Genomic DNA, 68,964 nt, shown 5'->3' with positions numbered 1-68,964 from the left:
ATTCAGAAAGGCGATGACTGGTAAACCACTTTCAGTACCGCCTTTGGACACTATGAATACCTGGTAATGCCTGCTGGGCTTGCGAATGCACCTTCTGTATTTCAAGCCTTCATCAACCACGTGCTGGAGGATTTGCTTAACCAGTGTGTCCTTGTGTATTTTGATGATGCATCTGTGTTCTCCAGGTCGCTCCCGGAAAATGTTGGGCACGTATGTCAGGTACTAAGCCGACTCTTAGAAAGTGACTTCTTTGTCAAGGGACAGAAGTGTCTCTTCCATCAAGAGCAAGTTTCTTTTCCGGGGTTTCTCCTCGGCCCTGGGATATTCATGAACCCTTTCAACGTCCAGACAGTGCTGGATTGGCCTAACCTAACATCGGTAAAGGTACTTCAGCGGTTTTTGAGTTTTTCTAACTTCTACCGTCAGTTTGTTCAGGGCTTCAGTTCTTTTGCTGCACCTCTCACATCTTTGCTTATAAGGAAGACCACGAGGCTCATCTGGTCTCCCAAGGCTACGGACACATTTCAGGGCCTCATAAGGTTATTTATGACTGTCCCGGTGCTCCGGCATCCCGACCCCTTTCTATCGTTCATGGTAGAGATGGAGCCCTCATTCGTAGGGGTGGGTGCTGTGCTTTCACAGAGAGCGGGGACCCCAGCAAAACTCCATGCTTGTGCCCATTTTTCTCGTAAGCTTTCGCCCACTGTACAAACTAAGGCACTGGGAATCATGACTTGCTGGCCATTAAATTAGCTCTGGAGAAGTGAAGGCATTAGCTGGAGGGCTCTGCTCACCCGTTCTTGGTCCTCATGGACTATAGAAATCTGGAATCCCTATGAATGGCTCGCCGTCTGAATCCTAGTCAAGCACGATGGGCCTTGTTTTTTCACCCGGTTTCGCTTCACCGTTTTGTATAGACCAGGATCAGAAAACATCAAAGGCGATGCCTTGTCCCACATCTTTAAGAAAGATCCCGTTACCACCCCTCCTCAACTCATACTCCTGGTGTACTTCGGAGCTACTGTGGTTGGAACCAGGACCACTGGTCACAGTTCTTACCATGGGCAGAGTATGCCCGCAAGACCCTTTCTCATTCCTCCACGGGCTTATCCCCCTTCCAGTGTCTTTTACGTTATCAACCTCCCCTATTTCCTTGGTATCTGGGCTCCACAGATGTCCCAGCCATCGGTGCTTGATACCACAACAATGAGGAGGCCTGGCACTCCATCCATGAGCATTTGCACCAGAGCACCAAACACTACTAACAACAAACCCGCAAACACCGTCGTACCCTGTTGTTCCAGCCAGGACAGAGGGTATGGCTGTCCACTTGGGACATCCACCTGAAATTGCCATCCTGGAAACTCAGCCCTCGCTTCATTGGACCCTATAAGATCCTCCAGCACATCTCCCGTTACCTACCAGTTACAACTTCCCCTTCATCTGGGCATCTGCCTACCCTTCCACATCTCCTTGTTAAAGCCCTACAAGATCTCTCTGTTCCAGTTGGCACAGGGTCACCGGCGCCACCTCCATTGAAGGTGGACAAAGTGCCAGCCTATGCTCTCCAAGCACTCCTGGATTTCAAGCGTCAATGCGGATTTACATACTACCTGGTGGACTGGGAGGGGTATGGCCGGTGGAACGCAGCTGGGTTTCACCCCTTATCATCCTCGATCCTTTTCTTGTTTCAGACTTCCACGGTGACTTTCCAGACAAACAGACGCCTCATCCCAGAGGTTGCCCTCCTTCCAGGGGTTGTAGGGCGGCGAGAGCCACCCATGAGAGAGGAGGTACTGTCACAACCACACTCACAGCTCAACCATAAGCATCCATCCATCCATCCATCCATCTTCTGTCCTGCTTGTCCTAAAAGGGTCGTGGTGGCAGCAGGGAGAGCAGGGAAGCCCAGCTGCCCCTGTCCCCCGCAACTTTCTCCAGCTCAACCTGGGGGATCCCCAGCCGTTTCCAGGCCAACTGTGAGATATAAGCCCTCCAGTGGGTCCTGGGCCGACCTCGGAGCCTCGTCCCAGTTGGCCGTGCCTGGTATACCTCCAAAGGGAGGTGCCCAGGGGCATCTTTATCAGATGCCCAAACCACCTCAACTGGCTCCTCTCAATGTGAAGGAGTAGCGGCTCTACTCTGAGTTCCTCCCGGATGTCCGAACTCCTCACCCTGTCACGAAGAATGAGTCCCAGCACCCTTTGGAGAAAACTCATTTCGGCCACTTGTATCCGCAATCTTATTCTTTCGGTCATCACCCAGAGTTGATGACCATAGGTGTGGGTAGGGATGTAGATCGACCAGTAAATGGAGAGCTTCGCTTTATGGCTCAGCTACCCCTTCACCACTACAGTCCGGTACAGTGACCACATTACTGCTGCCGTTGCTCCCAGTCTGTGGCTGATCTCACACTCCCCTCTTCCCTCACTCGTGAACAAGACCACCAGATACTTGAACTCCTCCACCTGGGGCAAAAACTCTCCCCTTACCTGGAGGGGGCATGCCATCCTTTTCCGTGAGAGAACCATGGACTCAGACTTTGAGGTACTGATCCTCATCCCCACCGCTTCACACTCGGCTGCAAACCGTTCCAGTGCATGCTGAAGGCAGCCATGTGACGGTGCCAAAAGGACATCATATGCAAAAAGCAGGGACGTCACCTTCCGACTCCCACACAGAATGGCCTGCTGACCTCGACTGTGCCTTGATATCCTGTCCATGAAAACCACAAACGGGAGTGGAGACAAGGCACAACCTTGGCGGAGTCCAACACCCACACTGAACAGGCCTGATTTAATGCCGAGTATGCGGACACAGCTTTCGCTCTGTATGTACAAGGACTGAATGGCCCGCAGTAGTGACCCCGGTACCCCATACTCCCGAAGCACCTCCCACAGAATTTCCTGAGGAACACGGTCATAGGCCTTCTCCAAGTCCACAAAACACATGTAGACTGGATTAGCAAATTCCCATGCCCCTTCAATGATCTGTGAGAGGGCAAAAAACTGGTCCACTGTTCCACAGCCAGGGTGGAATCCGCATTGTTCCTCTTCAACTATTGGCCGGAGCCTCCTTTCCAGGACCCCGGCATAGACTTTCCCAGGGAGGCTGAGAAGTGTGATGCCCTGATAGTTGGCACATGCTCTCCTGTGCCCTGTCTTAAAGATAGGGACCACCACCCCAGTTTGCCAATCCAAGGGCACTGTCCCCGAGGTCCATGCAACATTGCAGAGGCGTGTCAACCATGACAGCCCTGCAACACCCAGGGCCTTAAGCATTTCCGGGTGAATCTCATCCACCTCCGGTGCTTTGCCACTGTGGAGCTTACCAACTACCCCAGTGAATTCCACCAGGGAAATGGACTCTCACAGTCTGAAAGCCTCTGGCCCTGACTCCTGTAAGGGAGGCATATCATTCGGGTTTAAGAGTTCTTCAAAGTGTTCCTTCCACCTCCCGACAATGTCTTCATTAGAGATCAGAGTTTCTCCACTCCTGCTAAACACAGACTGAGCAAAACTCCTCCGACCCCTTCTGAGCTGCCGGATGGTTCTCCAGAACCTCTTTGAAGCCGACCGATAGTCATTTTCCATGACCTTTCCAAATTCTTCCCATGCCTGGGATTTTGCTTCTGCAACCACAGCTGCTGCTGCCTTTTTTGCCTGCTGGTACCTGTCTGCTGAGTCAGGAGTCCCCAGAGCCAACCAGGCCCTAAAGGCCTCCTTCTTCAGCTTGACGGCTTCCCTTACCACTGGTGTTCACCAGCGGGTTCTCGGGTTGCTGCCCTGGCTGGCACCAACAAGCTTTAGACCACAGCTGTGCCTGGCTGCTTCCATAATGGAGGTTTTGAACACGGTCCATTCAAACTCCATGTCCCCTACCTCCTCCAGGACATGGGAGAAGCTCTCCCGGAGGTGTGAGTTAAAATCATTCTGAACAAGGTCCTCTGACAGTCGTTCCCAGCACACCCTCATTAAACATCTTGGCCTACCGGGTCTGTCCATCAGTTTTTCCCGCCTTTGCCATGTTCTCGTCCGGAAGTAGAAGGCGGACTCAATTGCGGAGCACACAGGAGTTTGAGGGACAGGACAGGAACCGTGGTCGAGGACAGGCATGGGTCTTCGTACTGCAAACGTCGTTTATTGGGAAATCCAGAATCGTTGTCGGTGAATACAGGCGATAGGTCAAACACGAAACACGGATCAAAACACAGGAAAGTAGGGGTCATGGGAGAAGGAGTCGGACGGGTGGACTGGGAACAAGGATGAAAGCGAGGAGCAGGCTGACTCAAGCAAGTGTGCTGGCTGGGTCGGCAAACAAGGTTCCGCGTCCTTCTCTGTTTGTTTTTGCCTTATATCTTGCCAGGTCCAGGTGTATCTGATTATGGTGATGGCATGGGTGTGGCTGCCTTCTGATCCAACTCACCACCAGCTGGTGATCAGTTGACAGCTCAGCACCTCTCTTCACCCGAGTGTCCAGAACATGTGGCCTCAAGTCAGAAGAAACGACTACAAAGTCGATCATTGACCTTTGGCCTAAGGAGCTCTGGTACCAAGTACACTTATGATCATCCTTGTGTTTGAACATGGTGTTTGTTATGGACAAACCATGACTAGCACAAAAGTCCAGTAACATTTCACCATTCGGGTTCAGATCGGGCAGGCCGTTTTTCCCAATCACCCCCCACCAGATTTCCCAGTCATTGCCAACGTGAGCGTTGAAGTCCCTCAGCAGGAGTATGGAGTCTGTTCCTCCACATGGAGGAGTACAAGGCTGCGTCCTACAACATGCGCAGAGCGGTGAAGGAGGCAAAGCAGCACTATAATAGGAAACTAGAGTCACGGTTCCAGCAGAATGACTCTAGAAGCCTGTGGCAGGGACTAAGAACAATTACAGACTGCAAAGCACCATCCTCCAGAATGGTGATTGCAGACACTTCTCTGGCAGACGAGCTAAACACCTTCTACACTCGCTTCGAAGCTGCAGCTAATGGCGCTAACGGCGCGAACAGTGCTGTCACTGCTAAAGGCGCCAATGGTGCTAACAGCGCTGGTGGTGCTAACAGCACAATTGCCAGTTTGCATCTGGACAATGCCAGGGCGCATTTCACCATCTCAGAGCATGAGGTGAGGAGGGCCATCAGGAGGGTGCACACCAGGAAGGCAGCTGGACCAGACAGCATCTCAGGTCGGCTCCTAAGGGCCTTCATGGACCAGCTAGCACCGGTGTTCACAGAAATATTCAACTTCTCCCTGGAGCAGTCGACAATCCCCACATGCTTTAAATAATCCACCATTTGTAATGATGACGTATTATGGTGGAGACTAAGGGTTTGCTCCTCCCCTCGCCCCTCTCTCCCGCGCGCGCGCAGGCTGACATACTTGGCCGTGTACACATTTTGTGCCTCGCACATTTTGGAGTTTACTTTAATGTTGTTTATTTTATTGTAAAGACAGCTGTGTGAAATATGTCATCCATAGTTGCCTGCAAGATATTAAAAAGAAGAGCTTCCTTTTTTCCGTGTCCGACTGGGTTTATATAATTATACGCCTTTCTGGAATCCACGTGAGGATCTGGGCTAACTCATTAGCCAGATCGTTACACATTGTCCCTGTCCCGAAGAAACCACAGCCTTCCTGCTTCAATGACTATCGTCCAGTAGCCCTGACTTCAGTTGTGATGAATTGCTTTGAGAGACTGGTCAGAGACTTCATCACCTCTTCATTACCTGACACACTGGACCCACTTCAGTTTGCATACCGTTCCAACAGCTGTTCCACAGAGGATGCCATCATGTACCTCCTTCACATAGCACTGAGTCATCTGGACACCAGGAAGGGAAATTATGTTAAAATGCTGTTTATTGACTATAGCTCAGCATTTAACACCATAATTCCCTTTAAACTCACCACCAAGTTGGTGGACCTGGGACTGAGCTCATCTCTGTGCCAGTGGATCTCCAATTTTCTCACAGACAAGCAGTTTGGGTGGGCAGACATGTCTCACCCACCCTCACCCTCAGCACTGGTGCCCCACAGGGTTGTGTTCTGAGCCCCCTGCTTTACTCACTATACACATATGACTGTGTGGCCACTTCCAACTCCACCGCCATAATGAAATTTGCTGACTACACTGTTGTGGTGGGCCTGATCTCTGAGAACAACTAGAAGGCCTACCTGGAGGAGATAACATGCCTGGAGCACTGGTGCCAGGAAACCAACCTCCTCATGAACGTCAGCAAGACTAAGGAGTTGATTGTGGATTTCAGCACAAAGCAGGAGAGGAGCTACCAACCCCTCATGATCAGTGGGACTCCAGTGGAGAGAGTGGACAGTTTCTGGTACCTGGGTGTTCGCATCACGGAGGACTTGTCATGGTCCTGTCATGTTAACACCTTGGTGAAGAAGGCCTGACAGCGTCTCTACCACCTTAGACGCCTGAGAGACTTCAGACTGCCCTCTAAGGTGCCAAGGAACTTTTACACCTGCACCATTGAGAGCATCCTGACAGGAAGCATCACAGCCTGGTTTGGGAACAGCACCCAGCAAGACAGACGGGCTCTACAGAGGGTGGTGCACTCATGTGAACGTACCATCTGAATGGAGCTCCCTGACCTGTAGTCTATCTACAGCAAGCGATGCTGGAACAAGGCCAGGAAAACAGTGAAAGACCTCAGCCAAGCAACGGACTCTTCTCTCTGTTGCGGTCAGGGAAGCGTTTCCGCTCCCTATAGACCAATACAGAGAGGATGAAAAGGAATTTCTTCCCTCAGGCTGTTTGGGCCCTCAACCAATACAACACCTAGGACTAAATACCGGTCACCTCCAGGAACCACTCCACCTCTGCTATTCCATTTCATATAGAAACTCAAATTGAACTACCCACACGATCTTGCACATTACACTGCACTGTTTCACACCATATTGCACTACATCTTATGCCGCACAAATTTTTATAATTAGATATTTATATATTTTGGTCTTACATATGCATAAATAGATTGTATTTTTTTTTCTTTAGATTTTAGTACCTGTTATTTCTCTTTCAAGATTGTTAAGTTGGACAGCTGTATAAAAGCATTTCACTGCATGTCGTACTGTGTATGGTTGTGTATGTGACAAATAAAATTTGAATTTGAATTTGATTTGATTTAGCAAGAGACATTTGAATGGTGTTGTTTGTCATCTTGCCGATATTTAGATGTTTTGCTGCTCCTTTACCTTGTGGACGTCTCTTAGGATGAGTACGAATATTCATTTTAGAAATGATGAGACGGTGGTCTGTCCAGCAATCAGCGTTTTGAGCGCTGATGCATCCATGATGTCCTGTTACGGGTCGGGAGGCGGAATACAGTATTAGTTATCAGAAGTTGATGTTGTGAGCATGTTTGCAGTAGAAGGAGATCGTTGCTGTTGCAGCTGCCAACTCCATAATTACCGATGACTCCTTCCCACAAGGTACTTTCAGGGCTGACTCTAGCACTGAAGTCACCTAGGATGATGAGCTTTTCTGCCTTAGTAATGCTACTGATGATTGTATTTAGTTCATCATAAAATTTCTCTTTGACTTCATCAGGATTGGTCATGGTAGGTGCATAAGCACTGACGATGTTAAGATGCCTTTTCTCGTTGCAGAGAAGTAGTTTCATGGTCATAAGCCTGTCACTTACACCCTTCGGAAGTTCTGTCAATTTTTCCACAAGTGATGTTTTTATTGCAAGGCTGACGCCAGCCTCACGCTTTTTTCACTGCTTCGTCCATTCCAAAAGAAAGGTATCCTGCACCTCTTTCAAACAACGTCCCTTCTCCAGCAAGCCGAGTTTCACTTAGGGCTGCTATGTCGATATTGTATCTAGCAAGTTCGCATGCAATCAGTGCAGTTCTTCTCGAGGGTCTGTCAATATCTTCTTTGTCCAACAGTGTGCGTACGTTCCATGTTCCGAGTGTTAGAGGGATTGTTTTCAACTTTTTTCTACTGTTTGTTTTTGACTGGGGGCGTGGTGGCGCAGTGGGTTGGACCACGGTCCTGCTCTGGGGTTCAAGTCCCGCTTGGGGTGCCTTGTGATGGACTGGTGTCCCGTCCTACGTGTGTCCCCTCTGGCCTTACGCCCTGCGTTACCGGGTTGGCTCCGGTTCCCCCGTATGGGACAAGCGGTTTTGAAAATGTGTGTGTGTGTGTGTGTGTGTGTGTGTGTGTGTGTGTGTGTGTGTGTGTGTGTGTGTGTGTGTGTTTTCGACCACGTGAGAGGGGTTCCTGCCAGCTGCGGTATGCTAACCAGGAATTTTGGAGCAGGCAATGTTTAGTGCATCTTTTCTAGCCCCTTCCTCATTCTACGGAGGTGATCACTGTCCTGAAGAGGGCTATTCTGTCACTACGATGATGAACGACTCTATAGCCTGAGCCTCCTGTGTGCAGATTTGAATGAATGAATGAGCTTTATTGCCAAGTATGTTTACACATACAAGGAATTCATCTTGGTGAAGGAACTTGCACGGCACAGACAGAATGACAGTGACAAGACGCAGATAATAAAATTAGAGTGGGCTAATAAAAGATATAAAAAAAAAATAGAGTATAAAGTACACAATATACAAAATAGACACTGGACATTATATGTTTGTACATGTATGTTATATACAATGCAAGGGAAAGTAAATAAGAGATATAATGTGAAAAATAAATATAAATATAAATAGCATTGTGTATTGCACCAGTTTACTCCCTAGGGGGCATTTAGCTGTTCATGAGGTAGGTGGCCTGAAGAAAGAAACTCCTTCTGTGCCTGGCTGTCCTGGTGCTCAGTACCCTGTAGCGCTGGCCAGACGGCAAAAGTTCAAAGAGGAAGTGGCCTGGATGTGAAGGGTCTAGGATGATTTTGCCAGCCCTTTTTCGGGTTTGCGGTTTGCGGCTACGACTCCCAGTGTACCCACACCTGTCGCTCAGTTGCTGCTCTATCGCCACAGGGCTTTGATGGTTTGGGTTGTTTGTTAGATGACCAGATGACTGGCACGATGATTTTGATTAAAGTGAAGAAGAGTTGCGCAATGTTGACCTCACTCTCTCGTCTGAATTCATCTAAGTCTAGCAGCAAGACAAGGTCAAGATGGCTGGAGATGAAATCAGATGCAGTGGATGACCATGATGTCCTATGTGCCTCATCATGCTCAATACGCTCCACAGCGTCTTGCTGAATTCCTCTTCCTGCCTGTTGAACCATGAGGTTTCCTCTGTGCAGTCTGCCGAGATCAGTCTTCGCATGCGTAGGTAGGCAAGCCTGGAATCAGTGAGAGTTTAAGACTCGTCAGTTACCCTCATCTGGTTTAGCCGGCCAGTCGGAGCTGTTGCCCGGAGTGTGGCCACTGTTGCATGCAGACAGCTACTAGAAGCAACAGATGAGAGGTGAATGACAGGTGAGGACCAAAGTGAGAGAAATGCTCCTCCAGAGCATGACATGTCTCCCAGCAGAGGTACTACCCCTCCCTGAGCACTCCGTACACTACTTAGGACTATAAACGTAGTAAAAAGTGGATTTCTTGTTGCTGGTTGTCTGGACTGGAGATATTAATTACTTACTAAGAATCTATACCAAAAAAATTTAATTTTTTAATGAACATCCCATTCTATGCCAGACAATTTCCAATGGATAATATACATACTTTCTTCAGGCATAAGTCATATTAATTCTGTGATGGTATTTACATTTCCACCAAAATAGTCCAGTTCTGACTTATGTGGTCATGTTAATGAATACACTTTCACTGTTAATAACATTAGTAAAAATTAATCCATCCATGTATCCTTCCTGGGCTTTAGAGAAATTAGTGTTGAATGAACAACATGCACAGGGGGTGCGGTGGCGCAGTGGGTCGGACCACGGTCCTGCTCTCCGGTGGGTCTGGGGTTCGAGTCCCGCTTGGGGTGCCTTGCGACGGACTGGCGTCCCGTCCTGGGTGTGTCCCCTCCCCCTCCGGCCTTACGCCCTGTGTTGCCGGGTAGGCTCCGGTTCCCCCGTGACCCCGTATGGGACAAGCGGTTCTGAAAGTGTGTGTGTGAGTGAACAAGATGCATAATGGCAAATGAAGTCTTCATATTATGCTCAAAAAATGTGTAATGTCTTGCAAATCAAACAGTGTTAATAATGAAATGTATTGCTATATTTGAAGTTTAACGATTATATTCATATAAAACTCTGAGCCTGTGGCATTTGTACAGAAAATATGCAGACTGAATGTGATGCTATTTGTTAAGAAGACAAGAATTTCATGCTTTAAGCTCAAGGAACAATTTTATTTGCAGATACTGACATGTCTAGCGGAGGGTCCAATCACAGTTGGTGGATAACATTAATCATGATGACCTCTATAACTCTGAATTTCTGGGACAAAATCTATGTGTACAGTCAAAGCTCTGGTTACCCAGTTCCTTTCACAGAGCTTTAGAGGGAACTTTACCCATCATGTGCTTTTTGGTGTTCTTCTCTGGCTTAAACAGTATAATAAAACATTTAGGAACAAATATACATATGACCAGACCGCAACTGGAGGATATTATAGCAAAGATCTCAACAGCTACAGTGAACTTGCCCGGTGAGCTGACATAGGCCGGGATAAAGGTGATCCACACCGCACAGAATATGAGCATGCTGAATGTGATGAATTTGGCTTCGTTGAAGTTGTCGGGCAGCTTCCTGGCCAGGAAAGCCAGTACAAAGCACATGAGAGAGAGGAGGCCAATGTAGCCCAACACAGTCCAGAAGCCCACGGCTGAGCCCACGTCACACTCGAGAATGACCTTGTCTTTGTAGTACTTCATATTCTTGTTGGGGAAAGGAGGGGAAAATGTTAACCAGAGCACACAAATGAGGACCTGAATGAGAGTGAATGCAAGAACACTGAGTCTCTGCTGTGGAGGTCCAAACCATTTCATGACATTGCTGCCTGGAAGTGTAGCCCTGAAGGCCATCAACACCACTATTGTTTTGCCCAGAACACAAGAGATGCAGAGGACAAAGGTGACCCCGAACACTGTGTGACGCAGCATGCAGGACCACTGAGAGGGCTGGCCGATGAAAGTGAGAGAGCAGAGGAAACACAGGGTGAGCGAGAAGAGCAGCAGGAAGCTCAGCTCTGAGTTGTTGGCCCTCACAATAGGAGTGTCCTTATGCAGGTAAAACACAGCTGCGATGGCAATGGCAAGACATGCTCCAACCACTGAGCTTGCAGCCAGAATGATTCCCAGATACTCGCTGAATGAGAGGAACTCTATGGGCTTTGGGATGCAGGCGTCTCCCTGGGGGTTGGGCCAGGCATCGGAAGGACAGCGGACACAGTCCAGGGAGTCTGCAGAACAGAAATAGCATGGTTTCCACTGATCTGATATGCACTGTGTTCATGGTTCTTCTTGTCTGCAGTGTGTCTAAAATGCACAATTCATCACAAAAACACCGTGACAGGTCTCATCACCTGTCTCGTTGCTGATCTCATTCTCAGCACAGGGCACACAGTCGTAACAGCAGACAGGCTTTCCTCTCTGCACAGCCTTGCGAGTTCCTGGGGGACAGCTCTCACTGCACACTGACTTGGGTACCTGCAGGGATTTATACACACAGACATGCAGCATGTCAGCATACTCATCAAGAGATAGCGCTTTGCGGGTTTTACTGCAAATAAATTGTTGTTCAATAAAAATATTTCCAATTCAGTCACACTCAGATTTTCTGTTTCAGGTTCATTTGCCTGGGGTATTATAGCTGAAGCAGAAGACACGGCAAATGTAGAAGTGAAATGGCGAAATGACAGTCAAACAAAGAATTAGAACTCTACCTCTGACAGGCCGCCTGTCCATGTGATGTTCCTGGTCATTGTGAGGAGCTCCCCTTCCGGTGCAGATGCGTCATAGTAGCCCACATTCACAAACTCCACCTGCCCGTTCTCTGACAGCTGCCAGTTCACCAGCTCGTAGGTTGCGACAGGGTCTCCGTTGGCATCAAAGGAGACGCGGTTCCCATTGAGAGTAAAGTTCACCTTACGGATATGCTTCAGGACCTGAAAAATAGTGGAGTTCGTTAGAAGATGCTGTCAGTCACAATCATTATGGTTTATGTGACGCTCAGTTGTTAGACCCACATGACCCCGGGAGCATGCTGCACCTGCAGAGGGTTCAGCTTCATTCCACGGTCACAGTGCAGGGTGGAGCCGTTCTTCTGTGTGCACACAAGGCTGTGCAGGCCATGTGCCACTGCGTACACTGCCTTATACACCATGTTGGTGATGCGCAGCTGGGATGTGTCCGTGTAGGCATTCTGCAGCTGCTGCAGACTTTCACTTCCATTACAGACTCGCTCCCCTGGCCCTACTGGACCCCTTGCCAAACGACACCTGAATGCACGTTCCCAGAATTCTTGTAAGATGGGTGAAGCAGATGCTTGTGCTGGGCTCAGGTCTAGCAGGAAAGTCCGTAGGCCTGGAATCACAGCTCTGGGAATGCCAAACCCCACAGCGCCGAGAAAAATGTGAAATTGGGTCATATCGGAGTTGGTGATCCATGACTCACTTCCAACCCACTGCAGTGGAGGAAGGTTGAGTTCCAACAGCTCTTTCAACAGCACAATCATTTCACCAGTGGTAACGAATGCCACGACCACCCGAGCAGTAGATCTCTGGATAACCTCGGCCACTCGACGAATGCGCGAGCGGGGGTTGGTCCTGTAGAAAGCTTCTGAGTATTCAGTACAGATGCCCTCTGTCTTAGCTGCTGCTTGAAAGGCTGCCATGCCACTGTTCCCATAGTTTGAGTCACTGTGCACTACTCCAATCCATGTCCAGCCAAAGTGCTTGACCAGCTGGACAAGAGCTGCTGCCTGAAATTGGTCACTGGGAATAGTCCTGGAAAAGGTAGGGTACTGCTGCTTGTTGCTCAGGCAGGCACAGGTGGCAAAGTGGCTCACCTACGGAACACCAAAGAAAGGGGGGCACGGTGGGCAACTGTTCAGATGCGTCTGATCACACACAACAGCACTACTAAGAGAGTAAAGAGGATGCATGGCTGAGATCATATTGAAACACACTTGATGGACTTGGAGTTCTGCATTTAAATCATCTGGAAAACTGTGCACTGCACAACATGCTGTGACTTTATAGTTACTATGAAGCTGAAACTCTAAACTCAAAGATTAGTTGAGACAATAAGACGAGGTGCTGAGCAAGCTCACCTGAGCGATGCCAAAGGGGCTGAGGACTCGGGCCATAGCAATGGAAGTTGTGGAACCAGACTCAGCCACAATGGCAGAAACCGTGGCGGACTTGTAGCATGGTGCACTGAGAGAGAAGGTTGACTCCAGGCCATTGATCAGCTGGAAAGCGGCTTTTGTGGCCAGTGACACGGAGGCACAGGAGTCGTAGATCTGGTATCCAAGCCTGATCCCAGGCAGCAGTTCTGTGCTGTTGTTGATTTCCTCAATGGTGAAGGTCATGGCTCGGGCAAAGTGCAGCTCTCTGAAATCAAAACTGCTGTACAACAATAACAGCAAAGTGGAGTCATGGCAAAACACTGCAGCTTTACCCTTGAAGTTCACATTAATGTTTACCTTGTTGAAAATGTGCCATAGCCAATAACATGACATTCCTCCTTATTGGAGAAAAAACAATACTCCCTGAGGTGTCACTAACCTGCCGCTGCACTGCAGTGGCTCTGGAGCATGTGTGAACATGAGCTCTGTCGTTTTCAGGGAGGTGTGTATTATGAATACACCTCCGATTATGAAGTCTCCAGGCTTTGTCAGTACAGCTTGGACAGAACCTTCCAGCAGCTTGCACCCAAGCCCCGATGAGCCCTGGAGGGCAACAATATTGGTATTGGGAAGGACGACCACCAAGAGGACAACAATGGCCACAGTCCACATCACTGCTGCCACTGAACGATGACTCCAACCGGGCAGGACAGGGCTCGTCCCCAGGTATAAATACTATATCCCCACACCTTACCCCTCCCACCAGCAAGAATATGGTGGGTGGGTGAATAAGGGGCAGTTACAACTTGGGCGTTGTCAGTGGTTCAAGGCATCCTATTGGAGTGACGCACTATACCATGGTGGAGACCTGATTTTCCCACACAGTCAGAGTCACGCTTTTCGCATCATTGTGGGAACTTTGCAAGAATTCTCTCCTGAATTCAAAAAATATTTTACACTACACAAAGAAATCTTAATGACATAACTAAATGCTACACATTTTCTTGCAGTTTTTGTTTGAAGAAAATGCTGACATTTTTAAAGGTGTTTTGTTGCAGCTTTTTAAGGTTTAATCAAAATTTTCCACATGGTTTGCAAAATACCTGCCTCCGCCATTCACACTTCCAAAGTTTTTAGTTCTTGTTAATATATTCCAGTGGTCATTTACCACATACATATATGAACCACATACATACATATATGGGCAGTGTTTACTGCATGAATTCAGAATGTGTCATGCCCTCATCCACCGGTCCCTCAGCGACACCTGGTGCCGATCAAGGGCGCCCAGCGTAAAAGGGTGTCCTCGAAGCTCTTCGATGCAGAGCCTCCCAAAGAGACATCGCTGTGCTGAGTTCCTGTGCACTTTCCTTATCCCTTGTGTGTTTGCTTCCCTGGTTTTTGATCCTTGCCTTGTTGACTACAGTTCTTGTTTCTCACCTTCGGACTACGTCTGCTCATCGCTCGACCCTTGCCTGTCCTCCGACTACTCTTTTGCCTGATCCCCACTGTTCAATAAAAGAACCACGAGCACTGCACTTCAGTCCATCGCTCTATTCCCTCCGTCAGCGTGACAATAAGTACCTTAGTCTTCAGTCGTGGGAGTAGAACTTGAACCTGGGTCTTATGAGTTTGTCTATGTCTCTCTTGCTGTTGGTAAAATACACTTTTATATTTGCTGAGCTGTATGTTACTTTGAATAAAAATGTTTGCTAAATGAATAATATGAATGGTCATGTAAAATATATAAATGTTAAATGTAATGAGCTTGTTTGTTTACAGAGGTTTCATGGTGTTCAGAAATCCAACAGGAGAACAACAAAGCCCATCTCCTTCAGATGGGGTCAGATGAGGTTAATAATTGCAAGCTTTGTTACAGCTCCTTTGAGATGTAAATAATGGAATGAAAACAATTGCTTCCAGACCCTCTTCTTGCTTCAAGACTTCCTGGCCTTCTACGAGTCCTTGGCCATTATTCTTCTCACACTGTCAGTACTTACATTTACATTTATTCATTTAGATGCTGATGCTTTTCTCCAAAGCGACTTACAGTGTTAACCTACTTGCAATGATTTATCCATTTATGTAGCTGGGTGTCATGCTGGGGTCCGGAATCAGCGATGGACACAAGTGCGGGCTCCCAGGTTTTATTTCATGGACTGGGCACAAGAATGGTCTTGGGACAGTCACAGGTCGGGTGATCAAACATCTGTCGGAGAGAGAGACAATACTCAAAATCCAGAGACAATCCAGGAAACAAAACCAGAAAAGACAAACAGGAAGTATCAAGAGAAGAGCGCTGCTGTTGCTCATTGGGGTGGTTCCGCATCAAGGTGCTTCCGGGGTGCCCTTTTATGTGGTGTTCCCGTGACGGTAGCAGGTGTCGCTGATCAGCTGCTGAGCGAGGGTGTGACAGTACCTCCCCATACAGGCGGCCCCAGCTGCCCTACACCGAGAGGGAGGGTTCCCTCGAGAACGAGGCACTGGGTGATCTGGGGGGGGGGGGGGGGGTCCCTGGGGAAGACGGCAATCTTATCAGGGTCCAGGATGTCTCAAGCTGCAACCCATGAATGGTTCTCTGGACTGTTCACCTACCAGTCCACCAAGTACTGTATCGCCGTCCCCCTGTGCCTGGAGTCCAGCAGGGCCCACACTGCGTAAGCTGGCTCCCCATCCACCTGCACTGGCGGAGGAGGCGCATCGCTACCGGACGGCTGGAGGAGTGAGGTGCTGCAGGGTTTGAACAAGGACACATGGAAAGTAGAGTGGACGCGCATGCCTAGTGGCAGCTGACGCTGGTAGGTGACAGGAGTAATCCAGTGGCATACCTTGTAGGGTTCAATAAAATGGGGAGTGAGCTTCCTTAACGGCAGCCACCGTTTCAGGTTGCAGGTGGAAAACCAGACCCATTGTCCAGGCAGGAAAGACAGGGTATGACAGTGCCGGTCCGCCTGTCTCTTGTACTGTGCGGTGCGCTCCTGGAGATGGTCCTGGACTGAACGCCAGGTCTCAGCACTTTCCCGGTACCAGTCGTCTACCGTGGGCACCTGACTCGGGGCAGCCTGCCATGGAAAGAGCTTGTGGGAGAAGTATGCGCAGAGGCACATCTCTGGAGGGTTCCCTTGCCTCTGGGAAAGGACTGCCCCTACCCCCACTAACGAGGCATCCACATCTACGACAAATGGAAGAGGGGCGAGGGTGTTTGAGCACCGGGGCAGAGGTGAACCGGGCCTGCAGTTCCTGGAAGGCCTGGTCGGCAGCACTGGTTCAGTGCAACCCGGGGCTTTTGCTTGAGGTCAGCACGGTAAGGGGGGCTGCGATGGTACTAAACCCACAGATGAACCTATGATGGACGAATGGTTGCTGGCGGCTTGTGTGGAGAGCGGTTGGTCAAGGACTGATTCAAACTTTTTCAGAAGTCGGCGTTAAGTCATCCGGGTGCATGTGGCCACAATGCGGTCAAATGTCGTGTCAGCTCGGTGAGGAGAGCCATAATGAAGGCTATCTTCAGTTCATCTGCCTGATATGTTTGTGGAGAACTTATGAACAACAGCTCACACTGCATGAGCAACCCCTGGCAGTTCTCAGGCAAACCATCGTAAGTTTTCGATGTGGCAAGGTGCTCTTCCAGTCCAGGGGGTTTCCGGTGGTGTCATGCTGGGTCTCTCGTGATTGCAGTGGGATCCTCAGTGGTGAGGATAATACCACTGTCTTGCACTGCTGCAAGCAGCCCATGGACTGTGTCCTCAGTCCCATTCAGGGCTTGCGCCTGAGCTCCTATCCAGGTGCCTTGCATGAAGACAGTATGTTGCAGGCGTCTGAGCTCCACTGCGTTCGTTGTGTTGGTGGAACCTTCTGTCATGCTGGGGTCCGGAATCAGCGACGGACACAAGTGTGGGCTCAGAGGTTTTATTTCAAGGGCTGGGCACAAGAATGGTCTTGAGACAGTCAGAGGTCAAACATTGGTCAGAGGAATAGACAATACTTGAAATCCATAGCCAATTCAAGGAACAAAATCAGAAACCCCAAACAAACAGTGTCAAGGGAAGATAACTGTAGGTGCTTATCTGGAAGGTTCCACACAGAGGTACTTTCAGGGAACCCTTTTATGTGGTGTTCCCTGGGACGGCAGCAGGTGTTGCTGATCAGCCACTGAGTGAGCGCGTGACACTGGATACTTTTACTGGAGCAATTTACATTTATTCATTTAGCAGATGCTTTTCTCCAAAGTAATGTACATCTTATAGGAAATACAATTTGTGCATTACCTTAGGAGAAAGAGACATAGCTGCAGATGTGTGAAGTCCAGTTTGCCACGCTCACACCCTCAAGCCGACATGGAACACCTGGGACGCAGCACAGACTGGGGCATAAACGGCTGCATCAGACCAGCAGCTGATGTGGAACATTGTTCAGCCTTGTTGATTGCGACCTCCTCGCTCCTCGCTCTTGTTCCCTTACGCCTTCCCCGATACCGTCCCTTGTTCCCACGATCTGTACCTCTTTATGATCATCGACCTCTTGCCTGTGTACCGACCTTGCCTTTTGGATTCTCCCTGTAACGACGTTTGCACCTTGAAGACTAATCTCTCTTGGATTTCCCTGATTACACCACGTATACCGCTCTGCACTTGGGTCCGCTGCTTCCTTCCGGAACCAGACATGGCAGAAGGTTCCGCCTCAAATACGGACCCAGCGGAGCTGAACCGTCTACAGGCGGTGTTGGACTCTCGTGAAGCACGCACGGAAGGAATAGAACAGACGCTCTACAACCTCAACACCTCCTACAACGAAACGGTAAGCGCGCTGAACACGTCGCGAGCACTCATGCCGCCCATCGTGAAACGCGCAGCCGGTCCTGCAACAACTCGCCGAGCACAACGCCATCTCTACCACGCATTTTCCACTTGTCTCCCCCCACCCGCTTTGACGGGACCCCGGCTCACTGTGAAGGTTTCTTGTTTCAATGCGAACTCGTTTTTTCCAGTATGCCCCCTGTTTACAGCACCGAACAGAGCCGAATCACCTACATACTCTCCCTGCTCACGGGCAGAGCGCTTGATTGGGCGACAGCAGTCTGGACAAATGACTCACCCAGCACATATTCTCAGTTCAGGAGCCGTTTCCTTGCAGTTTTCGGACTGGTTCACCCTGAAGAACACCTGAGTGAAAAACTTATGGACTTACAACAAGGTAACCGACCCATGGCAGAGCACGCCATAGAATTCTGTACCCTTGCGGAGCGCAGCTGTTGGGGCGAGAAAGCTTTGTTAGTTGGTTTTCACCATCTAAACCCACGCATCTGCAAAGAAATGGCGTTCCGGGGAGAAAGATGGACCATAGATCGGTTCATAGAAACCGCTGTTGCCTTGGATCACCAGATCTGAATCCAAGAACCAGTCTCAGAACCTGCCCCAGAAAACTCCTGTCTCGCTCAGGAGGAAGCAGAGAATACAAAAGCACCTGTGTCTCTACTGCGGTGACCCCGGCCACTTCCGTCTCCAGTGCCCTGTCCGCCCTGAGGCCAAGGTGAGTGGAACCCTTTGTTGTAACCGCCTCGCTGTACCTGTTATGTTGTCGTGGGGCTCAGGGCAGGTAAAGACTCAAGCCATAGTCGATTCGGGAGCAGCAGGGTGCTTCATGGACGTTGGCTTTGCTCGGGTGCATAGCATTCCCTTCAAACCCATTGAGAGGTGTCTCAAAGTGAAAGCCCTGGATGGCCAGCCCCTAGGGAGAGGTTTTGTGGACCACCGGACGGCACCAGTGACCGTGAGTGTGGGGGTATGTCACCAAGAAATGTCACAATTAATTTTTGATTACGCCTCCGGAGTTTCCCCTGATTCCAGGGTTCCCCTGGCTCTCCCACCATGATCCTGTTTTTCAGTGGAGTACTGGGGAGTTGGTGGCTTGGGGACCCCAATGTGAGAGGACCTGCTTGAAGTTACCTTGCTGAGCTGTGTCCATAGAGAGCTCAGAATCCGCCCCACAGGTGCCAGTTCCCCCCGAGTATCAGGATCTGGCCGAAGTTTTCAGCAAAAGGCAAACATCCGAGCTACCACCGCATCGCCCGTGGGACTGTGCAATCAACCTCCTGCCAGGTACCACGCCTCCTTGCAGTCGCATTAGCAAATAGCCTTGCAAAAGTATATCACCGAAGCATTAGAAGCAGGAATAATACGTCCATCCATGTCCCCAGCGTCTTCCGGGTTTTTTTTCATAGAAAAAAAAGATGGGGGGCTGCGCCCGTGTATTGACTATCGGGGGCTGAATAGCATTACCGTGAAATACCCACATCCCCTACCTTCGATCACAGCTGTCCTAGAGAACATCCAGCAGGCAGAGTGGTTCACGAAGCTAGACCTGAGAAGTGCATATAATCTGGTCCGTATCCGGGAGGGTGATGAATGGAAGACTACTTTCAGTACCACCCTTGGTCATTACGAATACCTGGTTATGCCTTTTGGTCTTGTGAACGCACCCAGCGTCTTCCAGGCGTTTGTGAATCATGTGCTCGGGGACATGATCAACAATGGCGTCCTTGTATACCTTGACGATATCTTGATCTATTCTGATACGTTGGCCAGGCATGTACTGACTGTCAGACAGGTGCTCCAGCGACTGTTGCAGAACAGATTATATGTGAAGTTGGAGAAGTGTGAGTTCCACAAGAAGCAGGTCTCCTTCTTAGGGTTCATCCTCACCCGAGACGGCATTGCTATGGATCCCAGAAAAGTCCAGACCATCCAGCAATGGCCTCGCCGGACCACCACTAAGGCTCTTCAGCAGTTTTTGGGGTTCTCGAATTTTTACCGTCGGTTCATCAGGAACTTCAGTGCGATCGTCGCCCCGTTGACGGCGCTTACCGCAAGTAAAACACCTCGTCTCCCGTGGGCAGCTGTAAGACGACACCTCCTAGAATCTCAAACCCGGATCAAGCATGAAGCCGATCGACATCGATGGCCCCTCTCCCTCACACCAGGACAGAGGGTATAGTTATCAACCCGGGGTCTCCAAGGACCCTACATGTCGAAGAAACTCAGCCCAAAGTACATCGGACCCTTCAAGATTACCCGCAAAGTAACCCCGGTCTTGTATCGCCTGCAACTTCCCCAACATTTACGAACACTTCCAACGTTCCACGTGTCATTCCTCAAGCCCTTGGCCACCTCACTACACCAGCTAGCAACAGCGCCGCCGGCCCCGATACACCTGCCTGACGGTGGCGCACCGACTTATGCCGTAAGGGCGCTCTTGGATTCCCGCGGAGCGGTCCTTCAGTATCTGGTAGATTGGGAAGGATACGGGCCGGAGGAACGTTGCTGGGTGGCGGCACAAAACATCCTGGATCCAAGCCTCATCGCTGACTTCCACAGGAGTCATCCGGATTGGCCCGCACCCCGGCCTCGAGGCCGTCCCCCTGGTCGCCCTCGAGTGTTAGGGGCCGCTCCTGGGGGCGTACTGCCATGCCCACACCCTCGAGCCGACATGGAACACCTGGGCCGCAGCACAGACTGGGGCATAAATGGCTGCGTCAGACCAGCAGCTGATGTGGAACGTTGTTCAGCCTTGTTGATTGCGATCTCCTCGCTCCTCGCTCTTGTTCCCTTACGCCTTCCCCGATACCGTCCCTTGTTCCCACGACCTGTACCTCTTTATGATCATCGACCTCTTGCCTGTGTACCGACCTCGCCTTTTGGATTCTCCCTGTAACGACGTTTGCACCTCGAAGACTAATTGCCTGTTCTTTGACCACCTCTCTTGGATTTCCCTGAACACACCACGTATACCGCTCTGCACTTGGGTCCGCCACTTCCTTCCGGAACCAGACATGGCGCAGTTAGTTTATTTCCTTCACTATAAGCACCGATGTTCATTACACAAGTAACTGTATAAAACTTTACCAGAATATCGACAATTCCTAATCACCTTCCTAGTAGTTTTTTGTTTTTTTTGAGATACATATAAACATTTACGTTACAACACATGCTATGTAAAGGATTGATCTGAGCATGATCATGAACATTTATACCTTATGGGCATGAACATTTATACCTTTCATGAACTCAATGGATCATGGACGAAGTGACTCCAGAAGATACTGTCACGCCCGCCGGTCAATCAGCACCACCTGCAGCTCATCAGAGGAACACTGGATAAAAAGGCACCCCGGAAGCTCTTCCCTGGAGGTTCTTGCCTTGGAGCATGTGTTTTTGTTTTACCCTGCTTTGTGGACTCTACTTCCTGTGTTTGGTTTCCTGGTTCCTTTATCCTTCACTTGACTTTTCTGACTATGATTCTGTTAGCCCCTTTGGATGATGTTTGCTCCTTGCCTAATTCTAGCCAGTCCCTTCACTACTCTTTTGCTTCATCCCTGTGGCTTAATAAAAACCCTAAGAGCACTGCACTTGGCTTTCTTCAGATGTCTGAGGAAGTGGAGACGTTGATGGGCCTTTTTGATGGTTGATGCTGTGTGCTCAGTACATGTGAGTTTGGCACTGAGGGTGACCCCTAGGAATTTCAAGCTGTTGACTGTTTCTACAATGTCCCCTCCTATGTAGATGGGTGCATGAACTGTATTCTGTTTCCTGAAATCAATCACCAGCTCCTTAGTTTTACTGACATTGAGAGACAGGTTGTTGTCCTGGCACCACTCTCCCAGGAGCCTCACCTCCTCTCTGTAGGCCGTCTCATCGTTGTTGGTGATGAGACCCACAATGGTGGTACCGTCAGCAAACTTTATGATGGTGTTGGAACTGTGCCTGGCCACACAGTCATGTGTGAACAAGGAATATAGCACCAGGCTCAGGACGCTTCCCTGTTGAGTGCCAATGCTGATGGTCAGTGGGGAGGAGGTATTTCTGCCAATCTGCACACGCTGGGGTCTGTCGGTGAGGAAATCCAGGATCCAGTTACACAATGTGGCACTCAGTCCCAGACCTAGTAGTTTGTGGATCAGCTTGGTTAGGATGACAGTGTTGAGTGCTGGGCTATAGTCCACAAATAATAGAATTGCAAAGCAGTTTTTATTGTCCAGGTGAGCCAGAGTGGTGTGAAGTGTGCGTGATATTGTGTCTTCAGTGGCTCTGTTGTGGCGGTAGGCAAACTGCAGTGGGTCCAAAGTGTCAGGGATGGTGTCCTTAATGTGTACCAGTACCAGCCTCTCAAAGCATTTCATTGCAATGGGGGTTAGTGTCACTGGGCAATAGTCATTAAGGCAGCTCACTTTGTTTGTCTTAGGAACAGGGATAATGGTGGTGTTTTTGAAACAGGTGGGTACAGCTGCCCTTTTTAAGGAGGTGTTAAAGAAGACAGTAGCTAGTTGCTCGCTGCATGTTTTTAAAACTCGCCCTGAAATTCCATCTGAACCAGCAGCTTTGTGGATGTTGATTCGGCTAAAAGTTTTTCTCACTTGTGCCACAGAGACAGTGAGACTGGAGTGAAGCAGTGCTGTGGGAATTCGCACTGGGGAGTCCTTGTTCGCAAACTCAAAATGGCCATAAAACACGTTCAGTTTGTCAAGGAGAGACGCAGAGACGCCTGTCAATGTTCGCGTCTGTGCTTTATAGTCTGTTCAAGTTTGGATTCCCTGCCACAACCTACGTGTGTCTTGTGTGCAGTTAAACTCTGATTCTACCCTTCTGCTGTATTCTCATTTCGTGCTGGCAATGGCTTTGCGGAGCTCGTACTTACAGTTCTTGTGGCGTCTCCGGACTGAAACGCGCGGGTACGCGCGGGGATCTTATTTATGATTTCGGCGGTAATACACGGTTTTTGGTTAGGGAATGAGCGGACTGTTTTATGGAGTATGCAGACACTAACACAGTACCGGATGAAGTCCGTGAGCACTGTGGCATACTTGTCCAGATTGGAGGATGAGTTTCTGAACCTGTCCCACTCTACAGAGTTGAAGCAGAGTCCTGGAGCCTTTCCTCCACTTCTGGTGTCCAGCGCTGTGCAGTGTGCATCACAGGTTCCTCTGGTGTCAGTTTCTGCTTATAGACAGGTAGACCGGGAGCAGCAAAATCGAGGCGTGATCTGACTGCCCGTAGTGTGGACGCAACAGGGAGTGGTACACACCTTTGTGTGAAGTGTAGCAGTGGTCGAGGGTGTATGAGCCTCTGGTGGGACAGGAGATGTGCTGATAGTATTTTGGGTACACATTCCTGAAGTCGGCTTGGTTAAAGTCACCAGAGATAATGAACAGGCTATCTGGGTGCTTGTTCTCGTACTTAGTGATGACGTGGTACAGTGCGTTCAGAGCGCTGTGTGTGTTCCCTTGGGGCGGGATGTAAACTGCGGCCATGAGCACAGCCGAGAACTCCCTGGGCAGGTGGAATGGTCGGCATTTGATCGGAAGGCATTCAAGGTCCGGAGTGCAGTTCTGTGCAATCACAGTCGTACACCAAGCGTCGTTAATAAGAAAGCATATGCCCCCTCCTCTCTTTTTTCCCCTATGAATCAGTCCGATCTGCACGGTAGATTGAGAAGCCCTCGGGCTGGACCGCATGGGCCGGCGTGCTGGTGGTGAGCCACATCTCCGTAAAGCAGAATTTTTCCTATAGGGGGTGTGGTGGCGCAGTGGGTTTGGCCTGTCCCTGCTCTGTGGCAGGTCTGGGGTTCGAGTTCTGCTTGGGGTGCCTTGTGACAGACTGGCGTTACATCCTGGGTGTGTCCCCACACCCTGTGTTGCTGGATTTGGCTCCAGCTTGCCATGACCCCACTCGGGACAAGCAGTTTCAGTCAGTGTGTGTGTGTGTGTGTGTGTGTGTGTGTGTGTGTGTGTGTGTGTGAGTGTATTTTCATATGAAAATCATATTTTCTGGTCTTCATTATATTATTTATCATATTTAGTATTTTCCTTTACATATTATTTTGAACTCTATGCTGTAGATAGCTCTAGAATACAGAATGCCATTGTAACTTGATTATTTTTCACAGACCAGGTGTATAGGCTGAGGCTTCGATAAGTAAGTTTCAAGCTGTGTGAAAAGATGCAACAGCATGTGCAGGGGGGGAAATTGCAAACACACGGGACACAAGCAGGAGACACAGGACTGTGTTCACATCAGTGCGGCCGTACGTCTTTTGAGATGTGTGTGCATAGACCTGTGATAATTTCTTGTGAAATCTAACAGAATAGTAATAAAATCTTTTTAAGCTTTATTGTGACTCATCATTCAGACTCCAAAGAACCTCAGATTGTTTTAAAAAGTCAATTTCAACATGAAGTTCTCCCAGTTAGAGACATATTCAGAGGGCTTTACTTTTTAAAGTAAGAAAGTGGAATCTAGATTGAAGATTATTTAATCTCCTTAAAATTACAAACCCCATTTCCTGAAAAGTTGGTATATTTTCTAAAATGCAATAAAAGCAAGAACCTGCTATTTGTTAATTCTCTTTATTTAACTGACAAAAGCACAAAAAAGATTTTCAGTGTTTTCACTGAGCAACTTAATTGCATTTTGTATATGTAAACAAATTTAGAGTTTGATGCCTGCAACATACAGAGGCATGTTTACCATCATGTTACATCACCTTTCATTTTAATTACACTTTTTAATTCTTTGGGAACTGAGAATGCTAATTGTTGCACTTTGCAAGTGGAATTTTCATCCATTCTTGCGTGATACAAGAGTTCAACTGCTCTACAGTCAGGATCAAGAAAATTTATAGATGGCAGATTTTTGTTTTTATTCTACTTTAGAAAATATCTCTACCTTTCCTGGAAATGGTCTTTGTATTTTTCTCCTTAAAATCCCACATTAAAAAAATTCACAAAGTTTAAAGTCATGTGAAAAATGTGTCAAGAACACAAGAATTTCGCACTATAAGTCCTGAGAAACATTTTATTTGCAGATGTTGACATGTCCAGTAGATAGTCTAGTCACACTTGGGGGACGAGATTAGTCATGATGACCTCTATACTCCAATCTCCACATTGTGCTGGAAACTTGGACAACGTCTGTGTGCACTGTCAAAGCTCTGGTTACCAAGTTCCTTTCAAAGAGCTTTAGAGGGAACTTTACCCATCATGTGCTTTCTGGTGTTCTTCTCTGGTTTAAACAGTAAAATAAAACATTTAGGAACAAATATACACATGACCAAACTTAAACTGGAGGATATTATAGCAAAGATCTCAACAGCTACAGTGAACTTGCCCGGTGAGCTGACATAGGCCGGGATAAAGGTGATCCACACCGCACAGAATATGAGCATGCTGAATGTGATGAATTTGGCTTCGTTGAAGTTGTCGGGCAGCTTCCTGGCCAGGAAAGCCAGTACAAAGCACATGAGAGAGAGGAGACCAATGTAGCCCAACACAGCCCAGAAGCCCACGGCTGAGCCCACGTCACACTCGAGAATGATCTTGTCTTTGTAGTACTTCATGTTCTTGTTGGGGAAAGGAGGGGATAATGTTAACCAGAGCACACAAATGAGGACCTGTACGAAAGTGAATGCAAGAACACTGAGTCTCTGTTGTGGAGGTCCAAACCATTTCATGACATTGCTGCCTGGAAGTGTAGCCCTGAAGGCCATCAACACCACTATCGTTTTGCCCAGAACACAAGAGATGCAGAGGACAAAGGTGACCCCGAACACTGTGTGACGCAGCATGCAGGACCACTGAGAGGGCTGGCCGATGAAAGTGAGAGAGCAAAGGAAACAGAGGGTGAGCGAGAAGAGCAGCAGGAAGCTCAGCTCTGAGTTGTTGGCCCTCACAATAGGAGTGTCCTTATGCAGGTAAAACACAGCTGCGATGGCAATGGCAAGACATGCTCCAACCACTGAGCTTGCAGCCAGAATGATTCCCAGATACTCGCTGAATGAGAGGAACTCTATGGGCTTTGGGATGCAGGCGTCTCCCTGGGGGTTGGGCCAGGCATCGGAAGGACAGCGGACACAGTCCAGGGAGTCTGCAGAACAGAAATAGCATGGTTTCCACTGATCTGATATGCACTGTGTTCATGGTTCTTCTTGTCTGCAGTGTGTCTAAAATGCACAATTCATCACAAAAACACCGTGACAGGTCTCATCACCTGTCTCGTTGCTGATCTCATTCTCAGCACAGGGCACACAGTCGTAACAGCAGACAGGCTTTCCTCTCTGCACAGCCTTGCGAGTTCCTGGGGGACAGCTCTCACTGCACACTGACTTGGGTACCTGCAGGGATTTATACACACAGACATGCAGCATGTCAGCATACTCATCAAGAGATAGCGCTTTGCGGGTTTTACTGCAAATAAATTGTTGTTCAATAAAAATATTTCCAATTCAGTCACACTCAGATTTTCCGTTTCAGGTTCATTTGCCTGGGGTATTATAGCTGAAGCAGAAGACACAGCAAATGTAGAAGTGAAATGGAGAAATCACAGTTGAACAGCAACTTAGAACTCTACCTGTGACTGGCCACCTGTCCATGTGATGTTCCTGGTCATTGTGAGGAGCTCCCCTTCTGGTGCAGATGCGTCATAGTACCCCACAGTCACAAACTCCACCTGCCCGTGCTCTGACAGCTGCCAGTTCACCAGCTCGTAGGTAGCGACAGGGTCTCCGTTGGCATCAAAGGAGACGCGGTTCCCATTGAGAGTAAAGTTCACCTTACGGATGTGCTCCAGGACCTGAAATTAGAGGGGAGGTGGTTAGAAGATGCTGTCAGTCACAATCATTATGGTCTGTGATGCCCAGCTGTTAGACCCACATGACCCTGGGAGCATGCTGCACCTGCAGAGGGTTCGGCTTCATTCCACGGTCACAGTGCAGGGTGGAGCCGTTCTTCTGTGTGCACACAAGGCTGTGCAGGCCATGTGCCACTGCGTACACTGCCTTATACACCATGTTGGTGATGCGCAGCTGGGATGTGTCCGTGTAGGCATTCTGCAGCTGCTGCACATTTTCACTCCCATTACAGACTCGCTCCCCAGGCCCTACTGGACCACTTGTCAGGTGACACCCGAAAGCGCTTTCCCAGAATTCTTGTAGAATGGATGAAGCAGATGCCTGTGCTGGACTGAGGTCCAAAAGGAAATTCCGAAGGCCTGGTATCACGGCTCTGCGAATAGCGAACCCCACAGCACCAAGACACATTTCAAATGGAGTAACGAGGGGGTCAGTGACCCATGCCTCACTTCCAACCCACTGTAGTGGGGGAAAACCAAGCTCCAGCAGTTCTTCGAAAAGCACACGCATGTCACCGGCGGCAGCAAATGCCACAACCACTCGTGCAGTAGCGCTCCGGATGACCTCGGCCACCCGACGCACACGTGAGCGGGGGTTGGTCCTGTAGAAAGCCTCTGAGTACTCCACATAGATGCCTTCTGTGTTAGCTGCTGCTAGGAAGGCTGCCATGCCGCTGTTCCCGTAGTCTGAGTCACTGCGCACTGCCCCAATCCATGTCCAGCCAAAGTGCTTGACTAGCTGGGCAAGAGCAGCTGCTTGAAATTGGTCACTGGGAATAGTCCTGGAGAAGGTGGGGTACTGCTGCTTGTTGCTCAGGCAGGCACAGGTGGCATAATGGCTCACCTGCGGAACAGGAGGGATGGAGGGGGACACTGTGAGCACCAGTGGAAAAAACCTGCAGACACACAACAGAACAAAATACACAGGACACGAGAACGCAAATTCTGAGGCTTCAGATTATTTTGCAACACTTGGACTCAGAATCATTCTACATTTAAATCATCCCTAAAATGATTCTTTGACAACATAGTATAACATAAAAAAGGATTCTAAGAGGATGTAGCCTACCTCTGCGATGCCAAAAGGGCTGAGGACTCGGGCCATAGCAATGGAGGGAGTGGAACCAGACTCAGCCACAATGGCAGAAACCGTGGAGGATTTGGAGCATGATGCACTGAGAGAGAAGGTTGACTCCAGGCCATTAATCAGCTGGAAGGTTGCTCTGGTGGCCACTGACACAGAGGCACAGGAATCGTAGATCTGGTATCCAAGTCTGATCCCAGGCAGCAGCTCCGTACTGTTGTTGATTTCTTTGATGGCGAACATCATGGCTCGGGCAAAACGCAGCTCTCTGAAATCCAAACTGTTGCACAACACCTGGGTCATGCCAACACATTGCGGCTTTACATTTTCATGATGTGTTAACTTTGACCTTGTTAAAAATGTGCTATGGCCAGTAACCTGAGTTTTCACTGTACTGCAGAAAAAATTATACACCCTGAGGTGTTACTGACCTGCCTCTGCACTGCAGTGGCTCTGGAGCATGTGTGAACGTGTGCTCTATGGTTTTCAGGTAGTTGTGCAGCGAGAATACACCTCCGATTATGAAGTCCCCAGGCTCTGTCAGGATGGCTGGGCCGGAACCGTCTAGCAGTCTGCACCCAAGCCCCGATGAGTCCTGGAGGGCAACGATATTGTAATTGGAAAGGTTGACTACCAAGAGGACAACAGCTGTGATCCACATCATCACCCACCTATGCCTATAGCAGGGTACGATAGGACTTGTCTTCAGGTATAAATACCATGTCTTCACACAATAACCCTCCCACTAACATGGGTAGGGTGGATGGTGGAAAAAGGGGAAGTTACCATCATAGAAGATACGCTGGGTGTGGTTACTGGTCCAAGGCAGCCCATTGGAGTGATGTGCCATGCTGTGGTGTTTGCTTGATCTGCCCATCCAGTCAGAGTCACTGTTTGTTTTCCCAATATGGTTGAAACTTCAGAAGAACTTTGTCTTTAATGCAAAAATGGACTCTTTACACTGCACAAACAAATCTTGACAACATGACTGATGACTACACAGTTTTAGCTTGTATTTTTCAGAGAAGAAGCCAAAACATGTGACAAGTGTTTTTTATTTCCATTTTTCAAGGTTTCAGAAACATTTTCCACAAGGTTAGCTAAATGTGACCAGAGATACACACACAGACACAGACAAACAGAAGTTTTGTCCTTGTGGTTAAAATATTCTACTGGATTTTTAAAAAAATCTTTTTACTGTATGAATTCAGGGTAATTATCTTGGTTAGGGCACCCTGGGTCCTGCTGTTTGAAGGAAACCACTCTATCTACTGTAGAAATAAAAGGATTATTTTTGAATACTGTCAAGAAGCTTAAAATTCAGAATCAAAATTTTTTTTAAAAACAATAAGAAATAATTTAAGAAATGACTTTATTCATCCTGAGAAAACTCATGAATGCAATCCTGTAATAGAAGAAAACAGAAGGAATTATATTGTCAAACAGGTTTTTCAAACAGGTCTTGAAACATTACACAAAATTGCATGAGTAAAAACAAACCACTTTTGAGGAATGCCTACAGGACATCAGTGTTTCATGAAGGATGACACCATCTGAAAGATTTGCTTCTGTAATCTTATTTATTATCATGCTTGTTGCTTCTATGAGTACTTCTTCTGGCTGTTGAACATGTGTCCTTCTTTGTACCAGGACCTGGAAGACATCTTTGCAAAGGTGGTATGTTTATCAAAGGCAGAGAGTGCTCAGTTATCTGATAGCAGAACAACAAAGCCCATCCCCTGCAGAGAGGGTCGGATGGGGTTGGTACCAATGTAGCTGCAGTCACAGGTCTCTCTGGCTCCATCCCAAAGGCCTATTTTCATGCAGCTGCCACCCAGCAGGAGGGGAGGAAGGGTCATGTGGAGGGGGCTTTGCTCTCCACAATCCTCACTGGAGGTTACTTCTCAGATCCCCCTGCCCTCATTCTCCTGATGGCCACAGTTTGCTCTTCAACAGCACAACACACCTATCACAGAGAACATGCGTCGTGGACACACTGCTTGTTTGTATTTTGACTGAGTTACCTGTCACTTTGGCTGACACACGGTACTGTCATTATAATGACTGCCTACTCACCTATAAAAGCAGATCAAAGAAGGTCAAATAGATTTTATTAGTTAACATGCTAGTTAAATCAATTGCCTTCCACTCAGAGGGCCTATCTTTGAATCCCACTGAGAGCTGTAGAACCCTTAAGCCAGGTACTTAGACTGAACTGCTGTATAAATGGATAAATTAGCTTCGTGCACAAACCTCAGGTTGTATGTTGCTTTGGAGAAAAGTGGCAGCTAAAATTAATATAACACACCGCATAATATTTCTCACATAAGGTCTGTCATCCCAACTCCTTCTTGGCAGAATATTTATTACAGTATGTTTATTTTAGTTTCATGTTTGGAATCCTAACTGAAATACTTTATGAAGAGTTCATTCTCAATATATTAACTCACACACACACACATTTTCAGAACCGCTTGTCCCACACGGGGTCACGGGGAACCGGAGCCTACCCGGCAACACAGGGCGTAAGGCCTGAGGGGGAAGGGGACACACCCAGGACGGGACACCAGTCCGTCGCAAGGTACCCCAAGCGGGACTCGAACCCCAGACCCACCGGACAGCAGGACTGCGGTCCAACCCACTGCGCCACCGCACCCCCTCTATATTAACTCAATTATTATATTTAATTTGGCTCTGTGAGATATGTCAGTTAAATTACTGTGAAAATTCAGTGGATTTTATAGATTTTTTCAACAGATTCATCTCATTATCATTCAGGTATCATTATTAAGTATTCTTGGGCTTTATTTTGTGAATATACAATACATGTGATAATAATGTGTCTAATTTTCAAACTAAAGGTCTCAAAAGCCCCAATGGGGTCTAAGCAGTATGCTACTTGAATATCAAGAAGAAATACTATTTTCCCTTTCCCCTTACGTGTTCTTTGGTGTTTTTCTGTGGTTTCAATAAAATTATATAGCATTTAGGGGCAAACAAACATAATAAAAGCCCAAAACTAGATGCGAGAATAGCAAAGATCTCCACAGCCACTGTGAATTTTCCAGGTGAGCTCACGTAGGCAGGAATAAAGGCGAGCCACACAGCGCAGAAGATCAGCATGCTGAATGTGATGTACTTTGCCTCATTAAAATTGCCCGGCAGCTTTCGAGCCAAGAAGGCCAACACAAAGCAGAGACAGGCCAGAAGCCCAATGTAGCCCAGGACCGACCAGAAAGCCCAGTCGGAACCCACGCTGCACTCCAGGATGATCTTGGATCTGCTGTACTGAGTGTTCTTGAAGGGGAAGGGAGGCGCAGCAATGAGCCACACGGAACAGATGAGGACCTGCACTAAAGTGCAAGCGAAGATGATGACCCTCTGCTGTTTGGGTCCGAGCCACTTCATGATGTTGTTGCCAGGCCTGGTGGCTGTAAAAGCTGCGAGCACCACTAGAGTCTTGCCCAGGATGCAGGAGATGCAAAGGGAGAAGGTGATGCTGAAGGCAGTGTGGCGCAGCATGCAGGACCACACTGTAGGCTCTCCGATGAACAGAAGTGCACACAGGAAGCAGAGAATGAGAGAGAGGAGGATGAAGAAGCTCAGCTCGGAGTTGTTGACCCGAACGATTGGAGTGTTCCTGTGGCGGATGAACACCAGCAGGATGGCGGCGGTGAGGCAAGCCCCCACTACAGAAATGACTGTGAGGGTCAGCCCCATTGCATCGTGGGTGAGGAACTCGACTGCTTTGGGTATGCATTCTGTTCTGGCTGTGTTGGACCAGTAATCCTCAGGACATGGTGTGCAATCTACTGAATCTGAAAATGAAGAAGTCATATAGTGAACCACTGAATCTGATAGTGACACAAAGGTGATGGTGACAAAGTGTAATGAAACACACCTGTCTCATTACTAATCTTGCCGCTGTCACATGGTACACAGTCAAAGCAGCAGAGAGGCTCCCCACGACGGAAAGCCTTCCTGTTTCCTGCAGCACAGCTGTCACTGCACAGAGATACAGGCACCTGCCCAGCAAAAAAACATAGACTGGAGTCTCTGTCCAAACTCACCTGTCATTTGATATTCAATATGTAAGAAATACCAAAATACATTTATGCTGTTAATATATAGCGTATATGTGTATAATGTGCATAATGTGTATAACGTTTGGGTGAGATGCAAAAAAATTAATTCTGACAAGAAAAGAAATGGACTGCTGGTCATTTTATGAGACCTGAAGTATACCAGTTACTTCAGAAACTCGAGAGAAAGTTCAGGAGCTCTGAAACAACCTCTCTCATATTATAATCAATTGTGTACAAAATCAAAATATTGTACCACATTGTCTTATTCTTATTTAAATGTTTTTTGTGTTTTCACAAATTAATGTCACAGTATTGTTTTAATATGTTAACATACCTGATAAAATAATTTGGAGAATGTTTTCTAAGATTTTTTTGCCATTTTAGATTTTCTCAGAAAAAGCCCTTATGGTAGGTAGCCTTTTCGCGGAAAGCTGTATTCTCAGAACAAAATAGTTTCTTCAACAGCATAATCTCACATATATACTACATAGAGAGAAATGTACACCTAACTAATGGTTATATTTGATTTTTAAAGGGGAATTTCTTTTTTGATGATTTCAGCTGAAGTACAGTAGACAACATTGATAAACTGCTGTGACTGAGGGGCAGTGACCGACAATGGGTAGGCATCACTTTAGTTAGTCAGATTATGCAAGACTGTACTTGGGGGCAGAGTAAAAATGAGAGGAAGCAGTACCCACCCTGGTCCCCTCTCCCCAGTCTCGGTCCTGAATACAGGTAACATGGGGAAGTTCCAAACTGCATACTAACAGGCCAACCAAAGAGGGGCACTTACCTCCACTTCACTCTACAGAACTTCAACAGATGGTATCGCATGTACTGAAATACACAGTATGTGGAGCTTGCCTCTCTCTGGTGGCCTGTCCACATGATTGCCTCATCCTGGATGAAGAGTTCCTTCCCAGCATCCTTTGAGCCATCAAACATCCCCACTTTGACAAACTCAATATTCCCAGCTACACCTCGCTGCCAGTTGATGAGATCATATGATGGAATTGCATCCCCTTTCTCATCAAAGTTCACCGTTTCTCCAGAAATGGTGAAAGAGACCTCTTGAAGATACTGCTGAAGCTATAAAATGATAAAATATTTAAAAATAACAGAAAGAGTCAAAATAATGTTTTTATAGCACTCAATGGAGAAGCATTTCACCAGGCTACAGTGATAATTAGATTCGGCAATGAATGAATAAAAAGAATCTATGATCCAAAAACTTTGACAGTTCTAACCTGCCATGGGTAAATATTTGTGGTGTCAGCACATGAGGAGTTCTGAAAAGGGCCCTTCCCCAGCTCACAGCTGAGGAGGTTGTGCAGGGAGTGAGCGATGGCATACACAGCTTTATACACATTGTAGGTCACACGAAAGCTGGATGTGTTCAGGTAGGCCGAGTGTTGCTCTCGGATAGGCTCCTCTCCTGTGCAGGCGGGCAGCTGGGTAACATTCTGGCTTATGCTGCTTGGGGGATTTAGAGAGCAACCATATAAAGCTCCCCACAATTCCTGCACCAGGGGATTATTGGGATACCTCAGTGGGTTTACAGTGAGCAGGTACTCTCTAAGACCTGAGACTGGCCCTTGACGGATGCCAAAGCCAATGGTACCTCCCAAGTATGGGTAGAACTGACTTCCTGAAAAGAGTGAGGCTGTTACCCAGGCTTCACTTGCAATCCATTGTATACCAGTGATATTCTGGTCCATATACTCCTTTAAGAAGGGTGTTAATTCCCCCTCAGCAGAGAAGGCCACTACCACCCTTGCAGATGAATGTCTCATCACATCGAGAATCTCAAGAGCTTTCTCTCGTTTGTACAGCAAGGGAATCATTACGTGGTAAGCAATGCACACAGTCGTGTTTACCAGCTCTTTTCTGAGCCCCTGCAGAGCAAATCGCCCATATGCGTGATCCCCGTTGAGCACTCCCACCCAGGTCCATCCAAAGTGCTGCAGAAGCTGAGCGATAGCTTTTACCTGATAATCGTCATTAGGTATTACCCTAAAGAAGGTTGGGAATTCTCTCCTATCACTGAAGCAGGCACAAGATGAAAAATAACTGATCTGAAAACAATTGCAGAAAACCCAATATATTATTTATAAAAACAACAAAGCTTCAGGGGATTCACCTGCTATTCCACAATTTCCATCAAATCAGACAGTATTGTTTCTGTGACACAAACCAATCTGCATTCACTTTTTTAACAATGCGTTACATTTAAAGAAATGTGCTTTCTGATTGTGTTGTGTTTTTTAATGTAAGAATTATATTAAGTATGCCGTACTTTAAAATGAGTGATATACATTTGATTTTCAATACATGTAAATGAAGCAGCTAATAGTTCTAGGACTCTTAAATTCATACCATTGGGATTCTAAAGGGCTGCAGTACTCTGGAAACAATTATAGACTGAGCAGAACCTGACTCTCCAACCACGGCGAGGAGGGGAGAAGACCCAGAGCAGATGGAGCTGTAGACTTCACTGGGTCCATTCAGAACGGCCAGAGCTGCTCGCTGTCCTGTCAAGGGGTATGCACAGGAGTCAAAGATCTTATAACCTAATTTGATGCTGGGTAGCAGATGCTGATTATAGTTGATCTCCTCTACAGCAAAACGCAAAGCCTGGGACCAGCGGAAAGCCCTGGGATCAAACCTGCAGAGAGACCAGAACCAATCACCATGTTTTGTCTCTTGAGCACAGTCAAGATACAGGTGGGATCACCAAGACATATACATTACATACATCTCCCAATCAAAGTTATTAGACTCAAATATTGAAATCAGACCAAAGAAGACTTACCCATTACATTTTATGGCAGAAGGTTTGTAAGTGCAGTTCAGGTCTGGCATTTCCATCACATAATGCAGGGGGAAGATTGCCCCAATGAGAAAATCTCCATCTGAGAGGAAATTTGGCTCAAAGTAGCCCTGCAGAGAGCAGCTATAGTCTGAACTTGTGATCATACTGACAGAGATGTGGTAGAATAAGGACCAGATAAGAACTGGAGTCATCCTCAAGCAGGCTGGGTCCCGTTTTAGGATGGAAAGAGTAGGGAGCACCTTTTTATTTACCATCATCTCATTATTTCCTCTATTTCCATTGGTCTGAACATAATCAGGAGTGCTGATGACATCATGTTATGTCCAAGTAGCATTTCTACAGACTCTGAACCTAACCCATAGCATCAAAGTGTGGAAAAGTTGTTGGACTCTTACCAAAAGTGCTGTTTCTGTCTTTGTCCATGATCTTTATTATAAATTGATAAATTATATAGAAATGCATTACAATTGCTAATGATACACTAGTTAATCATGAACTGTTGAAAAAAATCTTGTTCACAGCCCCTATGCTTCTTACAACATTACTTTTGCTGGATTTTGATGTCTGCTATTTTCCTGTCCCTCTCACTCACTCACTCACTCACACGCTTACACACACACACACACACACACACACACACACACACACACACACACACACAGTCTAAAACCGCTTTTCCCAAGCAGGGTTATGGTGAACCGGAGCCCAACCCAGCAACACAGGGCGCAAGGCTGGGGGGGTGGGGACACACCCAGGACAGGGCGCCAGTCTGTCCAAGGCATCCCAAGCAGGATTCAAACCCCAGACCTGCCAGAGACTAGGACCTGGCCAAACCCGCTGTGCCACCATGCCCCCCATCTCCTGTCCTATAGTGTTTTTCAGAAATATTCTAGCCCCTTGAACGTTAGCACCGTTTTCTGGATTTCAAAAGATACGGAAAAATGTTCTTCCAGTCATTATTTTTACTGAAATCTATTTGATGCTAGCAGTCTATTTCAAAAGTCTAACACTGCCTACGCCTCAAAGAATGCCATCCCTACAGTGAAGTATGGTGGTGGCAGCATAATGCTGTAGGGATGCTTTTCATCTGCAGGGACTGTGAATCTTGTTATGACTGATGGAAGTATTGATTGAACTAAATACTGGGAAACAGTGGAAGAGAACCAGTCCCAGTTAGCTCAGAAACTGAGGCTTGGGAGAAATGTTCACCTTCCAGCAAAACACCAATCTCAAGGCAACACTGGAGAGGCTCAAAAACAAAAAAGTGAATAGTGTACAATGGCCATGTCAAAGCCTTAATCTCAATCCCACTGAGAATATGTGGCAGAATATGTGGCACTTTTTGATTTAATTACAGTCCAGAAACACCATCCAACCAACGTAGATGATGGGCAGAAAATCTGGCAGGAAGAATGGCACAAAATCACCCCTGAGTAGTGCGCAAAGCTGGTTCAGACTTATTCCAAAATCCTTAAAGCTAATTTTGGGGCAAAAGGAGGTTCTACTAAATATTAATTTGTTGGGGTTGAATACTTATGCAAGCAGTGTTTTTCCTGTTTTTATTTAACAAAAAAATTGACAGTTTACTTTGGATAAACTGTTAAGACACTAAGGTTTACAATAATAATTCATATTGGAAGAATATGTGTACGTATATTTTGAAATGAAGAAAGCTGCTAACTTTCAAGGGGCTGGAATACTTTTGCAAAGCACTGTATTTCTTCTTTAGGAACTGGAAGATGTGAGAGATATGGGAACATCTTGGAGAGAAAATGTACATGGTGTTGCATCTCCTTTGCATTATCATGGGTACAGTATGGAGTTCGTTTGAGGCAAAGGCGTTTACAAACACTGACTCTGGTATCTGCAGACAGTACACATACTGTATTTCATCTGCATTTGCTGTGGAAGAGGCAGGCATATTGCTTATTTCAAATATTCTTATCTTCTGATGAATTAAAAAGCACAGGAAAGAAATTAAAAATATTAAATTAGCAAAGAATCATTTCACCTTTCCAGAAAAAACAGGATGTAAAGTGAATGCTTTTCATGACTGCGCTCATTACTGTACATGTTGACAGTGATGGTCTTAAAAAAGGAATTTTTGCCCAAAAGCACTTTTTTTTGGTATTTGAATATTTAACAAAGACAGTTAGCTGTCCTGTTTTTCTTCTCTGTCTGCATTGTTTTAAGAACAAACTTTCATTTTCAAATAACATTGGATGCATGTTATAATGATCTGGTAGTGTGTATCCAATAAAAATGATTTGTAGAAAATAGTTCACTCCACATGTCCCAGTGCACACATTCCAAATAAAAACTTTTAATCAGCATATACATTTTTAAAGTATTTTTGAGCAAACCTATAACTGGTCCTTATAATCAACATTCTAATGAGTTTAATGACCAATCCATAATGATTTTAATTTCAATGGATGTCATTTAAATATAAATGAAATTATTTAGCAATGCAAATATGTTGCTTGTTTTGACTGTGCAGCTTCGAGACTGCTAACACTAATGAAGCACAGGCCTGATTCCACACTTATACTTGAACACTGCGGTGGATTATGCTGGGGAAAAGGAGGCAGTGTTGTTGCTCCACAGTGTTGGGAACCTGACTCCATTCTCAACAGTGGTAACATCTGTGTACAGGTTGCACCCCCAACCCTTGTATGTATGGGTCTCCACCCATTGCCCACAAAAGTACCACTTTATGGATGAGTCATGATAAATTGCCATGAAGTGCATAAATTCACAGTGGTGTGGTGGCACAGTGGGTTGGACTGGGTCTTGCTCTAGGGTGGGTCTGGGGTTCGAGTTCCGCTTGGGGTGCCTTGTGACGGACTGGCGTCCTGTCCTGGGTGTGTCCCCTCCCCCTCCGGCCTTATGCCCTGTGTTGCTGGGTAGGCTCCGGTTCCCTGGGATAAGCGGTTCAGAAAATGTATGTGTGTGAGCATGAATTCGCTTGGATATTTTTTAGGTTCTGTTCATGGTTGGCTCCCACTTTACAGTGGGATGATTTCCTGCTGCCTATAACTCCATGTTGCCTAAGGGAGTTCTGCAAATGAATAAATTAATGAATGGACAGATGAATTATTAAAACTGAATTCTAAAGAGTTTGTACACTGAGAGAAATACAACAGGTGCCATTCTTGTTAAAAAGTTTTAGAACAAACTGTAATGTCTGAACATTACATTTTTCAGAATTAAAGTTTTTAACTGGATAATTTATAAGTTTGGTAAAGTAATCTATAACAACCTGCTTTACTTGGCAATTACCTTTCCCAAGAGATGCTGTTTGGTGTTTTTCTTTGGTTTCAGTAAAATTATACAGCATTTAGGAGCAAACAAACATAATAAAATCCCAAAACTAGATGCGAGAATAGCAAAGATCTCCACAGCCACTGTGAATTTTCCAGGTGAGCTCACGTAGGCAGGAATAAAGGCGAGCCACACAGCGCAGAAGATCAGCATGCTGAATGTGATGTACTTTGCCTCATTAAAATTGCCCGGCAGCTTTCGAGCCAAGAAGGCCAACACAAAGCAGAGACAGGCCAGAAGCCCAATGTAGCCCAGGACCGACCAGAAAGCCCAGTCGGAACCCACGCTGCACTCCAGGATGATCTTGGATCTGCTGTACTGAGTGTTCTTGAAGGGGAAGGGAGGCGCAGCAATGAGCCACACGGAACAGATGAGGACCTGCACTAAAGTGCAAGCGAAGATGATGACCCTCTGCTGTTTGGGTCCGAGCCACTTCATGATGTTGTTGCCAGGCCTGGTGGCTGTAAAAGCTGCGAGCACCACTAGAGTCTTGCCCAGGATGCAGGAGATGCAAAGGGAGAAGGTGATGCTGAAGGCAGTGTGGCGCAGCATGCAGGACCACACTGTAGGCTCTCCGATGAACAGAAGTGCACACAGGAAGCAGAGAATGAGAGAGAGGAGGATGAAGAAGCTCAGCTCGGAGTTATTGACCCGAACGATTGGAGTGTTCCTGTGGCGGATGAACACCAGCAGGATGGCGGCGGTGAGGCAAGCCCCCACTACAGAAATGACTGTGAGGGTCAGCCCCATTGCATCGTGGGTGAGGAACTCGACTGCTTTGAGTATGCATTCTGTTCTGGCTGTGTTGGACCAGTAATCCTCAGGACATGGTGTGCAATCTACTGAATCTGAAAATGAAGAAGTCATATATTGAACTACGAGAAATTCAAAACATTCAAGAATCAAACAAATGCTTTCTTACAAGAGACATGCAACTCGAAAATACAGCTGATAACAGAATAATGAACCCCACCTGTCTCATTACTAATTTTGTTGCTGTCACATGGTACACAGTCAAAGCAGCAGAAAGGCTCCCCACGACGGAAAGCCTTCCTGGATCCTGGAATACAGCTGTCACTGCACACAGACACCAGCACCTGCTCAGGAGGGAGCACAACCAGGTGTCACTGCAGTCACAGATAATATCAACCATAGCACAGCTTGATGTTGCTATAGAAACCTGCCTGCCAACAGGCCTGAATCAGTATGTAGTCATGTAGAACATCCCAAATGAATAGCATCTGTCAATTGTGATGTTATTTCATTGACTAAGGAGGGGCACTTACCTCCACTTCACCCTACAGAACTTCAACAGATGGCATCGCATGTACTGAAATACACAGTATGTGGAGCTTGCCTCTCTCTGGTGGCCTGTCCACATGATTGCCTCGTCCTGGATGAAGAGTTCCTTCCCAGCATCCTTTGAGCCATCAAACATTCCCACTCTGACAAACTCAATATTCCCAGCTACACCTCGCTGCCAGTTGATGAGATCATATGATGGAATTGCATCCCCTTTCTCATCAAAGTTCACCGTTTCTCCAGAAATGGTGAAAGAGACCTCTTGAAGATACTGCTGAAGCTTCAAAATGATAAAATATTTAAATATATCAGAAAGAGTCAAAATACTGATTTCATAGCACCCAATGGTAAAGCATTTCACCAGGCTACAGTAATCCTTAAATTATGTAATACGTAAATAAAAAGAATCTGTGATCCAAAAACTTTGACAGTTCTAACCTGCCATGGGTATATATTTGTGTTATTGGCACATGAGGAGTTTTGGAAAGGCCCCTTCCCCGGCTCACACTTGAAGAGGTTGTGCAGGGAGTGAGCGATGGCATACACAGCTTTATACACATTGTAGGTCACACGAAGACTGGAGGTGTTCAGGTAGCTAGAATGCTGCTCCCGGATAGGCTCCTCTCCTGTGCAGGTGGGCAACTGGATCGAGTTTTGGCTTGTGGTTTTGGGGGGATTTACAGAGCAACCATACAAAGCTTCCCACAACTCCTGGACCAGAGGGTGACTGGGGTACATTAATGGGTTTACAGTGAGGAGGTAGTCTTTGAGACCAGGAACTTTTCCTTGACGGATGGCAAAGCCAATGGTTCCAACGAGGAATGGATAACTGGTTGCTAAGACAGAGGCCGTAACCCAGGCTTCACTAGCTATTAGCTGAATTCCAGTGATGTTATAATTCATGTACTCCTTCAGGAAGGGGTAAAGCTCCCCCTCAACAGTGAAGATGACAACTACTTTGGCAGTGGAGTGTTTCATCACGTCTATGATTCTCCTTACTTTTTCTTCATTGTAGACTTTGGGTATCATTTCATGGTAGGCTATACATGCCCCGGTATCTTTGATAGCTATTCTGAGACCCTGAACAGCAGACTTGCCATAATCGTGATCCTCAGTTATCACACCAATCCATGTCCAACCAAAATGCTTCAGAAGCTGAGCGATGGCTTTCACCTGATAATCATCATTGGGAAGAACTCTGAAAAATGTAGGAAATTCTCTTCTGTTACTGAGGCATGAACACGTTGAAAAATAACTGATCTGTAAAATAGAAATATAGTGTTTTCAGCACTGAACATGAACAATATAAAATAACATTTAAATAGAAAAATCTGAACAATTATGTATATGGTTTGGGAGCACAGAATTTTATATTTGCAGCTAATCTTGTGAAAATGTCTGACCTTAACTGATGGTTCTTAAACTAGTTACAAAAAACTTGCTGCAACTATTGCACAGTAACCTCAAACAGTGGCAGTCTGAACTGCTGTCTTTATTTTCTGTACTAGTTTATAAACACAATGATATAACATTCAATTTAGATTTAAAAAAACTGCAATGCCATTTGCTTGAAATCACCGATATAGACTCTTCAGTATAGATTTTGGCGGCTGTTTCAAAAAAATTAATTTAATTTTCACACAGGATATTCAGCTGTCTGATGAGGCACGCTCAGAATGCAGTCAAATTTGGAATCAGCTGTGTTAGTGTAATAACAGCAACATTACAGTACATTATTTCCATAAGTGTAAATCTCCATGTGCTGCATTAGCATTCTGTTGGAAAAAATCGAATTTTAAGGGTTTATGCAGAGAGGATAGTGCAGGATTTAATATTACAGGCTGCTCTTCAGCCTGTTCTGGTTTCTTACCTTTGTGCAGTCTAAGATGAATTATTTGTAAAGTAAAATGAGTCATAAATGTATCTCCAGTTTTTTAGATAGTTCTTTTCAAGCAAACATTTAAATTCTGAGATTTGCTTGCCACTCAGATGGACCTTACCACTGGAATTCTGAAGGGCTGCAGAGTCCTAGAGACGACAATGGACTGGGACGACCCAGATTCTGCAACCACAGCCAAAACTGGAGATGCATCAGAACACATTCCATGCTGAGATAGCTCTGGTCCATTCAGCACTGCCAAGACTGCCTGTTGAGCTAACAGAGGAGTTGAGCAAGAGTCGTAAATCTTGTAGCCCAGAGTAATGTTAGGTAGCAGGTTTTTACTTTGGTTGATCTCCTGTATTGCAAATCTCAGTGCCTGGGCCCATCGGAAAGACCTGGGGTCAAATCTGAAGAGATATTAACAGTTGAACATTACATGGACATGAGATGGACAGAAAAGGAAACCAGCAACAGCAAAGTTTTTGATTAAACTGCTGTCAAGATGTGCAAAAGAGGTTATTCTTAACATAATCATTACAAGCAGGGAAAATAGAGAATAGAAAACAGAGAAGTATGAAAATAATTTAGCTTAAAAAGTATGTAGGCTCTGTTCACCCCAGACATTGTGCGGCAGCTGGCCTATCAGTGTAATTTTCCACAGGCAGTTCCACCCTGTAGTGCAGAGGAAAAATCCCCCCGATGGTGAAGTCTCCATCAGCTAGAAATCCTGGCATGTCAACGCGACCCTGTAGGGAGCAGCTGTAGTTTGAGGTCAGGGTTGTACTGGCACATCTGAAGACAAACACCTGGTGGAACAGGGTCCAGAAAAGAACTGGAATCATCCTCAAACAGGGTGGGTCCCCTTTCAGAGGAGGCAGAGTAAGGGGCACCTTTTTATTTCCCTCCTTCTTGTACTAACATCCCAAGGTGCCCTTTGTCTCTGTGGGAATAAAACCCATCAACAGAGCTTATGACATCACAGAAAATGAAATGACCAAAAACTAAGGGGTGGGACATAAAGCTTTTCTCAGTGTTCTTAGGGGCAGAATCTACTTTTGCTAATCTAAACAGATGTTCCCAAAGACAGAAGTCCTGAAAAATAGTGGCTGCTGTAAGGCCTTTTTCCCCACAAAAATGTGTGCATGTTTGTAGGGGGGGGGGGCACTGTTCCCGGAGGTACTGAGATACTAGGCCGATGAGTGGAGCGGCCAGAGAAAGCTCCACATCCATCTCTTCGTTCCAAAAATTGGTTTAATGCACGATGCCCAGAACGGGGACGTATCAGATATTAAACTGATAAAAACAGATACTACCTTTTGATTTTAGCCAACAGGCCAAGAAGCAACAAAAACGTGTATATAATTTTTTAATGTCTAATTTACCAGTGTAACTTCACAGTCAAGTAAGAACGGTGGTTAAGAGTTGGTGTGTTATTGGTCGTACAAAGGTGTTCTTGGTCAAGGTACTTTGAGTAACTTAAAAATTACTCCAATATATAAATGGATAAACTGTTTTGGAAAAAAGCATCCTCTGATCAAATAAATGTGAACAAAATGCCATTTAGGGATTTCTCCTGTATCTAGCAATTTTACTCCTTTAATATTAATATTCTTTGTTATAGGGTCCCTCGTCATTCAAAATGAGCCAAAAGAAAGCTTTAGTTGTGCTCATGCCTATAATGCACTCAACGAAACTATGGGTTGATGAGTGGGAGAGGAAACCAACTCAGAGGCTTTACACAGGAATGTACCCAAGTTTGGAGTTTCTGTGGAAACTGAAGGCAAGTACCTTATTCACAGGTACAGCAGAAGTAATGAAGTTTGAATTGATAACCTTTTGATCCAACGGCAAGTAGTGCTAACCACTACACTATTAAATGGCCCTGTGCTGGTATATTTTTATAGTGTCTGTGGTCGTCAGACTGTTACAGATGCGATTTACGGGCGATGTTCCTTCAAGCTGCACTGTTTGTCAAGTGTTTTGCAGTTTAAAATGTTAGCTAAAATATGTTTATTAAAGTTTTTTAACCTAAGAAGTCATCATTGGGTTTGTTTAACAAAATACACGTAAATTTTTCAAAAATCATTTTAATGTGTATTTTATGTACATTAGACAGAGCCAGCACCTTTTTATTTCATTTTATAATTTTTATATATGCAATTAAAAATAAATAAATAAATAAAAAACTCATTAGTGTACACTCATTAAATCATATATTGTAACGAGCCGCATTATTGTGGGATGTCATGTTTGCGCGGGAAAAGATGTTTATTGTGAATAGTTGAGAATTGTGGGTAGAATATGAAACAGCTGTTCAACTGCTGTGGGGTTTCACGGGAATTATAAAGGGGTTAGTGTCTCTTACACAGCAAAGCATGCTGGGAAAGCTGATTTAGTGTGAGGTGAAGAAGGTGTCTACGGATCAAGAACATTATTTCCTTGTGTTCGCTCCTGACCATCCTGCTGTATGCTGTTGTTCCAGTAACGTTTCTGGTGAGTGCTGTCCATGCGTCCTGCCTTTTGCCTCTTAGAGCCCTGCAGTATCTACAACAGCTAATTGTAAATTTCTACTTGTTTTAGGATTCTTAAAATTGGATGACATGTGACCGTTTTAACATAAGCGATAAAGTTTTTATTTGAAACGTAAAGCGTGAGTAAAACATTGGCCAGAGATGTGAAGAGCAATGGTGAGACAGTGAAATATGCGTAAAAGCTTTTAACGTACAATTTTGTCATTTTCCCAGTGGGTTTGATCACTTTCCCGCCTTCGGCCAGGCGCACAACTGACTGGCGGACCGTGCAAGCGCGGGACTTTTGAAGTCCACACGCTTCGGCCTACAGGTGTCTGTGAGGGACATTATGTGCGCCTCACTTCCAGGTACATTAGGTACATTCTGTGCTTGTTTGCTGACTGAAATAATGTGTGTAGGACATAAAAAGGTAGAGAACTCAGGAAACCTCTGTGGCAATTCAATGAAAAGTGATGGAGCTGTATGAATATGTACATTTAAAGGGGTACTGTTTCACCATATCTGTTTTTAATCAATCTTTGCTTCTGGGTTTTTTCATCCAGAAGACCCTTCAAACCAACCAACCAACAAAAAGAAAGGAACAGGGCTCAATTGTGAAAAACAAATGAACTTAAAATTAGAAGTTTTAGTAAAATGCAGTTTGTATTTTTAAACTGAACTTATTTCCACTATGGGGTCGCGGTGGTGCAGTGGGTTAGACCAGGTCCTGCTCTTTGGTGGATCTGGGGTTCGAGTCCTGCTTGGGGTGCCTTGTGGTGGACTGGTGTCCCGTCCTGGGTGTGTCCCCTCCCCTTCTGCCCTTATGCCCTGTGTTACCAGGTAGGCTCCAGTTCCCTGCGACCCCGTATGGGACAGGCGGTTCCAAAAGTGTGTGTGTGTGTATTTCCACTATGACAGCATATGGGAGTAAACTTTCTGTTGTTTACCATGCCTTATTTATATATAATTCATAACCATAATGGGGCCATTAAGTACATAAAAATAAGCTTGATAAAATTCAGTCCATCTGTGTATTATCATCACCTGCGCATCCACTGCAGGATCATGGTGGTCTATAGCTTTTCCCTGGGGTATAGGGCTTGAAGTAGTGTACATCCTAGATGCGGCACTAATTCTTTGCAGGGTGCATATTAGAATATTCATCTAAGAATTTTGACATATCTATATTAATCTATAATTCCTTACATGTCATGTATTCTAGGGAGTTGACGGTCATATATACAGTACTTATGTCAAACTAAAGGCTTTGGTATTTATAGTGTGACACTATGATTTTAGTAGTGAACATTAATGTTTAATGTTATTGGACTGTATATTACATTTATTAATTTACAGTAGCAGGTGCTTCTCTCCAAAGCAACTTACAGTGTTGAGCTACCTACAATTATTTACCTATTTATACAGCTGGGTAATTTCACTAGAACAATTTATGGTTAGTACCTTGCTCAAGGATGCTACAGCCAGATATGAGACTTGAACCTGCAACTTCTAGGTCCAAAAGCAACAACTGTAACCACTACACTATCAGCTGTCCCTGTTAGGGTACTTTATCACATGGTGTTTCAAACTCCTTTGCAGGCCTGGAAAAGAAGATAAACATTTCAGGTTGTGATATCTTTTATCAATTTATGTATAATTTTATGCCAGATTGCTGGAAGTGTTTCCTGTAATTGGTGTTTCTTGTTCATATGTTAAGACTACAAAGATGAATTTGTTATATACACAGCTGGGGTATAATTCAACTGTTTAATATTAAATCAGGAGATAATTCAGATATTGTTTCTAACATTGTTTTTCCAGTGCCTGGCATAACAATGCTTTCCATAAGAGATCTGAGTATTATAGTATTTTATGACATAAAATACATACATGCATGGAGCTACGATATGGACTTTTATTTTTTATTAATTATTTCTGAATTACCTTTCCCATTAAGTGTTGTTTGGTGTTTTTCTGTGGTGCCAGTAAAATAATGTAGCATTTTTGAGCAAACAAGCACAGTAGAAGTCCAAAACCAGATACCAGAATAGCAAAGATCTCCACAGCCACTGTGAATTTTCCAGGTGAGCTCACGTAGGCAGGAATAAAGGCGAGCCACACAGCGCAGAAGATCAGCATGCTGAATGTGATGTACTTTGCCTCATTAAAATTGCCCGGCAGCTTTCGAGCCAAGAAGGCCAACACAAAGCAGAGACAGGCCAGAAGCCCAATGTAGCCCAGGACCGACCAGAAAGCCCAGTCGGAACCCACGCTGCACTCCAGGATGATCTTGGATCTGCTGTACTGAGTGTTCTTGAAGGGGAAGGGAGGCGCAGCAATGAGCCACACGGAACAGATGAGGACCTGCACTAAAGTGCAAGCGAAGATGATGACCCTCTGCTGTTTGGGTCCGAGCCACTTCATGATGTTGTTGCCAGGCCTGGTGGCTGTAAAAGCTGCGAGCACCACTAGAGTCTTGCCCAGGATGCAGGAGATGCAAAGGGAGAAGGTGATGCTGAAGGCAGTGTGGCGCAGCATGCAGGACCACACTGTAGGCTCTCCGATGAACAGAAGTGCACACAGGAAGCAGAGAATGAGAGAGAGGAGGATGAAGAAGCTCAGCTCGGAGTTGTTGACCCGAACGATTGGAGTGTTCCTGTGGCGGATGAACACCAGCAGGATGGCGGCGGTGAGGCAAGCCCCCACTACAGAAATGACTGTGAGGGTCAGCCCCATTGCATCGTGGGTGAGGAACTCGACTGCTTTGGGTATGCATTCTGTTCTGGCTGTGTTGGACCAGTAATCCTCAGGACATGGTGTGCAATCTACTGAATCTGAAAATGAAGAAGTCATATAGTGAACCACTGAATCTGATAGTGACACAAAGGTGATGGTGACAAAGTGTAATGAAACACACCTGTCTCATTACTAATCTTGCCGCTGTCACATGGTACACAGTCAAAGCAGCAGAGAGGCTCCCCACGAAGGAAAGCCTTCCTGGATCCTGGAGTACAGCTGTCACTGCACACAGACACCAGCACCTGCAGAATGCAAAATACAGCCAGGGGTCATGGATGAAATGCAACAATATGAGTCACTCCCTACCTGCAGCTGTCAAAATGAGAACATAGAGAGTGAATGTTACTTGAATCAGCATTGAAAGAAATCATATTATTGTACAGTACCTGAAATTTGTTTTTCTGTTGAGAAAGAACAGTTGAAATGAAATTTTTTTCTGAATGCATTTTTAAAGATAAATGAGACTTGACTGAACTGTCCAGTGATATATTGAAGTCAAGTCTGTTTTTTGTATTTGTCCATTCTCAACATGCTACCTCTGGCTGTATAAAAATACAAAAAGCGCAGTTATGGAACTATCAAAATAATAAGAAAGATTTACTTTTTTTAAATGTAGGAAGAAAAGAAAGAAGCAGAGTAAGTGAAAAAGCTGTTAAAGTCTCCTAAATGCCCTACAAATCCCTCCTGGACATGCAAAGAATGTTGGTGTGAGAAGATGTTTTCTTACAGAATATCATTATACTGTAACGACCCGCGTTACTGTTTTGGGGGGAAACCCATCTAATGTAAATGGTTGCATTGTGGGGAATAATGTTAAATGTGGGTATGCAACCACTGGGGGCACTTAGGGGGAAAGTGATGGGGTGACTGTGTCTGCCAATGTGTGAGAGAGCGCCTGAGGGTGCTTAATAGGCTGGCAAGGCTGGCTGTAGATTCAGGTCCTGGAGGAAACGGGGGTTCTCAGACCGAGAGCATTATTTCCATGGTGCTTGTTTTCTAATAAATCGTTCGTAATGAATGCTGCCTCTGTATCCTCTTTCACCCCATCCAAACCCAGGGTGTTGTGCACTCCAATGGTGTTAGAAGTGGGATGGGGCAGGATGATGAGAGGCTGGATTCGTAAACAGCTGAACACCAAAGGGGAAATTGGTGCGACAATGAAAGCCAGCAGGATGGATGAACGGCGTCTGGCGGAAGAAGCACCTGCGACGGTGGAAGTCCAGGTGGAAGAGCTGTGGCAGAGCACGGGTGTCCAGGGGGACCCTGAGGAAGTGCACGCTATGATGAAGACGGCAGAGAAGCGCTATGAGGTGCCGCTGAAGATGGGCAAGGAGGTCTCCTTGCGTCCAAGGTTGGAGTGGCAGGAAGAGGCAGCGAACCGCCGCCAAGTGCGGAGGCTGAGGAAAGTCACCCCATGGTGAGCACCGCTTTCCTGGGCGGGTCGGACGACGTGCTCGACAACGAGGAGCAGTGCACCTCGTCTGTGGACAGGCACAGCTCCGTAATGGAGGTGAGTGAACCCACCACGTGAATTCGCCCACGGAGCAAGATTCCGCTGCTTTCGGGAAGAAAGCGCCCAGCCTGCGTGAAGCCCCGGCGAGCTTTGCGAAAAAAGAACGGCGCAGTGGGCTGTGCCAGGAGAAGCAGCCAGTTTCATGAGTGTCACGGCGGGCTCGGCGTGTGGCAAATTGGCAGAGGCGAGAGCGGCAAGCAGGGCGGCTTTGCCGGGTCCTCTGCCGGAAGATGGCCGAGCAGCAAGAGGTGTGGCAAAGAGACGCCTGGGGGCGCAAGATGGATGTCCTCCCCTGACAAAAGTGCTGGGACAACACGGAGCGGCTGTGGAGAGCTGGCTCAAAGGTCCCACAGGAGCCGGTCAGCCGTGGGGAGCGCAAAGCGGTCGGCAAAAACCACGTGGGCGTCGCCATATCTGGGAAGTGCCATGTGCGAGTGAAGGAGCCATAATGATTTCGAGGCCGAGCGGACAGGGGATGAGGATGGCTGCTTTGACCCCTGAGTGTGTTGCCATGGCAGGCTGCTGTGAATGTTCTTGCCCTGACCACCAGTGCTGAGCGTCCGGGACCTGCACTCCTGACCGGAGGCATGAGAACAGTGCCGGACATTGGGACACCGGTGTGGGGCATTATTTCCCTGGTGCCAGCGTTCTAATAATCATTCTAATCATTTATAATGAATGCTGTCTCTGTGTCCTTCTTCGCAAACCTATGGTGTTGTGCACCACAATACTATACAATTTAAATAAAGAATACATGTGAATAGATAAAGTAGTGCAAAATTTTCATAATTGTGTCTTGTGGTCATCTTAACTGGTAAATGATGATTTAAATGTTGCTGACTGATCAGGTTGTGTTGCTAATCTTGATACACTTACCTCCACTTCACCCTACAGAACTTGAACAGATGGTATCGCATGTATTGAAATACACAGTGTGTGCAGCTTGCCTCACTCTGGTGGCCTGTCCACACGATCTCCTCTTCCTGGATGAAGAGTTCCTTTACAGCATCCTCAGAGCCATCAAACATCCCCACTTTGACAAACTCAGTATTCCCAGCTACACCTTGCTGCCAGTTGATCAGATCATATGATGGAATTGCATCTCCTTTCTCATCGAAGTTTACCCTTTCTCCAGAAATGGTAAAGGCTACTTCTTGAAGGTAATGTTGAAGCTTGTAAATAATAAAAAAAAGAGTTTTTTTTACAACCTTAACATTACCCTTATAACTTAAGTAAAATATGTGTGGAAATGATGAATTTTATTACGTAAAACTAACTGCCCACATAATTTACTTAATTTATGAAAAAAAATGTGAAAGTTCACCTGCCATGGGGAAATGTTTGTGGTGTCAGCACATGAGGAGTTTTGGAAAGGCCCCTTCCCCGGCTCACACTTTAAGAGGTTGTGCAGGGAGTGAGCCATGGCATACACAGCTTTATACACATTGTAGGTCACACGAAGACTGGAGGTGTTCAGGTAGCTAGAATGCTGCTCCCGGATAGGCTCCTCTCCTGTGCAGGTGGGCAATTGGATCGAGGTTTGGCTTGTGGTGTTGGGGGGATTTACAGAGCAACCATACAAAGCTTCCCACAACTCCTGGACCAGAGGGTGACTGGGGTGCGTTAATGGGTTCACAGTGAGCAGGTAGTCTTTGAGACCAGGAACTTTTCCTTGACGGATGGCAAAGCCAATGGTTCCAACGAGGAATGGGTAACTGGTTGCCAAGACAGAGGCCGTAACCCAGGCTTCACTAGCTATTAGCTGAATTCCAGTGATGTTGTAATTCATGTACTCCTTCAGGAAGGGGTAAAGCTCCCCCTCACCAGAAAAGATGATAAGCACTCTCGCAGTTGAGTGCTTTATGACTTCTAGGATTTTAAGTACTTTCTCTTCATTATAGACTTTGGGTATCATTTCATGGTAGGCTATACATACATTGGTGTTTTTTAAAGCTGACTTGAGACCCTGAATGGCAGACCGCCCATAATCGTGGTCTTCAGTTACCACACCAACCCACATCCAGTCAAAATATTTCAGAAGTTGAGTGATGGCTTTCACCTGATAGTCATCGTTGGGAACCACTCTGAAAAATGTTGGAAATTCTCTTCTATTTCTCATGCATGAACATGTTGAAAAATAACTGATCTGAAATATAAATACATGATATATAACAATGAATTCATGCAAACTGAACGCATGCATAGCAAATTGTTCTTTAAACTGATAATTAAATTGAAGTTTAATTGTTTTTTTTTAAATCAATTTTTAATTCATATGGTCAAATATTTTTTCCAGTTTTTGTGGTAGCTTTTTTTATGCTTGTTTTTATTAATTCCTTTTATTTAAAAGAATTTCGTACTTTTATAATGCTTGATAAGCTTCAGTTATTTAAACATGGTGATTCTTAAAAAAATCTGCTCAACAAATATTGTTAATTTCCATTATGCATTCAAAAACTTTTACAGTACATGTTTGAATAAAGGTTGTATACATTTTTGCAATCTAATCACACACACACACACACACACACACATTTTCTGAACCGCTTGTCCCAGATGGGGTCGCGGGGAACCGGAGCCTACCCGGCAACACAGGGCGTAAGGCCGGAGGGGACACAATCAGTAGTATTTAATCTGAAACTGTATGATCAATTGCAGATTTTGAAAAATGAATTTTGAAAAATATGGTCATTATCTGTTTATTTTAATCGACACTCATTGTTTTAGCAGTCAAAATTGAGGCTTCTTTTCTTGGCAAATATGTCTTTGAGTTTAACTGCAGAATGTATAAATAACCTTATAAGTGAACTTACCATTGGAATTGAAAAGGGCTGCAAAGTCCTAGAGACAACAATGGACTGCGAGGATCCAGATTCTCCAACCACAGCCAGAACTGGAGCTGCACCGGAACACATGTTACTCTGAGATAGATCTGGTCCATTCAGCACTGCCAAGACTGCCCGCTGAGCTGTCAGTGGCGTCGCACAAGAGTCGTAAATCTTGTAGCCCAGAGTAATGTTAGATAGCAGTTTTTTGCTTTTGTTTATCTCTTGTATTGCAAATCGCAATGCTTGGGCCCATCGGAAAGACCTGGGGTCAAATCTGAAAAAATAAAAAAACAATGTAATACTACATAGACTTGAGACGGAGAGAAGAGGAAACCAGCAATTCTACAGGAACATTTATGACTGAGCTGCTATCAAGATGTGTTCTATACATTGTCATTTAATGCAGATTAAAACAGGAGAGCATGAAAATAAAAGTATGTAGGCTCTGTTCACCCCAGACATTGTACGGCAGCTGGCCTATCAGTGTAATTTTCCACAGGCAGTTCCACCCTGTAGTGCAGAGGAAAAATCCCCCCGATGGTGAAGTCTCCATCAGCTAGAAATCCTGGCATGTCAACGCGACCCTGTAGGGAGCAGCTGTAGTTTGAGGTCAGGGTTGTACTGGCACATCTGAAGACAAACACCTGGTGGAACAGGGTCCAGAAAAGAACTGGAGTCATCCTCAAACAGGGTGGGTCCCCCTTCAGAGGAGGCAGAGTAAGGGGCACCTTTTTATTTCCCTCCTTCTTGTCATTAATCCCACTATACCCCTTGTCTCAATGGGATGAACATCATCACGAGAGCTTATGACATCACCTAGGTTCTCCTCCCTAACCGCAGCTATTCTTTGCATTATAACTGGCCTTTTATAAAGTTTGCTGCCTATATGTAAAACTAAGTGACGGGTCTTAGCTCAATGACTGTGTCCCTGAATTTGGACTAACTACACAGAAAAACTGAACTCTGTGAATGTTTTTTTTTTCAATATGTTATGCACTAGTTTTGTTGCAGTTTTTTGGTTTTTGAACATAAAAGGTCACATCTGATATTCAGTTTGCAGTGTGTACTGCGTCATCAAGGTACATGTTGGTACACCACATAAAGGTTGCTTCCCTATTGCTCCTGAGCTGCCTAGAGGCCCTAAGTTCAAGTCCAGCTCTGTGGTGGTTACGTATTGCTCTGTTTTCTGTTCCCTAAAGAACTTATCACTTGTCCAGAAATGGCTTTTTGCTATTTGTGATTTAATGGTTTGCCATAATGGGGGGGGGGGGGGGGGGGGGGGGGCGGCGCAGTGGGTTGGACCAGGTCCTGCTCTCTGGTAGGTTTGGGGTTCAAGTTCCACTTGGGGTGCCTTGCGACAGACTGTCGTCCTGTCCTGGGTGTGTCCCCTCCCCCTACAGCCTTACACCCTGAGTTGCTGGGTTAGGCTCCGGTTCCCCACAACCCCATATGGGACAAGCGGTTTGGAAGGTGTGTGTGTGTGTGTGTGTGTGTGTGTGTGTGTGTTTGCCATAATATAATAGCTTATGCTCCTGTCATATCAGTTGTTTGTCCACGATTAAAAACAATTACAATTTTATTTTTTCAAGAAACATTCGATAAAATTTGTTTATTATTACAAGGAATAGAGTTATGTCAGTAAATATGTCAGTGTCTCACAGCGCCTGGGTGGTGTGAGAGGACGTGGGTTCGATCCCCACTCACTCTGTGTGGAATTTACATGTTCTCCCCGAGTCCTTGTGGGTTTCCTCCGGGTGCTCTGGTTTCCTCCCACAGTCCAAAGACATGCTATTCAGGCTCCCACATAGTGTGTGAATGACACAGAGAGTGTGTGTTCCACTGATGTATGGATGAGTGACCCGTTGTAAGTAGTGTATCTAGCAGTGTAAGTCACCTTGGTGAATAAGGTGTGTGGGCTAATAATACTACATGGAGGTCACTGGAGGTCGCTTTGGAGAAAAGCATCTGTTAAATCAATAAATGTAAATGTAATATAAAAGAGTATAGGCAAACACTTTCCACAGGAGTGCAGCACAGTGTCAGCAGGAGTGCCTCTGGTCTTGGAGGTCCCAAGCTGAAATATCACTTTCTGCTTTAGTACTGTTGAGCGGGTAACTTAACCTGAACTGACTGAAAAAAAAAATGACCCAGCTATATCAATGAATGCAACTGTCTTAATCTTGCAAGTCACTTTGAAGAATTTACTTAAATTTTTAAGAACTCATTTCCAGATGGTAACAAAAGTTATCCTAGTATACAAAAAATCCAGTTTCTAGAATTCTTGTAATTTTGATTTAGTAGCAATATGTATCTTTCTGAAATTTTATAAATTTACAGGTGCAAAATTAATAAGGATAAGTTTATACCACACTTGATAATTATATTTTCATTGAATTCAAGTGAATACAAAAGAATAAATGATCTTTTTTATTTTACTACCTTTCCCATTATATGTTGCTTAGTGTTTTTTTGCGGTTTCAATAAAATTATGTAGCATTTAGGGGCAAACAAACATAACAACAACCCAAAACTAGATGCGAGAATAGCAAAGATCTCCACAGCCACTGTGAATTTTCCAGGTGAGCTCACATAGGCAGGAATAAAGGCGAGCCACACAGCGCAGAAGATCAGAATGCTGAATGTGATGTACTTTGCCTCATTAAAATTGCCCGGCAGCTTTCGAGCCAAGAAGGCCAACACAAAGCAGAGACAGGCCAGAAGCCCAATGTAGCCCAGGACCGACCAGAAAGCCCAGTCGGAACCCACGCTGCACTCCAGGATGATCTTGGATCTGCTGTACTGAGTGTTCTTGAAGGGGAAGGGAGGCGCAGCAATGAGCCACACGGAACAGATGAGGACCTGCACTAAAGTGCAAGCGAAGATGATGACCCTCTGCTGTTTGGGTCCGAGCCACTTCATGATGTTGTTGCCAGGCCTGGTGGCTGTAAAAGCTGCGAGCACCACTAGAGTCTTGCCCAGGATGCAGGAGATGCAAAGGGAGAAGGTGATGCTGAAGGCAGTGTGGCGCAGCATGCAGGACCACACTGTAGGCTCTCCGATGAACAGAAGTGCACACAGGAAGCAGAGAATGAGAGAGAGGAGGATGAAGAAGCTCAGCTCGGAGTTGTTGACCCGAACGATTGGAGTGTTCCTGTGGCGGATGAACACCAGCAGGATGGCGGCGGTGAGGCAAGCCCCCACTACAGAAATGACTGTGAGGGTCAGCCCCATTGCATCGTGGGTGAGGAACTCGACTGCTTTGGGTATGCATTCTGTTCTGGCTGTGTTGGACCAGTAATCCTCAGGACATGGTGTGCAATCTACTGAATCTGAAAATGAAGAAGTCATATAGTGAACCACTGAATCTGATAGTGACACAAAGGTGATGGTGACAAAGTGTAACGAAACACACCTGTCTGATTACTAATCTTGCCATCGTCACATGGTACACAGTCAAAGCAGCAGAGAGGCTCCCCACGACGAACAGCCTTCCTGGATCCTGGAGTACAGCTGTCACTGCACACAGACACCAGCACCTGCTCAGGAGGGAGCACAACCAGGTGTCACTGCAGACACAGAGCAGTGAGGGAACGCAGCTGGATGTTGCTGTTAAAACCCATGACATGCAGTCTGATTGACAATCTAGTGCTGTGCCAGAGAAGAGATAAGATATATTAGCAGATAAAACTTGTACATTTTTGTTCATTTTATCTACTTGCTTGCTCCTACAGGACTAAAAGTTGAAATGGCAGTGACAGAGACATTCTGAATAATTTTACGAGTGTAACTTTAGTCAGTCAATCTTCTTTAATGAGTTATAGATAAAGATGAACATTCAAGCAGTATAAGTTGTGTACATGGTTCCTTGGTATGAATTTTGTGGCGTTTATTGCAAATACTAAAATACACACTGGCTGCATCTTGCCTGACTCTTATTGCCTGTCCACACAATTGCGTCCTCCTTGATGAAGAGCTCCTTCCCAGCATCCTTTGCTCCATCAAACATTCCCACATTTATAAACTGAATTTTTCCTGACGTATCCCTCTGCCAATTGATTAAATCGTATGATGGAACCGAGTCCCCTTTTTCATCAAAGTTCACCTCTTCTCCGGAAATTATGAAGGACACTTCCTGGAGATACTGCTGCATCTTTGAAAAAAGGAATGCCTGTTATAATTATATCAACAGAAGCACATACTGGCAGAAGTTTGCAGTGCTCAGAATAAATGGCATTTTCACTGATAATACATACAGTAGACCCACCTGCCATGGATAAAGGTTAGCTGGGTCAGCACATGAAGAGTTTTGAAAAGGCCCCTTGCCAGGCTCACAGCTGATCAAATTGTGGAGGGAGTATGCAATGGCATACACAGCTTTATACACACAGTAAGACAGCCGTAAATTGGAGGTGTCTACATACACTGTGTCCAAGAGGGGCTCCTGACCTGTGCAGGCAGGCAGCTGTGGGAAGTTTTGGCTTGTGCCGTTGGGTGTCTGGAGAAAGCAGCCGTACAAAACCCCCCACAACTCCTGCACCAAGGCGTTTTTGGGATGTCTAAGTGGGTTTACAGTCAGGAGGTAGTCTTTCAGACCAGGGATCTTTCCTTGGCGTACAGAAAAGCCAATGGTGCCACCCAGAAATGGGTAGAAGTGACTGCCTGTGAATATGGAGGCTGTAACCCAGGCTTCACTGGCAATCCACTGAATACCGGTGATGTTCTGATCCATGTATTCCTTTAGTAAAGGGTACAACTCCCCCTCACCTGCAAAGGCGATGACAACCTTTGCTGTGGATTGCTTCATCACTCTGAGAATTTCATGGATTCTTCTCTGATTGTATACTTTGGGTATCATTTCATAGTAGGCCAAACAAACCCCAATGTTTCTGAACTCTCTCAACAGTCCTTGTAATGCATATCGGCCATAGTCATCATCTTCAGCGATCATGCCAACCCATTTCCAACCAAATTGCAGCAAGAGCCGTGTAATTGCTTTCACTTGGTAATCATCACTGGGAATAACTCTGAAAAACGTTGGGTATTTCTTCCTGTCACTGAGGCAGGAGCATGTCGAAAAATAGCTGATCTGAAAATGAGTAAAAATGATGTACATGCGTACCTGCTGGTTGCTCTACAGTACAGTAACAATTAGACAATATTTTCAACTGGAATTAAGAATAATTCCGTTTATTTATGAATTTGGCTGTGATCAAGCTATAAGTAATATAAATATGATTTTAAAGGAAGATTTAACTTGGAACATTAATGCAGTGTTACAGACGTTTGCAATCTGCAAAACATTATTTCTATTGTTTTGTAGTATGCATCATGTAATTTAATTATCCACTCACTCTAACATTAATGTGCTTTATGTTGAACTGCATTAGAATGCTATTTGTAACACTGATGCAATAAGCTGAACTGAACAAAGTGACAGAAAGATAAACCCAAATACAGTGATTGCTCCATTATTAAAATCCTTGCTTGAAAAAATACCCAGCTGTTAATGGTTGAGATGACAGACACACAGTAGAAAAGTGAACGGTATTGTGTAGCTCACTTACCATTGGGATTCTGAAGGGCTGCAGAGTGCCCGAGACAACAATGGACTGAGATGACCCAGAATCTCCAATTACAACCAGAAGAGGTGCTGTACCTGAGCACATGGCACTCTGAGCTTCTTCTGGTCCATTCAGCGCTGCTAGAATTGCTCTCTGCCCTCCCACATGAGTTGCGCAGGAGTCATAGATCTCGTAACCTAAAGTGAAGTTGGGCAACAGGTTCCGGTTCTGATTAATCTCCTCTACTGCAAATCTCATGGTCTGTGCCCAGCGAAAAGCCCTGGGGTGAAACCTGAAGAAATAAATAGAGTGTTACTTCCACTTTTTATGGAAAGCAAAGGAAACACAGTGCTATATGTATCTGAGATAATGTCATCAGGAAAGAAAAAGTTTCTGTTTGACCCATGATCATGTTGCCTAAATGATTAAATATACTTAAATATGATCAAACACGTAAAGAAACAAACATGAAAAATGAACAGCAGACACATTCCGTTCACCCCAAGCATCGTGCAGCACTGGGTTTTTGTGTGTAATTCCAGTATGACATTTCCACCCGGTAGTGAAGAGGGAAAAGTCCTCCAATCATAAAGTGTCCATTAGCAAGGAAGCTTGGCTCAAAGAGTCCTTGTAGAATACAGCTGGAGGCTGATATTGAGTTTGTTTGTCCATGACTAAAGACAAAGGTGTGGTAAACCAGAGTGTAAAGAAGGAGAGGGCTCATTTTCTCAGAGGCTCCGTTTACACAGAAAAGTGGGCATGGAAAGAGCCCATTTTATTCACTACCTTCATCCTTGCCTCCCTGGTATGGGTTATCATCAAGAGAATTCAGGGCATCACTGTCATTTGGCAGACAGTACTTCACCATTAAAGAATGATTCAGGATAATTTACCCAGGGATCACCTTTCAGTGACTGACTATGGATTTGTATGAAATCATTACATCAATAAAAGAAAGTTTGTTACAAGAAGGTGCTTTCCCTCAGCAATAAGATTTAATCATGTTCAGTGTATGAAGGACCATTAACAAGATATCAAACCACAGAATTTGGATTGACCACAAGAGAACTCATGTGCCTTGTCCTTCCACACTGCATGACTTGCCTCTGGGTGCAAGAAGAAGGTCAAGAGGTTGAAGACACTTAAAGAAAAGCTCAGTTTGTTCAACTCAATTCAATTCAATTTTATAGAGCGTTCTTCTCACACAGTGACACAAAGCGCTTTAAAACAGTTTCTTCTTGGAAAGAGTGCCCTCTAGTGCTGTTCATGCTGCAGTTGTCTATGTCCTCAACCATTTGTCCGGAGCGTACCCAGTAACACAGGGTGAAATGCCAAAGAGTAGGACGCCAATCCACCAGAAAGCACCCTAGTCAGGGCTCAAACCCCAGACCCGCTACACAGTAGGCACTGTTCAAGCAGGTGCCGTTATGTTTTAAAGTAGTTTTTATGCTGTTATCACCTGTTTTTTGTCCACTTGTGTATGAATTATTTCCATTTTTTCGTTATTCATTTGCGCATTATATTTTGTGTTGGATGTTTGTCGCTGCAACGGGGGGCGCGGTGGCGCAGCGGGTTGGACCGGGTCCTGCTCTCCAGTGGGTCTGGGGTTCGAGTCCTGCTTGGGGTGCCTTGTGATGGACTGGCGTCCCGTCCTGGGTGTGTCCCCTCCCTCTCTGCCCTTACGCCCTGTGTTGCCGGGTAGGCTCCGGTTTCCCGCGACCCCGTCTGGGACAAGCGGTCCTGAAAGTGCGTGTGTGTGTGTTTGTGTGTGTGTTTGTCGCTGCAGTTCATCATGTTTTGGGTAAGTTTATTTGTTGCTACTGCTTTATCCCGACCCGCATTCTTCTCGTGTAATTGTGTTGATTGATAGAAGCAATCGGTTGTGTGTTTGTGGAGTTGTCAGTTGTGTTTATTTATGTAATTGTCACGCCCAAGTCCCCACAGGAAGCAGACGCACCTGCGATGGAATAGGGAGAAAGGGCATAAATGAACTGTACCAATTGCCCCAGATCATGGAACCTCATCCGAACAAACTGCAAACCCCATCTTCACCAATCTGCTGCACATGTACAGAACCGCAGAAAGCAAGATCCCTTACCTCCTCGCATTGCTGACGGGTCTGGTGCTCCAATGGGCTATAACTGCTTGAGAGAACCACTTCGATACCACCTACAAAGGCTTTAAGAAGCACTTCAAAGTGGTGTTTGGCCACCCCCTGCTGGCCCACACCGCCAGCGATCGCTTGATGCAAATACAACAGGGGAACTGCTCAGTAGCTGACTACTCCCTCAAATTCTGGACTCTGGCAGAGTAGAACGGCTGGAACAAGGTCTCTCTCCTGGTGGGTTTCCAGCATAGGCTGAACCTTCAGATACAGGCCGAACTCCAGTACAGAGGGGAGGACTGGACCGTGGATCGGTTCAGATAGCGTTGGCTATAGAAAATCAGGCTTGCGACCAAACCCTCTGACCTGGGCTGCTCTCACCTGCCACCTCTCCCTCCGGGAAGACGTCAGAGCCTATGCAGATTGGGCATGGACGTTCTGACCCCAGAGGAGAGACAGCGCCATTTCCGGGACCACCTGTGCCTGTACTGCGGCAGTCCTGGCCACCTGGGGGAGGATCGTGTCTACGTACGTGCACTGGTGCATTCAGGAGCTGCGGGTTGCTTTATGGATATTGGCCTTGCTGAGACACCGTCTGCCCCAGCGTGCATGTGACATAACGTTAAGAGTTAGTGCGCTTGATGGGCAACCCCTAGGGACAGGGGTTGTGAAGGCCCGAATGGAACTATTATGCTTGGGGTAGGAGCATGTCATCAGGGGCAGCTCGGGTTTTTTTGTTTATGTCTCAGGATGTTCCTGTCACCCTGGGTTTCACCTTGCTGTTCCAGCATGACCCGGTGTTTTGTTGGCGCAAGGGAGAGCTTGTCGCTTGGAGCTCTCAGTGCAGTGAGAGGTGTCTGTCCCTGCCGTGCAGAGCTACTTCGGTGGAGAGCTCTGATAGCCCTCAACAGGTGGTTGTCCTGGTGGAACACCAAGACCTTCACAAGGTCTTCATTAAGGTAGCAGGCAGTGGCGCTGCCACCCCGCAGGCCATGGGATTGCACCATCGACCTCCTCCCTGGTGCTACGCCTGCCCAAGGCCGAGTATACCCTCTCTCACTGCCAGAGCAAGAGGTGATGCAGCGGTATATGACCGAAGCTTTAGGAGCGGGAATCATTTGACGGTCAACCTCCCCTGCCTCTGCCGGGTTTTTTGTTTTTTAGCAAGAAGGACGGGGGACTCTGTGTATTGATTACCAGGGCCTCAATAGTATCACGGTCAAGTATCCCCATTCTCTACCCCAATCACTGCGGCGTGCGAACAGATGCATTGGGCACAGATATTTACCAAACTCAGTCTCTGCAGTGCGCATAACCTGGTTTGGATCTGGGAGGGGGATGAGTGGAAGATGGCCTTCAGCACCACTCTAGGCCACTACGAGTATCTCATGGTGCCATTCAGCCTGGCTAACGTAACCTATGTGTTCCAATCTATTGTGAACCATGTATTGGGGGACCTGGTGAATAACTGTGTTCTCGTGTACCTGGATGACATTCTGATCTATTCCAGGTCCAAGAAAGAACATACCGTGCAGGTAAGAGAAGTACTAAAACGGCTGTTATCTCACCACCTTTTTGCGAAAGCAGAAAAGTGTTTGTTCCATCAAGAGCAGATCGTGTTCCTTGGCTTCATCCTGGACAAAGAGGGGATGACCATGGATCCAGGGAAGGTCCAAGCTGTGACTGAATGGCCCTGTCCGAAGACAGTAAAGGCCCTGCAGAGATTCCTGGCGTTTGCTAATTTCTACAGGCAGTTCATCTGGGGCTACAGTTTCATTGCCGCACCGTTCACTATTCTCACAGCAGATAAGGGCACCCATCTCACCTGGATCAAACCTATCCAGAAACACCAAGGCCAATGCTCTGTTCCTGGTACACGATGGCTCCCTGCCCTCAGATTGCCCAGAACTCATTCTACCCAGGCAAGGTGTGGTTACCCTTGTGTAAGTGCACTTCCTCCAAGACCTCCAGGAGGCCCAAGAAGCAGGACCTGGTCCCCCCGAGAAACCCGCGGGGAAGCATTACGTCCTGATGAGCCCTGCCAGTACTGGCCCATTCCTGGTCCCATGTTGCCATTGTGTTCCTTGTAGACCTCTCGCTGGCAGACGGCTCACTGTAATTGTCAGATTCTCCAAAGCATGCCATCTTATTCCTCTCCCTAAGCTCTCCACACCCATGGAGACAGCAGAACTCCCGTTCTACCATGTGTTTTGCCTTTATGGCCTACCAGAGGACATTGTCTCAGACAGACGGCCCCAGTTCACTTCCTAGGTGTCATACGTCAGGCTGTCACCCTCAGGCCAATGCGTAAGTCGAGCAGCTTTAACAAGACAGCCACTTTCTGTGTAGTTATTGCAAACACAAACAATAGCAATGGACCTGGTACTTGCCCTGGGCAGAATATGCGCACAACACACTGACCCACACGTCCATGGGGCTCTCACCTTTCCAGTGTATCCTAGGGTATCAACTCCTATTATTTCCCTGGCATCCAGGCTTGAGTGATATACCTGGAGTGGATGCCTAGTATAAGGGGAGTGCAGAGACTTGGCAAGCAGTCCGGGACCATCTTCTACAGTTCACCCGTAGGTTCAAGCAACAAGCAGATCTACATTGGCGTCCGCACTCCTTTGTGCCAAGGCAAAGAGTTTGGCTGTCAGCTAAAGATTTTAGCTGAAGCTGCCCACCAAGAAACTCAGCCCCCCGTACATAGGCCCATTCAAGGTCCTCCGCCGCGTTACCCCGGTTACATATCGGCTCCAGCTGCCTCCTCAACTACAGGTAAACCCAACTTTTCATGTATCGCTCCTGAAACCCTGTGCCACATGCCTTCAGTACGGGAACTATTTAACTCCTGCCGCAGATGAGGATAATTGCAGTATTTGCGGATTGGGAGGGTTATGGTCCTGGGGAACAGTGCTGGGTGTCAGCTCCTGTTGGATCCTGTCCTTGTCTCTGCTTTCCACAGGGAACACCCAGATTGGCCATTGCCCAGGCCCCAGGGGCATCCCCTCAAGGTCTGTAGACCTGCAGTGGATTAGGGAGAAGGGGTATAAAAGGACTGCACCAAACGCCCCAGATCGCAGAACCTCATTCAGGCAAACTGCAAACCCCACGGCAGCACATTCCTGTAATTTCTCCCATGTTCCTACCTCCTTGTTTCCTTGCCCTCCCCTCTGTGTCTCCATAGTACCCCGACCTATGGCTTTGTTTCTGGACCACGGCTTTGGATTCTCCCCAGTTTGATGTTTGCTCCTCGGCGACCTACTGCCTATTCTGTGACTATTCTATGACTATTCTATTTCACCTGCTCCTTGTCTGCCCACGCTGCCTAATAAACCATGCACCCGCATTTGGGCCGGTCACCTCTCTTCCTGCCTGCAAACATGACATTAATAGTCCATCTGTCCAAACCGCTCACCCTATATGGGGCATGGGGAACCGGAGCCTAACCCGGCACACAGGGCGTAAGGCCAGAGGGGGAGGGGATACACCCAAGATGGGACGCCAGTCCGTCGCAAGGCACCCCAAGTGGGACTCGAACTCCAGACCCACTGAAGAGCAGGACCCGGACCAACCCACTGCACCACCGCACCCCCTGACATTAATAGTACCTGCGGTTTATTAGGGCGCATGCATAGCGAAGAATTCCATTTCCCGTACTGTGATGTGGGCTCTCAGCCGGCATGAATTAGCCTGGTTTAAATAACAGCTGGTGACCCATATGTGGCAACCTCTTGGTGCGAAGACTCAGGGTGCAAAGACAAGGGAGTCTACCTGCGGGAGTCCACCAAGGGAGGCCTCTGCCACTACATGAATTCTGCCATCCTATCCTGTTCTGTGAGGGATCATGTGTCAAACATGTCGAACATCAAAGTTTTCTATGACAACCGATCTGTGCGATACCACCATCAGAAACTCAGACACTCCCGCTGCTACAGTAACCTGGTTTATCCTCGTCTGTCAAACCCTCCATGTTGCTTCAATTTCTCCATGGGACTCTGGAACTGCCAGTTTGCTGTAAGGAAGGCTGACTTCATACCAGCCTATGCCTCCCATCTCTCACTGGACCTCCTGGTTCTAACCGAAATCTGGATTACCCCAGACAACACAGCCAACCTGCAGCCGCAGCCGACTCCACTAGCTACTCTTTCTCCCACACCCTCATTCCTCCAGCAGAGGTGGAGGCACAGACCTGTTCATCTCTCACCGGTGGGAATATTCTGTTCTCTTTCTCCACCTACATGACCTGTCCTCCTTTGAATTGCATGTTGTCTCTATCACTGCCCCAAACACTCTTGTTGTGGTTATTCTTTATTGCCCTCCTGGCCCTCCCAGCTGTTTCCTGGATGACCTAGACATCTTATTGAGCTCTCTCCCAGGGCACAACACTCCGTTGATTCTCCTGGATGATCTGCATGTCGAGCACATTCATACAAGCGGCCTTCTGTCACTCCTGCAGTCCTTCGACCTCTCCCTGTCCCAGTCCCCTGGTACTCACAAAGCAGGTAATCACCTTGACCTTGTCTTTTCCTGTAACTGCGGCTGTCCTGTCCTCTCTGTTACTCCGCCGCATGTCCCAGATCACTTCTTCATTTCCTTCCAACCCTGCCTCACCACTCATCCCTTTCCTTTTTCTACACCCATTGTCACCTTCTGCTGTAACTTAAAATCTCTCTCGCCTTCCTGCCTTACCTCTGCCACGCTGTCTGCTCTCCCTTCTGCTGCACAATTCTCAGATGTATCAACAGACAATGCCACTAACATATTCCTGTCTGCCCTATCTTCCTCTGTTGACTCTCTCTGTCCACTGTCTTCCAGACCAGCACTCCCTAGTGCCACCCCATGGATGACTAATGTGTTAAAAGGACCAAACTCTGGGCTGCAGAGCAACGATGGCGGAAATCCAAGACTTTGCTTTGTTTTTCAGAGACAAAGTCAATGCGATCATGGATAAGTTCTCAGCATCAATCTGCCCTGTTCGTGCTGGACCCCTAGACCTGTGAAGTCACACTCTCTGAATTCAAGCCACTCTCAGAATCTGAAATCTCTGACCTTCTGGAATGGGAGGAAACCCACGCAGACAGGGGGAGAACATGCAAACTCCACACAGACTGAGCAGGGATCAAACCCACGTCCTCTTGCACGATCACTAAGATCATAAACTCCTGCCTTTCCTCTGGCTGCTTCCCATCCACCTTCAAAACTGCTCTCATTTCACCTCTGGCAAAGAAACCCTCTCTGGATCCTAACTCAGTCCAAAACTACAGGCCAGTCTTCCTCCTCTCCTTCCTTTCTAAAACTCCAGAACAGACAGCCTGTGATCAAGTATCTGAATTCCTCATCTGGATCCATCTTCTTGATCGATATCAGTCTGGTTTCAAAGTTAGTCACTTCATGGAGACGGCACTCCTGGCCATGTCTGATGCTCTCCAGTCGGCTAGAGTGACCTCCCTCTCCTTGGTCCTCATCCTCCTTGAGCTGTCTGCAGCATTAGACACTGTCAACCACCAAGTTCCACTCTCCTCTCTTAGTCAGCTTGGGATTAAAGGAATGACACTAAGATGGTTCGAGTCCTACCTATCTGACAGATCCTATCAAGTGGTCTCACGAGGCTTCCATTCTTCTCCTCTGCCTCTCTCAACCAGTGTCCCTTAGGGCTCAGTACTAGGTTCTTTTCTCTTCTCGATCTACACCTCCTCTCTCGGCCCTGTCATAGCCTCCCATGGATTCAAATACCACTGCTATGCTGATGATACCCAGCTCTTCCTCTCCTTTCCACCTGGAGCATCAGACATTTCTGCATGCATTGCTGCCTGCCTGTCAGACATCTCTGTCTGATCATCACCTCCAGCTCAACCCCTCCAAAGCAGAGATTCTTCACCTCCCAGCTGGCCTGTCCTCCTCTCATCAAACTGGACAACTCACTCATTTTGCCTACCTCCTCGGCAAAGAGTCTGGGAGTGACGATTGACTCAAGTCTATCTTTCTCTCAGCACATCGAAGCCACAACCTGGACCTGCCAATACGTCCTGCATAACATCTGCAGGATCCCTCCTTACCTCAGAACAGACTCTACCCAACGACTTCTCCAGGCCATGGTGACATCCCGTCTGGACTACTGCAACTCTCTGCTGTGTGGCCTTCCTGCTACTGCCATCAAAACTCTGCAGCTAATACAGAATTCTGCTGCCCGAGTTGTGTTTGACTTGCTGAATAGTTCCCATGTATCTCCTCTACTCTTTCTGTGCACTGGCTTCCTATAGCCACTCAGATCAAGTTTCAGACCCTGGTTATTGCCTACAAATGCATCAATAGAACTGTTCCCAGCCATCTGCAAGACTTGATCAACCACTACACTCCAACGAGACTGCTACGCTCTTCCACATCTGTCCGAAAGGTAAAGCACGGAGGTTCTTGGTTCTAGAAATAAACTAACTGTGCTTAAGAATCACATGTCTGCAACTATGTCTCTCTTTCTCCTAATGCAATTCACAAACTGTATTTTCTATGACATGTATGTCGCTTTGGAGAAAAGATTTTGATATATGATTTCATTTAGCTGGCACTTTTCACCAAAGCAACTGGCAGTGTTAAAATACCTAAAGTTGTTTAACCATTTATGCAACTGGGAAGCACGACTGCAGCAATTCAGGGTATGTAACTTGCTCAAGGGTACTACAGCCGGATGTGGGGATCAAACATGCGATCTTCACATCCAAAAAGAGCAGCTCTAACCACTACGCTACCAGCTGTCACTGTTTTATATATCAACTCAAAAAGTCATCTTCTGATTTGTGATACATTTTCAAAGGTTCATTAAAATGCTGTTTTGTGAATACCTGGAATGTGCTCAGGAGATGTTCACTTCACTGCAGGATAACAAGTACTAAACTTGAACTGAGCAGTCTTGGTGGAAGATATAATCTTTAATCAAGGCATGTACACAATGAGATCAATCTGAGTGAGAAATGCTGAAAACTGATACACTAAAACTATACATGGCATGTTCAAGCTTTTTAGAAAGGAAAGGGAGGAGGAGACTAGTCTGTAATCATGGGAACTGTTTGAGTTCACTGAAAGTTTTTCATTAGTCGTAAGACATGGACAGTTCTGAAGGAAGGTGGGAGGCAACCAGAGGACAATGAGGAAATAAATGAAATGAGTGAAGATGAAAAGAAGAAATGGTATGAATGCCCAACTGGTTAACAGCCAGGGGCTACAGTAAATCACAGACCAGTCAACCAGTTATGACCTTGATCATAATAAGCTGGATTTGCTGAGTAGCCTGTAGAATCACTATCCAATTTCCTTTCCTTTTGCCTTCTGCATATTGACAATGTTATCTTGGCTGCAAATGGAATGTTAACTGAAAAAATGTGAAGGTCGTCAACATACTACTTCAGTGGTGCAATGGATAGCATAATGGAAAGAGCTGCTCTCTTCGGCTCAGTTCTGTTGTGGTGTTCTTGAGAGAAGTACAGTATGTAGCCTAAACTGCTTCAATAACACACACACACACACACACACACACACACATTTTCAGAACCGCTTGTCCCTTACGGGGTCACGGGGAACCGGAGCCTACCCGGCAACACAGGGCGTAAGGCCGGAGGGGGAAGGGACACACCCAGGACGGGACGCCAGTCCGTCACAAGGCACCCCAAGCGGGACTCGAACCCCAGACCCACCGGAGAGTAGGACTGCGGTCCAACCCACTGCGCCACCGCACCCCCTCGTGCTTCAATAACAGCTGTGTGAAAATGTGAAAATCACCGTAGGCACCTTAACATTGCTGGTCACTGTGGAGAAAAGCGTCAGCTACTTGCACAACTGTAATTTTGCTCCATATAAAGGAAATAATATGACAACTGGCATACAGACAGATGTTTGGAATAAATGACAAACAACCTTTTTTCATTTTATTACTTTACCCATTAGATGCTGCTTAGTGTTTTTCTGTGGTTTCAATAAAATTATGTAGCTTTTCGGAGCAAACAAACATAACAACAACCCAAAACTAGATGCGAGAATAGCAAAGATCTCCACAGCCACTGTGAATTTTCCAGGTGAGCTCACATAGGCAGGAATAAAGGCGAGCCACACAGCGCAGAAGATCAGAATGCTGAATGTGATGTACTTTGCCTCATTAAAATTGCCCGGCAGCTTTCGAGCCAAGAAGGCCAACACAAAGCAGAGACAGGCCAGAAGCCCAATGTAGCCCAGGACCGACCAGAAAGCCCAGTCGGAACCCACGCTGCACTCCAGGATGATCTTGGATCTGCTGTACTGAGTGTTCTTGAAGGGGAAGGGAGGCGCAGCAATGAGCCACATGGAACAGATGAGGACCTGCACTAAAGTGCAAGCGAAGATGATGACCCTCTGCTGTTTGGGTCCGAGCCACTTCATGATGTTGTTGCCAGGCCTGGTGGCTGTAAAAGCTGCGAGCACCACTAGAGTCTTGCCCAGGATGCAGGAGATGCAAAGGGAGAAGGTGATGCTGAAGGCAGTGTGGCGCAGCATGCAGGACCACACTGTAGGCTCTCCGATGAACAGAAGTGCACACAGGAAGCAGAGAATGAGAGAGAGGAGGATGAAGAAGCTCAGCTCGGAGTTGTTGACCCGAACGATTGGAGTGTTCCTGTGGCGGATGAACACCAGCAGGATGGCGGCGGTGAGGCAAGCCCCCACTACAGAAATGACTGTGAGGGTCAGCCCCATTGCATCGTGGGTGAGGAACTCGACTGCTTTGGGTATGCATTCTGTTCTGGCTGTGTTGGACCAGTAATCCTCAGGACATGGTGTGCAATCTACTGAATCTGAAAATGAAGAAGTCATATAGTGAACCACTGAATCTGATAGTGACACAAAGGTGATGGTGACAAAGTGTAACGAAACACACCTGTCTGATTACTAATCTTGCCATCGTCACATGGTACACAGTCAAAGCAGCAGAGAGGCTCCCCACGACGAACAGCCTTCCTGGATCCTGGAGTACAGCTGTCACTGCACACAGACACCAGCACCTGCTCAGGAGGGAGCACAACCAGGTGTCACTGCAGACACAGAGCAGTGAGGGAACGCAGCTGGATGTTGCTGTTAAAACCCATGACATGCAGTCTGATTGACAATCTAGTGCTGTGCCAGAGAAGAGATAAGATATATTAGCAGATAAAACTTGTACATTTTTGTTCATTTTATCTACTTGCTTGCTCCTACAGGACTAAAAGTTGAAATGGCAGTGACAGACCCTTGACTAAGTGTCATTATGCACACTTACCTCTTAATGACACATTAAGAGACACAACAGAAGGTAGTGCTGCAGCACTCTGTTCTTAATGTAATGAATATAACTGTACCTCTACTCCAGGTGTGTCCACTCAGAATAAAGTCAGATTATGTTATTTTTTCAAAAATGAAATAAAATTGCTTGTGAAATCCTACTTGGTTGATTTTTAACTAATAATAATGAAGTTGATTCAGGGAAAATATAGCTGGATAGTGCAAAAGAAAAGCCCTGCAAAGGGTGGTGAAAACCTCCCAACGCATCACTGGCACACAACTACCTGCCATTGAGCTTCTTCACCATGGCAGATGTTTGCGCAGAGCACACAAAATCACCTTGGACTCCTCACTTCCAAGTCACAAACTGTTCAACCTCCTTCCATCCAGGAGGAGATACAAGGCCATTTGCAACAGAACCAGCAGGTTCTCGGCCAGTTTCTTATCTACAGTCATCACCCTAACGAGCTCTACACTACACCGTTAGGTCACTGTTGTCTCACTGACGCTTACTATTTTTTTAACTGCCTGTAATCATTATGCGGTTCTGCTCCAGCTTGTACTTCCTACGTTATTTCTATATAATAATAATTATAATTGTGAATAATAGATAATTCATAGCATTTCCTAGTTATCTTTGTGTGTGTATGTATATGCATACATATGTGTATATAATATGGATAAATGTATATATTTATATTTTATATATATATGTAGGAGGTGCGGTAGCGCAGTGGGTTGGACCGCTGTCCGGTGGGTCTGGGGTTCGAGTCCCGCTTGGGGTGCCTTGCGACGGACTGGCGTCCCGTCCTGGGTGTGTCCCCTCCCCCTCTGGTCTTACGCCCTGTGTTACCGGGTAGGCTCCGGTTCCCCGTGACCCCGTATGGGACAAGCGGTTCTGAAAATGTGTGTGTGTATGTATAATATAGATATGTATATTACCTATACAC

At 46.4% G+C, this 68,964-nt stretch overlaps 7 protein-coding genes and 1 non-coding gene across 8 annotated transcripts in view; all 8 read right to left on the bottom strand.

The window, feature by feature from the left end:
- Positions 1 to 10,425: 10,425 nt before the first annotated feature.
- Positions 10,426 to 13,723, bottom strand: LOC114911660 (extracellular calcium-sensing receptor-like). Its single transcript, XM_029255728.1, has 6 exons — positions 13,668 to 13,723; positions 13,211 to 13,505; positions 12,149 to 12,946; positions 11,823 to 12,044; positions 11,463 to 11,586; positions 10,426 to 11,339 (listed from the first exon to the last, which is right to left on the bottom strand). Exons 1-6 carry the CDS (start codon positions 13,706 to 13,708, stop codon positions 10,426 to 10,428), a joined length of 2,394 nt encoding a protein of 797 aa, XP_029111561.1. The 5' UTR covers positions 13,709 to 13,723.
- Positions 13,724 to 25,228: 11,505 nt separating this feature from the next.
- On the bottom strand, positions 25,229 to 28,529 carry LOC114911662 (extracellular calcium-sensing receptor-like). Its single transcript, XM_029255735.1, has 6 exons — positions 28,420 to 28,529; positions 27,974 to 28,268; positions 26,951 to 27,748; positions 26,626 to 26,847; positions 26,266 to 26,389; positions 25,229 to 26,142 (listed from the first exon to the last, which is right to left on the bottom strand). Exons 2-6 carry the CDS (start codon positions 28,232 to 28,234, stop codon positions 25,229 to 25,231), a joined length of 2,319 nt encoding a protein of 772 aa, XP_029111568.1. The 5' UTR covers positions 28,235 to 28,268; positions 28,420 to 28,529.
- A 2,378-nt stretch (positions 28,530 to 30,907) lies between these two features.
- olfcv3 (olfactory receptor C family, v3) lies at positions 30,908 to 35,100 on the bottom strand. Its single transcript, XM_018749764.2, has 6 exons — positions 34,889 to 35,100; positions 34,453 to 34,741; positions 33,324 to 34,151; positions 32,941 to 33,165; positions 31,890 to 32,013; positions 30,908 to 31,806 (listed from the first exon to the last, which is right to left on the bottom strand). The coding sequence occupies exons 1-6, from the start codon at positions 35,098 to 35,100 to the stop codon at positions 30,908 to 30,910; spliced, it is 2,577 nt and encodes an 858-aa protein (XP_018605280.2).
- Positions 35,101 to 38,176: 3,076 nt separating this feature from the next.
- Positions 38,177 to 42,647, bottom strand: LOC108932993 (extracellular calcium-sensing receptor-like). Its single transcript, XM_018749765.2, has 7 exons — positions 42,606 to 42,647; positions 42,033 to 42,223; positions 41,536 to 41,824; positions 39,974 to 40,795; positions 39,591 to 39,815; positions 39,207 to 39,330; positions 38,177 to 39,081 (listed from the first exon to the last, which is right to left on the bottom strand). Exons 1-7 carry the CDS (start codon positions 42,645 to 42,647, stop codon positions 38,177 to 38,179), a joined length of 2,598 nt encoding a protein of 865 aa, XP_018605281.2.
- Positions 42,572 to 42,763, bottom strand: LOC114911723 (U2 spliceosomal RNA). The gene has a single exon (XR_003797983.1). It is a non-coding gene; the product is annotated as a U2 spliceosomal RNA (small nuclear RNA).
- Positions 42,764 to 45,856: 3,093 nt separating this feature from the next.
- Positions 45,857 to 52,152, bottom strand: LOC108932994 (extracellular calcium-sensing receptor-like). Its single transcript, XM_018749766.2, has 7 exons — positions 52,135 to 52,152; positions 51,521 to 51,711; positions 51,053 to 51,341; positions 49,564 to 50,385; positions 49,187 to 49,411; positions 46,845 to 46,968; positions 45,857 to 46,761 (listed from the first exon to the last, which is right to left on the bottom strand). Exons 1-7 carry the CDS (start codon positions 52,150 to 52,152, stop codon positions 45,857 to 45,859), a joined length of 2,574 nt encoding a protein of 857 aa, XP_018605282.2.
- A 1,342-nt stretch (positions 52,153 to 53,494) lies between these two features.
- On the bottom strand, positions 53,495 to 56,913 carry LOC114911659 (extracellular calcium-sensing receptor-like). Its single transcript, XM_029255724.1, has 5 exons — positions 56,632 to 56,913; positions 55,332 to 56,153; positions 54,993 to 55,217; positions 54,471 to 54,603; positions 53,495 to 54,387 (listed from the first exon to the last, which is right to left on the bottom strand). The coding sequence occupies exons 1-5, from the start codon at positions 56,884 to 56,886 to the stop codon at positions 53,495 to 53,497; spliced, it is 2,328 nt and encodes a 775-aa protein (XP_029111557.1). The 5' UTR covers positions 56,887 to 56,913.
- A 9,736-nt stretch (positions 56,914 to 66,649) lies between these two features.
- LOC114911658 (extracellular calcium-sensing receptor-like) overlaps positions 66,650 to 68,964 on the bottom strand; it is a 5,407-nt gene continuing 3,092 nt past the window's right edge. The window contains exons 5-6 of the mRNA XM_029255723.1: positions 67,635 to 67,758; positions 66,650 to 67,551 (exon numbers count right to left, since the gene is read on the bottom strand). Of these exons, the coding sequence (XP_029111556.1) occupies positions 66,650 to 67,551; positions 67,635 to 67,758 (1,026 nt within the window). The remainder of the gene's footprint in view (positions 67,552 to 67,634; positions 67,759 to 68,964) is intronic.

The sequence above is a fragment of the Scleropages formosus genome, chromosome 10 (assembly GCF_900964775.1).
Source record: "Scleropages formosus chromosome 10, fSclFor1.1, whole genome shotgun sequence".
NCBI lineage: Eukaryota > Metazoa > Chordata > Actinopteri > Osteoglossiformes > Osteoglossidae > Scleropages > Scleropages formosus.
This window is presented reverse-complemented; position numbering and strand designations above follow the sequence as displayed.

What these genes read in the sequence shown, in the direction of transcription:
- LOC114911662 (XM_029255735.1), bottom strand. Translation starts at nt 28,234, where the DNA reads ATGATGTTCGCCATCAAAGAAATCAACAACAGTACGGAGCTGCTGCCT. An exon ending in TGAAGCCGAACCCTCTGCAG is followed by an intron (nt 26,848 to 26,950) that starts GTGCAGCATGCT and finishes CTCTAATTTCAG; the next exon opens with GTCCTGGAGCACATCCGTAA. An exon ending in GGACAGGTGGCCAGTCACAG is followed by an intron (nt 26,390 to 26,625) that starts GTAGAGTTCTAA and finishes AAATCCCTGCAG; the next exon opens with GTACCCAAGTCAGTGTGCAG.
- LOC114911660 (XM_029255728.1), bottom strand. Translation starts at nt 13,708, where the DNA reads ATGTTCACACATGCTCCAGAGCCACTGCAGTGCAGCGGCAG. An exon ending in TGAAGCTGAACCCTCTGCAG is followed by an intron (nt 12,045 to 12,148) that starts GTGCAGCATGCT and finishes ACTATTTTTCAG; the next exon opens with GTCCTGAAGCATATCCGTAA. An exon ending in TGAGATCAGCAACGAGACAG is followed by an intron (nt 11,340 to 11,462) that starts GTGATGAGACCT and finishes TCTGTTCTGCAG; the next exon opens with ACTCCCTGGACTGTGTCCGC.
- LOC114911659 (XM_029255724.1), bottom strand. Translation starts at nt 56,886, where the DNA reads ATGAGATTTGCAGTAGAGGAGATTAATCAGAACCGGAACCTGTTGCCC. An exon ending in AGCCCTTCAGAATCCCAATG is followed by an intron (nt 56,154 to 56,631) that starts GTAAGTGAGCTA and finishes ACTCATTTTCAG; the next exon opens with ATCAGCTATTTTTCGACATG. An exon ending in CTAACCTTTATCCATGGCAG is followed by an intron (nt 55,218 to 55,331) that starts GTGGGTCTACTG and finishes CTTTTTTCAAAG; the next exon opens with ATGCAGCAGTATCTCCAGGA.
- olfcv3 (XM_018749764.2), bottom strand. Translation starts at nt 35,100, where the DNA reads ATGACTCCAGTTCTTATCTGGTCCTTATTCTACCACATCTCTGTCAGT. An exon ending in AGCCCTTTAGAATCCCAATG is followed by an intron (nt 34,152 to 34,452) that starts GTATGAATTTAA and finishes AATTGTTTTCAG; the next exon opens with ATCAGTTATTTTTCATCTTG. An exon ending in CAAGATTAGTAATGAGACAG is followed by an intron (nt 31,807 to 31,889) that starts GTGTGTTTCATT and finishes CTTCATTTTCAG; the next exon opens with ATTCAGTAGATTGCACACCA.
- LOC108932993 (XM_018749765.2), bottom strand. Translation starts at nt 42,647, where the DNA reads ATGGATGTGGAGCTTTCTCTGGCCGCTCCACTCATCGGCCTA. An exon ending in CCGCTCCACTCATCGGCCTA is followed by an intron (nt 42,224 to 42,605) that starts GTATCTCAGTAC and finishes CTGTTCCACCAG; the next exon opens with GTGTTTGTCTTCAGATGTGC. An exon ending in CAAATATATACCCATGGCAG is followed by an intron (nt 39,816 to 39,973) that starts GTTAGAACTGTC and finishes ATCATTTTGAAG; the next exon opens with CTTCAGCAGTATCTTCAAGA.
- LOC108932994 (XM_018749766.2), bottom strand. An exon ending in AGCCCTTTTCAATTCCAATG is followed by an intron (nt 50,386 to 51,052) that starts GTAAGTTCACTT and finishes TTTATATTTCAG; the next exon opens with ATCAGTTATTTTTCAACATG. An exon ending in GGACAGGCCACCAGAGTGAG is followed by an intron (nt 46,969 to 49,186) that starts GCAAGCTGCACA and finishes TGCATTCTGCAG; the next exon opens with GTGCTGGTGTCTGTGTGCAG.